This window comes from Triturus cristatus, chromosome 3_1 (genome assembly GCF_964204655.1).
Source record: "Triturus cristatus chromosome 3_1, aTriCri1.1, whole genome shotgun sequence".
NCBI lineage: Eukaryota > Metazoa > Chordata > Amphibia > Caudata > Salamandridae > Triturus > Triturus cristatus.
In genome coordinates, this window is record NC_140583.1 from 716365698 (window position 1) to 716437786 (window position 72089).

Sequence of the window (72089 nt, forward strand, 5' to 3'; positions counted from 1 at the left end):
CATTTATAAATTTCAGCAGGTCATAAACTCTTTTATCTGGGCATACAGAACCACCAGAATAGCCTGGAAAAAGTTAAGGCATAGAAGAGAGAAAGGAGGTCTCACGCTACCTGACCTACAATATTATGCATGAGCGTTTCAATTTTCACATTCCCGGATGCTGCTAAAAATGCCCGTAAGCACAGGGTGTCAGGATTTGAATTGTCCGGTTGAGCGCTGACTGACACACGCGGGGTAACCAGAAACCCATGAAAACTACAGTTCCGGGCATGCCCCGAGAAGAACGTCGTACATGTTCTGGGGGTTACGCAAGGAACAAGGTAAAATGGCAATCGGAACTCACAAGCGCTGCCAATTATTCCGTAGCAGTATTCCATGTCATCTCCTTCGTTTCTTCAGTTCACGCTAAGGCGGCAAGAGCGTGGTTTCCTTGTTCTCTTCGACCAGCTTACCGGATGGGATTAAGCCTTTGTCATAGGATGCCTGATTTATAGCTTCCCCGTTGGCTGAGACCGTCAGTGTTTTGTCTCTTGCAGGGAAGGTTCTAGGATATTTCTACGAACTCCTCCGGTGTTGCGAGTTCGACTCTCCCGTTGGCCGAGGCTGGCAAGTAGCAGTCTCTAGCGGGGGAGGTGTTTTCAGAGCCTCACTTTGTTGGGATTTCACTCTCGTTGGACAAGGCTGTGGTAAAACGGTCTTGAACGGGGGAGTTTGATATGTCTCTCCATAGAAACTCCATAGTGTGATGTACTTGATTTATGGATGTTGGGTCCTACGCACTCAACAAAACGTAAAAGGAATAACAGTGCAATAGAAAACCGAAGCAAGTTTGTTATCAAATAATCGTTGAGCAGATTTGAGTAAACCGCCTGGTTCAATTGACTACAGATATTTATAGGTAGGTGTACGAGAGAGAACAGTGCAACAATATACAGTGTGTTATCCATGTCACGCGTGTTCTCCTTTTGTTTACTAGCCTATGTGGAAACCTTGCATTCACCCTACTCTCTTCTGGCATCCAAAGCTTACCTTTTTTCCTTTACAGGTAGGAAGTATGTAAGTTAGTGTTCATTTAAATGTGGTAGATATTTTATGGAATTACAGGTATACGAACATACACTTACCTTGTGTTTCACTGTTTTCCTTGTCCATATCTCCCTCCCAGCTGTTCCTTCCCTTTCCTTCCCTCACTTGACTATCCCAACAGTCTGTGGGAATTCACATTCCAGACTTGGGGCCGTCGAGAGGTGGACCCCCTTTGAGCTTCAGCACAATCCCGAGGATTCTGGAAGGAGGAGCCTGACACAGGGGCAGGAGGCATGTTCCTGGCCATGTTAAGAAGAGCTAGTCTACCTGAGGAGGGCTTTTTGCTTAAATTTGGGGAGCAAAGTTTTTTAAAAAGATTAAACTCAAGGTCCTCCAGGCAATGGTTAGAGCATGGGCTAGATTAAAGCGCCTGGTGGGACTCAATTATTTTTCAAGTTTAGCGCCACTTAGGGACTCCCCTGGTTCGCCGGAATGTCTTCAGGATAGGTTAGCTTTGCCACTTAGAGAAGCAGGTCTGAAAGTATGGGGAGATCTCGCCCATGAGGGTACACTCCTTTCATGGGAACAATTGAGAGAGAGAGTGGGTGTGGGACGTTCAAAGTTTAAGTACATCCAGTTGCAGAGCTGGGTTCACACCCAGCAAAGCCAGAAAAAATCCATAGGTGGGGGCAATAGTCTTGAACAACAGATAGTTGCCAGGCTAGTGGGAAGGAAGGAGGTTTCCTACTGGTACTGGGCAATAGAAGAGGCCGTGGATGGCTTATTCATACTCGCAAACGAAGTGTGGAGTGAACATCTTCCAAATGTACAGTGCGAGCAACTATAGCAGAATTTATTTAAGACTCTCTTTAGCATTGTTAAACCCGCCTGGTTGAAGAGAAACCACTTATTCACTGCACATAGGGCCTATCTCTCCCCCTAAGGCCGTTCTAAGTTTTCAAATGGGTCTCAAGTCAGCTGTAGGAAGTGCGGTTTATTTGATGCCTCAGACAACCATGTGTTCAAAGATTGTCCTGCTATCGTTCCATATTGGGTAGGAGTAAGGAAGACATTGGAGTGTTCTAAGAGCCCAATTCAAATGGACTTGGCCTTGACAATCTTTGGCCGCACTAAACTGGTTACTGGACCAGCTAGCTCTCTTGTTTTTTACGCCATTTTGCTAGCCAGGAGGCAAATATGCAAGCATTGGATTGATCCTATCCCTCCCACGCATTCTGAATGGCTGGTGTCGATGTACAAGACATCTAAGATAGACTTGTCCAGAGCTTGCAGCAGCAAAAATACAGCATTTTGGGACCTGCTCCTAAAGTGGGTTATGGCATGAATGAAAGGGAGGCTTATTCTCGTTCTATCTATGTTTACCTGAACGTTGGGTCCTATGATTACGCCTCCTTGGTACTCTTCAGACAACGTTGGGAACCCTCGCTCATTTGCCAACGAATATGTCCATCAGGTTCTTGTGGACCTAGTTGGAGAGAAACCTCTCCCCTTTCAAGGGGAAGTAACATCCATGTCTGCCAATGTACCTTACAGGCTGAAGGCACTCTGAGAGCCTATTATAACGCCTACTTGTCCTAGATCGTTGGGTAACGGTACGGACAGACTATATGTTCAATGGGGTTTGAGGCGAATGAGGACAAACAAAAAATATATACACTGTGTCAGCTGGCACTGGGCAATATTCACAGGGGATTATATACAGGACAGGGCCAATCGGGCCACTGTCAGAACCTTTAGAAAGCACTAGTAGCAATTGTAAAACACAACCAGTAACTACTGGTCACAATAATGACCTCAGCACTATATCATATTAGCATTAAGCATTATCATCAGCATAAACACATTATGCCATCTCTGTAGGCATAAAACACGCATACACATCCTAACCATAACATTGGCATAAAACACAGTATGCAACAATCATATTAGGTATCACTATCAAAAATTACCACAGGCCAACTGGCCTTTCACTGGGGTTCAAATCCCAGTTGTCCAAAATGTCAGGGCGGAGGTGTAGGGCCTTCCACTGGCCCTTTTGCTGCCAATGCAGCCAAAACCATGGTGCGCAATGCGCTGGGGGCGTGGGGTGCCACTCACCCCTTCCTTACTGTGAAAATAAAATGCCCCCGTGTTGTAGCTGCCCGCTCTCTCTCGTGGTGCAGCTGGAAATTAGGCTTGGCACCACTGTGCCTGGGGGAGTCCCACTCTGGGACTCTCAACACACAATTGCCCCCAAAGGAAAATAGGCACCGGCACCACGGTGCCTCAGGGAGCACAAACTCTGCTCCGGTCTGTCCCCAACATTGCAGCTGCCCACAACCGCTGTGCAGCTGTGAAGCTAACAGAAATTGGCTCCAGCACTGCTCCACGAGCCCCCCTTGTGGGGGATCCTCTGGTGCAACTGACACCAGCAGTGTGCCACTTCGAGCCCCACTCACCGGGGCTTGCTGCGACTTCTCTGTCCCATCCTCACTCACCGGGACTCAACTCGCTGGGGAAGTCTCTGTACTGGGAGCTCCCGTTGAACTCCTCCTCTAGGCCTCACTCACTGGGAAGGTCTCTGATCGCGGTCTCTGCTGACATCAGGCACCACAATGGCCCCTACTGGCCCCGCTCACGGGAACTCTCCTTTGTGTCCTGTGAACCTGTGGGGCTTCAATCCTCATCTTGTCAATATGCGGGGCTCTCCTCCATTGTATGCGGAGCCCCGCCCAGGGCCAGGGAACAGCCGCCTGGTTTTCGACCACACTGCTTCTTCCTGCATCTTTGACCAGGCCCCGCCCACAATCAGGCAATCTTTGCCTGTCTTCCTGGCCAGCCTTGCATCTCGTTTTCGGCACCAAACATGCGGGGTAGGCTCCTGCTTCTTCAATGCGTACCCATGTGGGGTGTGCTCCCGCTTTCCTTCAAGCAGGCACAAACATGCGGGATGGGCTCCCCTCGACACCACACATGCGGGGTGGGCTCCCGCTAATCTGGCAAAATGCGGGATGGGCTCCCACTTCCCACGCATCAAGGTGGGGGAATCCCCACGTCAGGATTCCATCTAAATAAGTTGCAGCACTGTAGAGCCCACGCGCACCTTTTCTCCTGGCCAATGCTGGAGTCCCGAACTTTAGAGGGGCAAAGCTGGGCCCAGGCAGGCCAGCACACAGGGCTCTCCAGCAGGGAGGCAGTCCCTTGTGTCGGTTCCTCCTGGGGCCCAGCAGCAGCAATTCCCCCTCCCAAATCACAAGGAAGCACTCCCCTTCATGGGGTCACAGCCCCAGTACTTATACACCATTTCTCCTTTGTTCTGCCCTTGGCACAGATCTTGGGGAACCAGCCTGAACTGGTTCTGTGGGGTTTTTGAGCACTTTGCTGACAAGGCTCCTCTTCCCCTTTGTAAGGTGGGGGCTCGGTGATCAGGCACACCACAGGGGGGTGGAGCCACCATTCACCCAGGCAGGCACAGTCCTATTTAGCGTCAGGGGACTACTCATCCCACTACTCCAAATGCAGATCTCCTATTCAGCCTAGCGCTGCCTCACCCTGCCCTCCTGGAGCCACACACACCTCCCCAGCCCCTGTCACTCCAGAGCCAGACATGCAATAAACATCAGGCAGGCAGACACATAGCACACAGAAATGACAACTTCTAAAAGTGGCATTTCTAAAATAGTTATAATAAATCTGCGTACACAATTGCGCATCATTTATTATTACGATTCCAAATATACAAAACTTGACCATGTCGCTCCTCTCATATCAGGAATTACCACAGAAACACTTATCAATGAATCTACAATGCATTCCTATGGGAGGGCAGTCTCACAGTAGTGAGAAACCAAAAATGGCTGTTTGTCACTACCAGGACATGTCACACACTTAAGGTACATGTCCTACCTTTCACCTACAATGCATCCTCTCCATAGGGCTAGCAAGTGCCTAACTTAGGGGTGACTGACATGTAGTAAAAGGGGAATCACAGACATGGCACACACTTTAGGTGCCACGTCACAGCGGCAGTAACACTGCGTGCACAGGCCCTGCAATGGCAGAGGCCTGAGACAGGTTTGAAAGGCTACTTTGGTGGGTGGCGCAATCAGCGTTGCAAGCCCACCAGTTGCATTTAATTTACCAGCCCCGGGTATATGAGATAACACTTTACAAGGAACTGAGAGGTAAATTAAATATGGCCAACAGGTGTAGACCAATCTTACCATGTTTACCACAGAGAGCAAACACACTACACACTGGACCCCAGTGCTAAAGAGCCCAGAGTCCTAAAACCACCAACACCATGTCAGAAAAAGGCTAGGAGGAAAGTAAAAAGTTCAGGGATGACCCTGAAAAAAGGGCCAAGTCCAACAACGATGATGGATTCAACCCAGCACTGTGACTGGGGGTGAGTGTCTGAAAAAATGCAGCACTCTGTGCATCATCTCCTTGTGTTTGCTTTGCTCGCGCTAAGTTGTCAGGGTATGACCATACGTGGGTGCCTTGCCCACTTTGTCAGTGGATTTAAGCTAGCATGGCTGATGAGGGGTGTTACTCCAAAACCTTTCGCAGGATGCTTGTTTCCAGTTCAGTGAAGACCTGGCTTGGCTGTTCGGGCTGGACTGTTCCCATGAGGCACAGGATCAAGACTGATTTGCATGTACCTGGGTCTTGGACTGAGGTGGCGAAGTGAGCTAAAGAAAGATGATGGATTCACCCCAGATCTGTGACTGAGGGTGAGTGTCTGAAAAGTTTCAGCACTCCATCCATCATCTCCTTGTGTATGCTTTGATCACTCAAAGGTGGCAGGGTATGCCCAGACGTGGGTCCCTTGCTTACTTTGCCACTGGATACAAGCTAGTCTGGCTGATGAGGGGTGTTACCCCAAAACCCGTCCCAGGATGCTTGTCTATGGTTCAGGGAAGACCTAGCTTTGCAGTTCGGTCTGGACTGTTCACATGAGGCACAAGCTTAAGACTGATTGCATATACCTGGGTCTTAACTGAGGTGGTGAAGTGAGCTAAAGAACGATGATGGATTTAACCCAGATCTGTGATTGGGGGTGAGTGTCTGAAAAGTTTCAGCACACCGTCCCTCATCTCCTTGTGTTTGCTTTGTTCGCCCTAAGTTGGCAGGGTATGCCCATACGTGGGTCTCTTGCTCACTTTGTCAATGGACTCAAGCTAGTCTGGCTGATGACGGGTGTTACCCCAAAACCTGTCCCAGGATGCTTGTTTCCGGTTCAGGGAAGACCTGGCTTTGCAGTTCGGTCTGGACTGTTCACATGAGGCACAGATCAAGACTGATCTGCATGTACCTGGGTCTTAACTGAGGTGGTGAAGTGACCTAAAGAAAGATGATGGATTCACCTCATATATGTGACTGGGGGTGAGTGTCTGAAAAGTGTCAGCACTCCGTCCATCATCTCCTTGTGTTTGGTTTGTTCGCCCTAAGTTGGCAGGGTATGCCCATACGTGGGTCCCTTGCTCACTTTGTCAAAGGATTCAAGCTAGCCTAGCTTATGAGGGGTGAGCCCCGAAACTGGTCCTAGGATGTTTTCTCACTGAGGAGGCCTGGGAATCAAGGTCAGAAACCTGTTCACGAGAAGGAGCGAAGAAGATGATGGAATTTTACCTAGGAGAGTGTCCATTGGTATGAGGTGATTTGTGGGCATGTTTACGTCTTTGCGAAATTGTATTAGGGAAAGAGCCCAGAGGGAGGAGAGGTGAAGGAGCGTTAGAGATAGAAGGAGAGAGTAGGAGTTTGAAGAAGGTTCTAGAGAGATTTGATCTGTTAAGGATATCTAGAAAGATCTCTGTAGCTTTGACTTCCTTTTTTTTTTTTTAAATATTTTTATTAGTTTTTATGTCTGTTTACTCCCCCCCCCCCCCCCCGGACAGGTAAACATATTGTACATTAATATCATGAACATTACATTATGATTAACATTTTTAAATAAACATTAAGGGAAAATTTTACAAAATATATACCATGCTTCACTAAAAAAAAACCAATTAATACAATAAAGAGAAAGAAAAAAAAGATCCATGACAGCATTGATAATAAATCAGATTTGTAGGTCTCGCCAGAGTGTGAGTGGAGTCCATATTTTCAAGCCCCTTTTGCGTCTTCTTCTACCTTTCCGTTTATATATGGCTGTCTCAGTATTATGTACTGCTAAAAGCCTGGTTAGCCACTGTTGAAATGTGGGTGGTAGCGGATCCAACCAGGCCGAGGCTAGACATAACCGACAAACAGCCATGGCAACAAATATAAAATCATGACCATTCTCAGGATTATCTGAGTCTTCCAGCCCAAGTACCATTGCCTCTGGTGACAAGACAACCTTTCTGTGAAGAACAGAGGTTAAGAACTTCTCTATATCTTGGATCAGAGGCATTAGCACTGGGCAAGAGGCAAATATATGGATGGGGTCTGCTTTAAATAGATTGCATCTCGGGCAGCAAGTCCCATTACCAGTTCCCCATTTTGCAATCTTATCAGGTGTAAAATAGAGAAAGAAGCAGGTTTTATAAAATTGTGCCTGAAGTTTGGTAGAAATAAGAATGGTTTGTGCTAGCTGATAAGAGTATAAGAATCCTTCTTTGGAGATCTCAAGTTTGCTTTGCCACCTTAAAGACGCTTTGTCTAAATCATCAGGGAACTTGTCCAACAATAGCTCATAAACTCCACCTATCGAGTGCTTTTTAAAATGTATAATGGTCTCTACTACAATAGATTTTTCCCAGAGTGTTCTTACTCCAGATTTGTGCGTTAAGAAATCTCTAATCTGGAGATATTTAAAAAAATCCCACCAGTCTAAACCAAATTCTCCCTTCAAAACTTCAAAGGATTTAACCCCCAAATTAGTATAAAAATCACCTAATTGGGTAATTCCTAGATTATACCATTTATTTACCCAGTTATCTTTAAAAATATTTGTTGGGAGATTTGGGTTATTTAAAACTGGAGTGTAATATGAGAATTGTCTTATTCCTAACACTTTTTTAACCGCCTTCCATACCTTGAAGCAGCTATAAAGAGTCTTAGATTTGACCTTTTTGTGGTAGCTGTCCTGTAAGTGCCTCCAAAAGTAGCCATAGCAGGAATTCCCAACAAGTAGATGAAAGATTGAGGCGGTATGTATCTCTGTATTATTCCCCCCTTGTAATAATTCCTTGCTGTAAAGTAGTACACATGACCAGTAATATCTCTTTAAATTGGGAAATGCTAACCCCCCTCTGTCCTTAGGAAGGGTAAGATATTTATATGCACGACGGGGTTGAGCATATGACCATATGAATCTAGAAAAGGTACGTTCTATTGTGGTAAACCACTGGTTAGAAAACTCTAGACAAACTGTCCTAAATAAGTATAGAATCTTGGGAAAGTACACCATTTTAATTGCGTTTGTTCTTCCAATAATGGACAGGTGGAGATTGTCTAGCCGTCGTAGATCCTTTTGTATCGTGTTCAGCATTGGCTTAAGATTTATCTCCACAACTTCCTCTAATTGGAAGAGATTGTAACACCCAGATATGTTGCTCCCTTCACCACTCTAGGATCATCCATCACAATTTTTTGATTTAAAACAATTTGTGTCTTTCCTTGATTTAGCGCATATCCAGATACCCGCCCAAATTCTCTGGCCTCGGCCTCAATGTTCAAAATTGCTATTATGGGGTCGGTAGTAACTATAGCAATATCATCAGCATATGCTAATGTTTTTGTTGTATACCCCTGTAAAATAATAGGAGTTATATGATTGTTTTTCTCCAAGTAACGAATAAAAGGATCTATATATATTGCGAAAAGCAATGGCGAGCAAGGGCATCCCTGACGAGTACCCCTAGAGTCAGCGATTTCCTTAGTCAGGCTTCCATTAACAGATACAACAGCCCTAGGATTATTATACATTTTTTGAATTGCCTGAATAATCTTAATTCGAAATCCCATCATCGCCATTGCCTTCCAAAGAAACTGCCAGGAGACCCTATCAAAGGCCTTCTCTGCATCCAAAAGGATTAAAGCCATAGGATCTCCTGTAGTTTCTGTTCCATCCATAAGTGTAATAACCCTCTGGATATGATTTATCGTTGATCTTCCAGGAACAAAACCGTGCTGACTTTTGACAATAACATTATGTATTACAGGTGCGATTCGATTTGCCAAGATTTTAGAATATATAGAGTCAGCATTTATAAGAGTTATTGGACGATACGATCCTAAGTGTTCTGGAGGTTTCCCCTTTTTGGCGAAAATCACAATTTTGGCCCTAGACCAAGAGCTTGGAGGTTCCCCCTCGGAGAAGATATGAGTGATCAAATCCCCGAATATGTGTTTAATTTCATCTATAAATATGTCATGGAACTCTGAAGGGATACTGTCTAGACCTGTTGCCTTTCCTTTAGGGAGGCTCTTGACTGCGGTCAGTACCTCTTCCATATTCGGGGTTTCTTCTAGAGCCAGCTGTGTGTTTTCTTCAAGCTTTACAACTTCACAATTCTCTAAATACTTTTCTATTTCTATGGTGTCTCCATTATTATTGTCGGTATATAATTCTTTATAGAACCTCCAGAATGCTTGCTTAATCAACTCTGGGTCTTTTAACTGGCCTTCCACTGGGTCTACAATCTCCCTTATTAAATTAGCATTGACCTGTTGTCGCGATCGCATCGCCAATTGATGGCCCACTTGTTCATTAACTTCATATATTAATTTGGTTTGTGCTGTGGCTTTCCGTATTGCCTTATCTGAGAACATATTAGTGATTGCTGCCTTGGCTACTGCTACTTGGGCTAAGGTACTAGAGATATCCCCAATTGTGTCTGTATTACTAGTGTTACTGATGAGTGCTACTTCTGCTAACAGAAGTTCATCCTGCAACCTCCGCAACTCTTCTTTCTCTCGTCTGTTTGCTCTAAGTGAATATGACATAGTCTACCCCCGGACCCCTGCTTTCAGCATGCCCCAAACAACCTCTATTGATGTACTATTAATATTTACTGCTAGAAACTTGGGTATCCAGTCTTTCATATGAAGACAGTACTGAGGGTCATTCAGTAATGCTTTTTCAAATGACCACAGAGTAGGCTCCTTTTTAGTTTGCCTAATAGTCAGTGTGCAAAAAAGAGGATTATGGTCAGATAGTACTCGGGGTAATTTAGCAATTTGGGAATTCCTAATTAATGAATTTGAGAGTAGAATATAATCAATTCTAGCATGCGTACGGTGAGGATTTGAATAAAAGGTATTTTTGGTAGTCAGTCTTGCAAGGTCGTAGATTTTTTCCCGGAGGATAAAATTCCCAAAACAGACCAGCATTGCCCTAGGATATTGATTTTGCTTGTTAAATTTTTTTGAAAGCATTAAGGGAAAACGGTGAGCCCGCTGGATTTCCCTTTCCATATCCCAGGTTGCCAGTTCCGGAAATGATGTTTTGAGTAGGTTGACCATTGCCCCTCTAGCGTCGCTTCCCTCAAAATTCTCCGGGATTCCAAGAAACCTTAAATTATTTCTTCTGGATCTGTTTTCATGATCCTTGACTTTGGCCATGAGATCCCTTATTATGCCATCTTGTTCAGATTCCTTTTTTTGAAGTGTCGCGACATCGGTCTCAAGACTCTCGGTACGAGTTTCTACCCTAACCATTCTTTCAGAGATCTCGGAGCAAGTACTACCCACTTTCTTCACAGCACCTTGTAGTTTTTCAATAGCCATGCAATTCTTTTGGCTCTCTTTTTTTACATCCTCATGGAAGTTTTTTATTGAGCAAAGCACCTGGCTTGATGAGGGGTCAGTAATTTTTTTTTTTTTTTGGTGTCTTTCTTTGTTTCCTGGTACACCCGGATATTGACGTGATATGTCTTCTGATGATTTAATTCTTGGAATTCTCCGGGAGGGATTAGATCTACTGTTGACATAGTCCGTGTTATTACCAGGGTCTGTGGTTTCCTCATTCAACACAATTTGTTCTCTTTTGTATTTTGACCTCTTTTTCCCTCCGCTCCTTTTTTTCCTGACGTTGATTTCACTAGATAGTCTTGAATCATTGGAGCCAGAAATCTCCAGGGATACAGCTCCCCTTCGTGCACTTGGACTTGATTCTCTTGAATTGCTCGATTGACTTGAGTCACTAGAGATAGACAACCCTGTTTCATATAACTCTGATTCAGAATCTACGTCCAAGGGAGAATGATTAGCTAAATATACTTCTTCCCCTCCTGGTAGATCTTGGAGATTCAGAGAGTAGGGACGGAGGATCAGCTCCTTCATTTCGGGGGGCATTTTTTTTTGATCCAATTGTTCCATTTGCTCTCTCTGATTTAATGTTGCTGTGTCTATCTCTATAGATGTCCTAGTCTCTTTCTGGGTCACATTTAATTCAGCATTCCAAATTCCTTCACCGGTGTTTAGAATTAGACATTCCTCCAAATTGGTTGGGGGTATGTTTTCCTGCAGATTCCTAATCTGCATTAACTTCTGTATATTTTCCCCATTGTTTGTTGCATCACTCAGGCGATCCTTATTTAGAGGGCTGAATATATTAGAGATTCTTGGTTGTGGTGATTCAATTATGCCAGTTATGCCAGTATTTTTTGCGGTTGCCTTTACATTTTTTATCGTCTGTAGTCTCTGTGCTTTTTTAGCCATTAGTTCCAATTTAGCATCTTCCTCTGTTATCCTCCCTTTCTCCTTCCTGTTACCAGCTTCTTTTTCCTTTTCTTTCTCACTCTCTTTCTCTTTCTCTCTCTCCCTTCGTTTAATTTTTTCTCTTTCTTTTTCCAGTTTTTTTTCCATATTTTTATCTTTACTTTTCCCTTTTTCTTGAGCTTCATCTCTTGCCAAGTCTTTTGCCGGATCTTTCTCCTTTATTTTAGTTCCTCTGGTTTCAGGGCCTTTATGTCTATTAGTTGTATGTTGGGCAGGTATCCGCTTAATTTCTGTATTCTCAAGGTCTTGTAGATTCAGTACCTCTGCCTGTAATGATTCACCTGTTTCGTCGCTCTTTTCTTTGTTAAAGGCGGCGTTATTTGTCGTCCCCGTTTGTATTTTCTGGCCCTTTTGCTCTTTTTCTTTTTCTTTTTCTGTAGTGGGCCTTTCCCCTCTGTCCTCCTTATCCCTCTGGTTCCCTCCGGTGTTCTTTTCCATGTCTGAGGTTTTAAGGGGCTTAGGGGGCGTCGCAATCCGTTTTAGATAGATTGCTGGCGTCAATGTACCCCGCCTGTTTCCACTCTGGAGCTTTCTCTTGTATCTGTATCCCCTAAGCTCCTTTTGAAATTTCACTTGGAATTTTACCTGGGATTTTACCTGTGTGCTAGATAGAGGTATAGCCACATATGTAAGTATAGAGACAGTATTAATCACTGTCTCAATCCCAATCCCGGTCTCAGATAAAAACGATGAGATAAGTAAGTCAGGTGAGGTGGATAAAACAGATGGAGAGACCCAGGTACCAACTTCAACTCCAAATCCAAATCCAAATCCAACTCCAGTTTTGATGCTGTTTCCACTCCTAAGCACCATCACAATTACAATTGCAGTCACTTTCTCTTTCCTTTCAGCCCCTTTTTTATTCCCCCAGAGTAGCGTGTTTCCCTGGCGTCTCCCTGGCAACAAGTCACGTGGAACGCTCTGAAAACACGCTGTACGCTGTACGTATGAGGTTATAAAAAGCCACTATCCTCCCGTCTGCAGATGACGTCCGAGAGGCGAAGGAGGCTGACGACGGAGAAGCGCTGGCCCGGCCCGGGTATAGGAGGACGGACGTAGGAAGAAATACGAGCAGGTTTGCTGTAGTAATCGGTTTTTAGTTTTGGTCAAGTTCTTTTTTCTCCCCCAAGAAGGAGAGAGAGAGAGAAGGATCAGACTCGTTATCACGCAAGTATGGGGGTTCTGCCGTATATAGAGGGCTTGAGAGGATAACTCCGAAAACATTAGAACAATGAAGCAATTGAGAGCAGGCCCGGCTATGTAATCAATGAATTTCAATAAAAATCAATGTAAAAGTGAGACAGTCAATAGACAATAATCAGTAGTAATAGCCAAAGTAGGGCCAAATACCGAATAGCGAGTACCAATAGCAATAACAATATAAAGCAATATGAAGCAAATATGAGGTAAGTGTAAAGCAACTTACGGCTGCAGTTGATGCAGTTGATGTTACATCAAGTCGGGATTTCAATACGACTTTCGATATTCATGGCGATATTCCACGGAACACCAGATAGCTCAGGTAGCTCAGCACATAGCTCCGCAATGATTCAACACAAGTCACCGGTCAATAGCTTTTTGCTTTCGGCTTTCTTTTTAGCCCCTGCAGCTCCAGACGTTTACGATATATCAAATCACTGTGTCCCAAGGCAAACTCTCTCAAAATAAACTCTCTCAAAATAAGACTGACACAATCCCCAGGCGAGTGAATTCGAATGGCATCGGTTCCTCAATACTTCGATACTTCGGTAGTTTTTTCACAAAGGACACAGGATGCTGGATGCTGACTGCTAGATGTGTGGACGCAGGAAGATATAAAAGATGTAGGAAGATGTAGAAATAGGATGTAGGACGGGGGGTCTTGATGAGGGTCTTGATGAGGGTCTTGATCACTTGGTTAAGCTGTAAATAACATTTTTCCTAGTAGAGCAGCCCAGTATCCCAGAGCACCGCTGCTGCTGCGACCGCTCACGCTGACGCCATCTTGCCTTCCTGACTTACACCGTGAATGGGTTTCTTAGGAAGACTTCACAAGCTGACACCTTTGATTGGGTTTGTCTGGGAAATGTTAAGTAGGGATGTCATCTAGTGATAGTGTAGGGACAGTCCAAACAGTTTTCTGTTTCTCCAAATGAGGTCCGATCTAAATGTTGGAGCAGTTCTTGCTTGTGTCATCTTTTTAGAGATATTCATTCTTTTCATGCTTTTCCGGATGAGAATTACTCGTATGGTTGGTTTTGTATTAGTTCCTATGTATTTCTACAACCTCATTTTGAGGTGCTTGTATATTCAGTTGTTCTTGGCTTTGTAATAAACCCCGAAACTGTAATTGGAGTCTGTCATCCATTGAATCTTAGTTAATACTGAATATCGGAAAAGTCTAGAATGAATTGTTTCTCCCCTTTACACTTTTCAGCAGGTAAAAAAGAGACATCGACCCAGGGTTCTGTGTTGAGGTTTTAGTACGAAACCCGGCTTAATCATCACTGACACAATAGCTTTACTGAACTATTTGGCAGAAAGAGGACACAAGGTGTCCCCGGACAAATTACAATTTTGTAAACAAGAAGTTCAATATCTTGGACATAAGCTAGAGTAAGGAGTCAGAAAAGTGACACCAGAAAGGATAAAAGTGATTCGACAAATGGGTATGCCTAAAACTAAGAAGGAGGTGCAAATGTTTTTGGGAGTGGTTGGATATTGTCATCAATGGATAAGTGGATTTTCACTGTTGGCGAAACCTTTAATAAGGTTGACATGAAAGGAGATGACAGATCCGATTGAGTGGGATGATGAAAGTGAGGAAGCATTCATAAAACTGAAAGGTTGTTTGTATCAGGCCCCAACCTTAGGAATGCCAGACTATACGAAAGAATTTGCATTGTTATGTTGTGAGAGAGAAGGGTGTGCACTTTCTGTGTTAACCCAGAGACATGGATTGTCTTGACGCCCGAAGCATACTTCTCTGCTACTCTTGATCCTGTGGCTGCAGCATTATCTGGTTGTTTAAAAGCAGTAGCTGCTACTTGTGTGAGTTTGGAGCAGAGTGAATCGATTGTGATGGGACATCCCGTCAAAGTATATGTACCACATTCAGTTGAGATACTTTTAACAAGAACTCGAACTCAACATTTGACCCCTTGTCGGCTTCCTAGATATGAGAGATTAATCTTGGGTACCATGGTGAATCCAGCAACCTTGTTGCCTGATTTCTATTGTGAAGAAGTGAAAGAAGTAATGGATCAAGAGTGTCTTGATGTGACGGAGATGTGTACTAAGCCAAGGATTGAACTCCTTGACGTTCCCCTAGAAGAATCAGATTTTGTATTGTTTGTTGATGGGTCATGTTTGAGAAGAGAAAATGGAGACCTGATGTCTGGTTATGCTGTATGTACTGTGTCAGGTATTATAGAAGCTTCCTGTCTAAGAGGAGTCAAGTCCGCTCCAATTGCTGAATTGTTTGTATTAATGAGGACTTGCAAATTTGAGGAAAAATTGAGAGTAACCATATTTACGGACAGTCAATATGGTTTCTGGGCTAAACATGATTTTGGCCAATTGTGGCTACAGAGAGAATTTCTGACTTCTTCAGGATCTCCTATAAGAAATGGAAAAGATGTTAAAGAACTATTGGAAGCACTGCAATTGCCAAAGGAAATTGCAGTGGTCAAATGTGCCGCACATAAGTCAGGAAATGATTATGTGACAGTGGGTAATCGGTACGCAGACCAAGTGGCACAATTTTGTGCAAGAAATACAATGTCTTTGAACAGAGGGATGGAAAGAGAAGTTACCAAGTGCCAACAAATGTTTTTCTCTACTATTGAAACATGGGATGAAGTTAAGCAATTACAGGATGGGACGGACATAAAAAAAAGGAACGTTGGATCAAAACAGGTTGCACAAATACGGCTGATGATGAAGTATGGGTGTGTCCAGATGGTAGACCAATAATGCCAGATAGCTTGTTGTGACAAATGACTAGGGTGTATCATGGAGTTGCACACGTTGGGAGGGACGCCATGATCAGACATTTCAGACAGGTGTGGTTTAATCCCAAATTCAGGATAATTGCAGAGAGCCTCTGCCAAAGATGTTTGACTTGCCAACTGCAAAACCCAGGAAGGAAAACAGTGGTTAGTTGGGGAAAAATTGGAAAAGCAAAGGGATCATTCACAAGATTGCAACTAGACTTCATCGAGTTGCCACCTTGTAATGGTTTGAAGTATGTCCTTGTCATTGTTTGTTTGTTTTCTTGATGGGTAGAAGCCTATCCCATGAGAAGAAACGACAGCCTCACAGTTGCTAAACTATTGTTAAGAGAGCTTATTCCAAGATTCGGATTTCCAGTCACTTGAGAATCAGATAGAGATCCTCATTTTAATAATGAGATAAGTAAACTAATTTGTGAAGCTTTCAAAATTGAGCAGTTACATTGTGCCTACCGACCAGAAGCCTCTGGAGTGGTCGAGCAGCTCAATGGCACAATAAAATCCAGATTAGGAAAAGTGTGTGCATCCACTTCACTGAAATGGCCTGATGCTTTGCCATATTGTATTCATGAGTCTTAGGAGCATTCCTGATCGAAGAACAGGACTAAGTCTGCATGAAATTCTCGTGGGAAGAGCAATGAGACAAGCATTTATACCTGGAAACAAATTGATGAAAATAACTGATAATTTAATATTGGACTATTGCAAAGGGCTGGCAGGTCTGGTACGTTCTGTGTCTCACCAAGTTGGAGAAGATCCTAATGCGGCACAGCCAAATCATGATCATGATTTGTGTCCTGGAGACTGGGTTGTGATAAAGAAGCATACGAGGAAATCATGCTTGGAACCCAGGTGGAAAGGACCTCATCAAGTCATATTGGTCACGACAACAACAGTGAAGTCCACCTGATTCACCAAAGCTGCAACTGGTAGAACAAAGAAGAGAACCAGAAGCTGAGAGTAGTGAAGTCAAAGAAAACAGAGAACCAGATTCTGAAGAACGCATTGACGACGAATAACCAAGTATAAGTCAAGTAGAGTGGGCACCAGTTACTGGGACTGAAAAGATTGCTGTAAAGACCAGAGGAGAGCTTGAACTTGAAAGACCAGAACAAAGTAAGCAAAATCCAGAAGAAACTGTTGTAGAAATCCCAGATTCAGCCCAGTCAGAGATAGAAGAAGAACTAATTGCAGAAAACTCAGATCGAATTCAGATACAAGAGGAAAAAGAAGAGAAGTCTATTTCCGAGAATTCAAATCCAGCCCAGTTAGGAAAAGGGAAAGAATTAGCCAAAGAAAATTTAGATTAGAGTTAGTCAGAAGAAGAAGAAAGGAGAGTAGAAAGTCAAGAGCAAGAACAAACAACAGAAGAAGAAAAAGTAGGTAATCCAGAAAAAAACCAACAAAACAAAAGAGAAAATAAAAGAACACTTGAAATAGGTGAGGAAGGTGAAAGGGTAGTACAGACAAAGAGAGTTAGAAAGGAAGATAGCTGGCCAAATGGAGTGAAAAGACTAAGATGCATTTTAAGAAGAAAACCAGAGAAGAGGCTAGAACAAGTAGATGATGTATCAAGTCAGGCGGAACAAGCAAGAAGAAAATCATTAAAGTCGTCAAAAAGAGTGAAGGTTCCAAATAGAAAGTATAAGGCTCCAAAGTGGACATACATCATTCTTGAAGATTTTAAAAATCTTGATCTAAATGAAGAACCAAAAAGTGGCAATTTTGAAGGGTCTGATGAAAGGGAATTGAGACCACCTTAAAGAAAGACTTTTCCTTTTTGCATAAAAGGTGGATTCTATTGAGAAGACATTGAAACAAGGACCCGGAAGGAAAGGCTAACTAAAGCGGACAGCTTTTGAAGTGTGGGATCACACAGAGATTTTGCGTATTTTATGTTAGAAAGAAACAAAATTTAGAAATTAACTTTAGAAATTAAAAATGGCAGAAGTAAATGTGTTAAATGTTGTCTGTGTAGTATTAATTTTGATGTGGTTACTATTAACACTTGTGATACCTGTCCTAATGGTAACTAATAATCAGAATAACACAAATCTCAGTGAGAAAGCGAGTGTAGTCACTAAGAAAACTGCTACTACAGAATTAACACAAGTGGATAAAAGCATGTATTATCATGATAAATCAAATAGTGATTCGTCATTAAATGTGTTCACTAAACTCCTTTATCGTTATGTGGAAATAATGGATGTGAGTGACTGTTATGCTTGCATGAGATTACCTACTTCTGTCTAGGAAGGCGTAACTTATCACCAGCTTCCATTAACTTCTGGTGTGTCTTGTAGTGTTGTAACTAGTTTGCTTTATGTTACTGGTAAGTTGCAATATTTCTATAGCAACAAAGTCTTTTCAGAATTTCCTATTAGAAGAAATATGAATCCAGTACTTAGTGCTAGAAATGCAGTTTTTATGGGAGAATTCTTTCTAACAACGAACCCTATAGACATAACATATGCACATAGAAATAATCTAACATGCCTTTTGCTTGATGAAAAAAAAGATTTTCTGAATTTAGTAGAAGAAAGAAGGCAGAATTTTCAAAAGAAAGCGGTTGAGCAAAAGTCCCATATATCTCCATGGGCTGCTTTTGAAGGGGAATATAAGAAAGGCAAAGCTCATGCTGCAATGTCCCTGGACTTGTCAAAAATGGGAAAATGCTGTCTTCATAGGTTAAGGACTGAGTATAATAGTATATTCATTGGTACTAGTGAATATGGACATACCTTCCTAATAATGGGGGGATGGGGACTAAAAGGAGGAACTGAATCTGTATTTCCAGGAATTTATTATGTGTGCTGTAAAAATGCCTACTATAGGTTACCTGCATGATGGTATGGCAGTTGTTACATTGCCATTGTATATCCGAAGGTATATCACATTAGTAAGAACAATGAAATGAGTGATATAAGCAAAGTACTAACATGCAATAGGAAAGCAAGTTTCACAGAAATAGTAGGTGATATATTTGATGCATTAATACAGTCAGTTGGAGTCACATTAAATTCTCATAAAATACGTTTGCTGTCCACTGTAGTTGACCGTTTATCAACAGATACTGCTGGAGGATTCTTAATGCTCAATACTGAAATGGTTGTGATCCAATCTATGGTTTTGCAAAATAGGCTTGCCCTTGATATTCTTTTGGCAAACGAGGGTGGAGTCTGTGGCATGTTGAAAGTCCAACACTGCAGTAAATATATCCCGGATAAAAGTAAAAGTATTGAGGGATATATCAAGAATATTTCGAAGATTCATAATGATTTGGCAAAACTGGAGGTTGACGGTGCATGGGAAGAATTTAGTAAAAGTCTTTCTAAATTAGGTAACTGGTTTTCCGCTTTTGGAAGTACTTTATTGGGGAAAATAGTGATACCGATGATTTCAGTAGCATTAGTGATATTAAAGATAGTAATAACCTATAAATGTTGTAAGGGAAAATTGAAAACAAGGTCAATGATTGAAATGAAGAACAACAGAATGGGAAGAAAGAGAAATTAGGAAGAGATTGAGTTACAGGAAATGAAAGACAATCTGTATAGTAAAATGAAAGGGATGAACGTGAAAGAAAGAAATCAAGAATGTGGAAAAACAAATGTAGACACTAAGATTTAATTGGCAATTGGTAATTATGAGTATTTTATGATGACTCTAACATGCCATCAGAGAGGGGATTGATGAAGCAAGAATTCAAAGAAAAGAATTTTGCTTGAATCAACCTCTGGTTAACAACTACTAACAAATAAGAATAGAAGATAATTAATATAGACACAACATTTATACATGGGGAAAAAGGCTTTCCGCTTGCTTAAATAACAAAGAAAAATGTGCTACGTAACTGAGATCCCTCTTGAAACCAAAAATTGTCTTGCGCATGTGCAAACCAGTATCGCTTAAATAATCATGTGATTAACCCATGTGAGAATGAAACCCTCATGCATGCGCAAGGAGTCAGTACATGTAGGCCTCGAAGTACCGCGTGTATGGCATATGCTTGCTTGGATTTTAAAAGAGTTTTCACTACTTGCTTAACAAAATAAGAAAATAACATGGGTTAGAGTAGAAGTGGGTGGTGAACTGTGATAATAACATATTTGAGAAATTAACCTCTGTTTATGATTCCTTTATCAATAGCGTGCGTTTGGGCCTGATGTGTTAAGCCAAAAGAATATGGCGGGTGAAACGTAATGCAAGTTGAGTCTGTGCACTAAAGTCTTGGAATGACCTGCTGATCGGGACATTGACCGGCTGCCAAGAACCAAAGACGGATGCTTGGGAAAGTTATTCCACTGTAGAAATCATATAAAATTTGTATCTATTTGTTTTTGCAGATTCAAGTGAAAGGAAGTGTTCCATAAAATTTAATACATTTAATGGGAAGGGTTTATTAAACAAAGAATTAGTTAAGAAATCCAGAATGAGCACATGAGGTGACGACAACTCACCTGCCTCAGCCCAATCACAGTCTATGATTCACAGATATTCGTAACCTTTGAGGGTGGGACATGTAGAATTAAAGGGTATAACTTGAGTGACTTAAGATTAAGAAAGGGAGAGAGACCTGCTAGGAAGAGATGTTGATGCTGAGTGAGGAGTGGGCAAGAGAGCTGCTGGAGAAGAACAGACTGGGAAGATTCAATACTGAATGACAGCCTGATTAGATGAAGAATTGCGGAAGAATATCGAGGAGAGAGAGAGTGTAAGAGAGGGATGCGCTCCGGTACGTTGGGTTCTAGAGAAGTGTAGTAAGTATAAACCCCTCCTGCACCTGTCCTATAGTCTTTGTCTCCTGACTCTTTATCAGGTGACCTCCACCAATCCTTTAGGCCAGGGGTTGGGTTTTCCCCATTTCACCATTAGGTAATTATATTTCTATCTTGAATTTGCATTTTTTTTGCAAAGTATGAGTTACTGTGTCTTTTGTCTCTTCATCTATCACTCCTAATGCGTTGGAATTGTGGAATGTATTTGTGTATTTGATATGATACATTAATTTTCTCTCCCATGAAAGTTGATGGAGTTTGCACTGTGAATCTGTACAAATGAGCGTTCATTTTTGAATTAATTATTAGATCAAATCTATTGAATCCTACTTGGAGTCTGTGATTATTTTATTTGAAAAGTTAGAAGATAGATTAAGGAATTCGTTAATAGCACCATCAACTACTTTACTAATGGCCCATTGACCAAAGGAAGAGTGTTGATCTGTGAAGATTAGTTGGACATTGACAAATTCAGATCAAAGTGAAATAAAATTGACCCCCCTGCGAAACAGTCAGGAAACCTGAATGTGTACATGGGCCCATTGTAAATAATATGTTAGTTGTGAAATGTTTATCCTGGCCTTTCACCAGATCACTTGTGTCCCCAGCTCTTTTGAGTCTCCTGGTCCAAGTGCCGACTTCAGTCGCAGTTCGCATTCCACTTTCTTAGTATATCGTTTGATTTCCCCCTGGAGACCACTGTGTATTGTGCTCACTTACCTCTTGCAATTGAAGTATTATTGTATATTTGTGTTGATATCTCCGGATAGGAGATATACCAATGTGGTAGTGAGTGTTGTTTAATGAATAGACATATTTTTATAACAACACTGTGTGGTTCTTTTTTGTTTAACCTACACTACATGAGTAGGTCTGCTAAAACAAGCTGTTTAACACTCCTTGACTAAGCCTGAAGGCTGCCCTCCACAGCTATCACTTAGAGAGCTTTCGATGGTTGTTTAAGACCACTAAAATCACCATAAGGGTTGTCTGGATTTGTGCAAGGTACTTCACTTAATTAAGTATGCACCATAAACTAAGTTAGCCTCCTACAATAGGCTGCGCTATGTGAGTATGTACAGTCACACAATAACCTGTCCTCATGTTTTAAGCTGATTTTTTTTCTCAGAGGTACTTGTAACAAGCATCCAAAATCTACAGGTATGGTACACATTTCCTTATCAAGCACAAGTTCTTAACTTGGAGATACTCACATGTGTCAGTTACTTTACATAAAACTCTGTTACATTAAATTCATGTTAGAGTCAGACACAACATCACTGTTCAGCCTGCGTGCCATGTGCGATGAGGTGGCTTTGTATCGCGAGTGGCACAATCCGCCTAATCACGCATGGCACTGAAGTCTGAACAGTGACGTTGTTCCTGACTCTAACATGGAAGTCTCTGAGGACTTGTCACCTCTGCGCAGTTGCAGTTTGTCTGGGGGTCCCATCTCTAATACTAACAGTACAGTAGTCGATGGGATTGTAGAAACTACGGTTCTCCATGATCGGGCTCAGTCCTCCTCGGGCCATCATGGCCATGCCATTCAACGAGCACTACAACTCCTGGCCCTGGGGGTCCTCTTAGGGCATGCAATGGGATCATTAATAGGGTGCTCCCCTATAAACCTGTAATTTCATGGCTAAACAAAACGAATATCACTCACTGTTCATTCGATGCACTGTTGCCCTTGCTTATCAACTATTTCATGTCCAATGGGTCTGTCCCAAGCCTTTTAGAATTGAGATACTGTTTTTGACTCCACCCCTGCCACTAAGAAGCTGCTACATATTGTCAGGGCCAACGGAATTATGAGAATTTGAGGCGGTGGCATTTTCCACATAAATTGCTAGTTGCTACTCATGACTCCGCCCGCTCATGGTACTCCACGGAATCTCGCTGAGTGTTTCAGGAACTCTGCAGAATTCCGTGGAGTGAAACTCTGTGGGCCCGATTCACAGAACTAACTTAAGACAAAATCCTAAACTTACTACCATTTTGGTATTCACAGAAGGCACTTACTCATTTTGGTATTCACAGAAGGCACTTACTCATTTCAGTATTCACAGAAGTTAGGAGTCCTAACTTTAGGACTCCTAAATGCCTTCTGTGAATACCGAAAGTCTTAAAATTAGGATTTTTCTCAGTTTAGTAGTAGTATAGTTAGGACTCCTAACTTTAGGACTCCTAAATGCCTTCTGTGAATACCGAAAGTCTTAAAATTAGGATTTTTCTCAATTTAGTAGTCCTAAGTCTAAATTTAGGACTACTAAATTGAGAAAAATCCTAATTTTAAGACTTTCGGTATTCACAGAAGGCATTTAGGAGTCCTAAAGTTAGGAGTCCTAACTATACTACTACTAACCTGAGAAAAATCCTAATTTTAAGACTTTCGGTATTCACAGAAGGCATTTAGGAGTCCTAAAGTTAGGAGTCCTAAATTTAGGACTACTAAATTGAGAAAAATCCTAATTTTAAGACTTTCGATATTAACAGAAGGCATTTAGGAGTCCTAAAGTTAGGAGTCCTAACTATACTACTACTAAACTGAGAAAAATCCTAATTTTAAGACTTTCGGTATTCACAGAAGGCATTTAGGAGTCCTAAAGTTAGGACTCCTAACTTCTGTGAATACCGAAATGAGTAAGTGCCTTCTGTGAATACCAAAATGAGTAAGTGCCTTCTGTGAATACCAAAATGGTAGTAAGTTTAGGATTTTGTCTTAAGTTAGTTCTGTGAATCGGGCCCTGTGAGCTCTGCCTAAGCCTTATACTGGAGTGGCAGTATAGCTTGATGCCAGGGCAAGCTGCCTCCTCCTTTTGTTTGTATTGGCACGATTCCCTAGTATCTAATAGGCTTTCTGTCCCCCGTAGAGGCGAATCGGAGGAAATCCCCTTTCTGCCCCTGGAGGGGAAGAAAGACTGGTTTGTCCCTTTTGCGCTAGGGATATAACGAATGCCAGAATTTAACACCCATACTCCTTTCTTTTATCCCAAAAGCAAAATCCCTGGTGTCTAGTGGGCTTTCTACCACTGCCCGGGGGCAGATTTGGGACAACATCCCCAATTGGGACAAGCCTACTGGGGTGGGTGTATGGCTTAATGCAAGGGTAGGCCACCCCATCCTTTTGTTTATTTTGGAACCCTTTTCAAATCCCTAGTGTCTAGTGGGCTGTCTGCCAGATTGTGGTTGAAAACCCCTATCCACCCCCCACCCCAAAGGGGCAGAAAGTCTAATCAGCTTCAGAGTACGGGGCACTGGTCCAAGATCAGAGGGCTGCTACCACCTCCCCTGAAATAGTGCACAAATGCAGTTCCTGGTGTCCAGTGGGCTTAGTATTGGTGTGAATTCCCCTATCCACACCTGGGGTAGAAAGCTTATTGGGCTCCTGGGAGGGGCAGGGGTGAGCATAGGCCCTTACCCAGGGGGTCCCTTCCCCCAAAATACTGCATCAATGCAGTCCCTGGAGTCAAGCAGGATTTCTGTCCTTCACCCCTGAGGGCTGTTGATGATTGGGGGTGAATACCCCTATCCTTTCCCTAGAGGAGCAGAAAGTCTATTGGGCACCAGGGTGGAGGGGTGAAGGGAGCATGTGCCCATGCCTGCCCAGAGCGTCTGCTCCCCCCCCCCAAAAAATATTTTATAAATGCATACCCTGGTGTCTCATGGACTTTCTGCTCCCCAGGAGCATAATGGGGGCTAATTACTCCAACCCAACCTCTGGGCACAAAAACATTGTTTTTGCCTTTTTGAGGTGGGATATGACACTGCCCATGCTAGGCTACCCCACCCCTATGTTTTTATTCAAATGTGTATCCCTGTTATCTAGTGGGTTTTCTGCTCCCCCAAAGGGGTCAGATTGGAGTAATTGCTCCCATCCACTCCCTAGGGGGGACAGAAAGACTGTTGAGCACCTTTTTGGGGTGAAAGCATGACCATGCCTATGCCCATGGTGGGCAGCCCCCTTCCCATGTATATATGTTTATTTTCCCTGGCGTGTAGTGAGCTTTTTACCCTTCGGGCCACAGATTGGGGTCAATTTCCCCTGTCCGCTCCTCCGGCCGCAGAAAAACTTACATTTTTGGGGGGATGGTGGGAGCACATGCCCTTGCCTAAGGGGCCACACACCCTAGTCCCTGGTGCCTAGTGGGTGGGGGCCCGACTGGGGATCTCTCTCCTGTGGTAATCCCCATGCAGTCATCCACCGGGCAGAGGTACTATTTCTAACGATACCTCTCCCAAAGCAACCAGTGCGCATAAGGCTGGAATATGCCCCATGAACACTGATGCTGTGAAAATAAAATGAGCCCATTGGCTCGTTTTACTTTTGCTTTGTAGTAATTAAGTCAGCGCACCCTGCGCGCTGGATATCAATATCAAAATAAACAAGCCTTCAGCTTGCTAAGGAAGATCTTCCCGAGCAGCCTGAGCTAAAAACAAATAAAGTAATCCCCCTGGTGTCTAGCACCAGAGTGTCCTTCATACCCCTACCCAGTGTCGGCCAATGGCAGCAGATGCACTGGGGATGGAGTGTGGATGTTGGCCGGTGGCAGACAAATGCACTAAAGGGGTTTAATAATCAAATTGTACAGCCAATCTTAGGTACTTACATCACTGCCCTTAACCTAGCACTCTAATACTTTTATTGAGACATCTGTGAAGTCATAAAAAGCCTATTGTGATTTTTTGTGTTTCTCTTAATTTCCTATGGTACCCCTCAGTAATGAGACCAAACTTATTCACTAGTGTATCCCTCCTGTGGGTGTATGACTCTGCCACCTCCGAGTGTTTTCCTTCCCTTCACAGACACAAACCCCCACAACAATGCTCGTCTGTGATGTTTGTCCACCCTGTGTATTTTCAATGGCCTTTCATAAGAAGCAAACCACTTGTCAATGTCATCCTGTACCACAAATGTAGGTCCTCTAGAAAGTGAAGACTGTCCTGGAGACATTTCACCCTTTCTGCCATCATCTCCTTTGGACTGTAGACTTAGCAAGGCTTTCTTCTCCACCAAGGCCAGTTTCTTCTCCTCCTATACAATCTTCTCCTGCTCGAGGACAATGGAAGTTGGCTTGGCCCGAAAGCCCCTCTCTAACTTCTTGTCATTATACTCCATCTGGTGGACTGCCATGTCAGAGAGGGATCAGTTAGAGCCCTCCTTCCCAGTCTTTTTGGAAAAGCTTGTCATCTGTCTCCTTTTCTAATTGGTCTTCATTATGCTCTGCAATCTTCACGGAGGTGGTCTGTAACTGATGGACCTCTTCCCAGGCACTGAGGGCTTTGTAGAAATCCTCCTTTTTTCATTCCCTGCTCATCTTCAGCCTGCACTACTTGGTCAGGCTCCTCTGCTCTTCAGTGCTGTGGTTCTCCATTGAGGACAGACCCACCTCCAATTCCCTCAAAAAGTTAAGATGCAAAAACTTGAATAAAAAATTTATTTTGAACAAAATGACCAAATCAAAGACCGTATGGCAGTCACAAATCAAAAATCTAATTTTGCTGTCAATCTTGTATAAGAATTATTAATTTTGAGTTTTAAAACTGAGTGGCTGGCGCTGCTAAACACTAGTTTTACATTTCACCACTGAACACCAATGTAAGAAAATCAGTTAATACTGGGGGTGGATGTGAGCCCTCAAGTACAATTAATAAACCTGGCCTCCATCCCTGATAGCTGTGGCACAGAGCAGAAAGGCGTATCTTAGGGAAAAGTGTGTAAAGTTTTTAGCTGTACCAAAACAATTAGAAAGTCAAAACTCACAAAAATAAAAATCTGACAACCAAGACTAAAGGTAGAGAAAAATATAATGAGGAAAAATGACACCAAAACAACTAAAACCTTAAAATTGAATCGGCTGTAATTTGTATGATTTCAAGAACTGTAGAACTTAAAAATGAGAAGCTTTTCTGCATTTGAGTTCTACTTGCTTATGCAAATAGCTTGATTCACCAAAAAGGACATTACATTTGTAGATTAGATTAGATTTGAGGAAAGCCAAAGCAAGGCTTCATTTAAAAAGATTCATGCAGCTTCCCAAAGTTCACAATGTAAATTAACCCACAGAATGCTCTGCCTCCCTGTCTAGCAGCATTTTGGTCGCACTGCTAGACATTAGTTAGCTGAGCGGAGGGATATTGTAGGCACATATCGCTGAACCTTACAGCTGAGATAGGAAGGCCCAATGCCTAACTATGCTTCATGCATGTGGCGCAGAAACTTAAACTTGATTTTATCTTCACTGGGATCCAGTGCCTTTTCATTATATGTCCCAAGACTGTCATACATTTAGGAATTCCTAAGATTAGTCTGGCAGACGCATTTTGGACTACCTTCCTGCCAGTGTAAAAAATAACGAGGCAGTCCAATTTATAGTGCATTCCCATAGCCGAGTCTGGAGCCAATTAGAGCCTGAATACCTTTCTTGCTTGTGGTGACAAGAAGCAGAGGAAAGATTTTATATAGCATTGAGAGGATGGTGAAGCCTACTGAGACAACCTCATTCATCTGTGTTACAAAGAATAGCTTGTTTTCCAAAGGAAGTCACAACTGTCTTGAGCATGCATGTCACAGGAGTCAGTGCATTTCCTAGCTGCTCAGGCCACCGAGAAGTGGAGCATACAAGGGATTGGTTCCCCAACCGGAGTACCTCGGTTTTATTACGTTTTAAGCAGTTCTCCTTAACCCCTTCTGTGCCACGCCCTTTCCCCCTCCTGTGCCGGGCGTTACATTAGTGGGTGGGGTTCATGACGAGATAGTTTTGTCATGGGCACAGCGCAACCGTGCTCCATGACGAGACTATCTCGTCATGGGCACAGAAGAGGTTAATGCAATTTCCATTTCACTTATACACGCTGAAATAATTATTCAGGACGCCTTCACATTTTGTGATATAGATACACAGTTTGAGTGGCATCCACATAGGGCATCAGGCTCAGCACAAACCTTTTAACAATTTCGTCTAAAGGGGTCACATATATTGAATAAGGTAGGGCTAAGTGAAGGACCCTGTGGGATCCCAAACCATATAGTGAATGGCAAAGACTCAAAAGGAGGACAAGATACAGCTTGGGTTCGACTTTCCAAAAATGAGGTATACCACTTCCGTACCTTACCAGTCATTCTAGACATCTGCAGCCTTTCAAAAAGGTTAGAGGTAGAGACCATGTCAAAGGCTACTGAGAGATCCAGAAGGACCAAGGCAGCCTGCCCTCCTTGGCCCGTTATCTCCCTGAGCTCATTGATCACTGCCACTTAGGTGGATTCCATGCTAAAATGAGTTCTAAAGCTGGGCTGTGTGGAATTTATTGAAGAGTCCAGATATTTAGTAACTTAGCTGTTGACATATTTTTCCACGATCTTTACAGGAAAAGGGAGCAAAGAAATTGCTAGACATTTGGACAATACTTATGGATAAATAGTAGGTTTTAACAGCCAATGTTTTAGAATTGCCTTTTTTCCTACTAGCAGGTCAAATATCTTCCATAAGAGATATGTTATAGATCTCCTCAAGAGCTGGTTCAATTTTTCCTGCTGCATGTTTAAGATAGGCAGGAAGGGCATGGATCTAGAGGAGATGCAAACTTTATTACAGTAAGGTTTTTTTCACTTGTCATGTGGTTATTGATGAAAATTCCCTGAATGAGCTCTTTCCCTCTCCCCTTGAAATGTAAGTGCTCTCATTAATCCTAGCAATATGAGGGGACATTGTATTTATATTAGGGGTGTATTGTTTTCAGACTCTAGGCATGTTCATTTGCTTACTACAGAGAATTATATGGGATTTTAGAGTTAGTGTAGAAAATTGGGTTACTGATTCAGGGGGTGAATCCTTACTAAAGCAGCAACCACAATTCATGTGAGGGTGAAGTCACAAACAAACCCCAAATAAACCCGTGCTTACCCCTCTGGTGGCTTAGCACAGAAGCAGTCAGGCTTAACTTAGAGGCAATGTGTAAAGTATTTATGCAGCACTTCAAAAAAACACAATACAAAATATATTCCACACCAATTTAGACAAATAAGCTGACCGTGATCAAGGGCAGGCTGGATACGGGGACCAAGCTAGACCCGCTGAACAAAGTACCTTAAATCTCGATTGTGGAGTGTTGTGAGACCCTGAAAGGAGGCTGCGTCGCGCAGTGGTAGTTCCAATGGGATATTATGTGGGATTCTGCGTCGAGGGTGTGTCCCGCAGCAGTGCTTCCAGAGAGCTGCAGGGTTTCGATGCAAGGTCCTGCGTTGAAGACGCATTACACTGTGCGGTTCCAAGGAGATAAGGGCTGTGATGCAAGGGCGTGCGTCAAGGAGGAGTCAAGCAGCGGTGGTTCCAAAGACCTGTGGAGTCCTGCATCATGGATACATCAGGGATGCATTAGGGATACATCGCACACTGGCGGTTCCAATGTGGAGCTGCTATACATTGCATCAGTTATGCTTGGACTACAGCTGGGCTGGCAGACCACATTCAGGCCCACTTCAAAGGGTCCAGGACTGGGACAGCACCACTTGGGGGGCAAGACTCACAGCAGACAGATTCCAGGTGCTGTGTTCAAGGTGGTTGGAGCCTTTTCTGTCCCAGAGGCGCTGATCAGGATGCCAGTCCACTATCCTTTGCAGTTACTCTGGTGAACCTGGGCTCAAAATGAAGGTCTGGTCTTTTCCCTTCAGGCAGCAGAGCAGCAGAGTAGTAGTCCTTCTGCAGCAGAGTAGCACAGCAGTCTACTTCAGTCCAGAGGTGTACTGAAGATCTGGGTCTGAGGGTCTAATATTCATACTTGGTAGCAGCTTTAAAATAGATGAAGGTTCTGGAGATTTCCTGCCTCCCTGCCTTGATAGCAAAAGACACCGAACTGCCAAGCCAGGTCCTCCCTGGACTGGAAACAAGCATCCTAGGACCGGTTTCTGGGTTTCACCCCTCTTCAGCCAGGATAGCTTGATTCCAGTGGCAGAGTGAGCCCGGGACCCACGTCTGGGCATACCCAGCACACTTAGGGCGAGAAAGCAAAAGACACACAATTGATGGATGGAATGCAAAACAAATCAAAACATTCACCCCCAGTTAAGAGATCTGGGTAAATCCATCATTCTTTTGCTCACTATGCCACCCCAGTTTAGACCTACCCATATGCAAATCAGTCTTGGTCCTGTGCCTCATGGGAACAGTCCAGCCCGAAATGCCAAGCCAGGTCCTCCCTGAACCAGAAACAAGCATCCTAGGACCGGTTTCGGGGTTTCACCCCTCTTCAGCCAGGATAGCTTGATTCCAGTGGCACAGGGATCCCGGGACCCTTGTCTGGGCATATCCGGCACTGAGACCTTTTCATGCTTAAAGACGCACCCGTTTTTTCTGGTTCTCCGTTTGCTGGGGGACTCATGGGAGGATTCCCTCCCACATTCCACCCTTACTCTTGCAACATTACCCGTACTACGACCCGGACCGATTGAACACCGGCTCTTCGGTTACAGAACCGCCCTGCTTTGACATACAGCCCTGAAGAGCCACAATTGTAACACGTTGTGACGAAACACGTGTCGGCTGGTCTGTTTTTCACTCTGTATTGATCTGGATTAATATATATAAAAAGATCCTTGCATATGATACACCTGATGTCGATCTCCATAATTTCAAAAACAAGGAAATTTTGATTTCTGTGCCATTACCTATCGGGTACACCTTTACCATTATTCCAATACGTGTGCACAGGACCTCTCTTCTGTTTGATGGTGCGGGTTTCGACCCACACACTTGCAGGGGCTGTTTCTTTTGGGTTTGTTTCCCCTGACCTGTTAGCACCGTTCTTACCTAATTTTAGCGACACCCAAGACGCACACGCTTAAGCGCCATTTCTTCCTCTACTCTAACGAAACCCTCCATTATTGTTAATCTCGTAGCAGGGTATCTAGTTGTCTAAACCAGGAAAAAGATATGCATACCGGCAAGTTTGTAAAAAAGTATAGAAGTCTCGGTAACATCACCATCTTGGAGATTGCTATCCGGGCCATAATGGGCAGTTTCAATGACCGACAAAGGGGTACACAAGATTTTCAGAGAGTGCAATGCTCCCCCTAAATTACTGTCTCGTAGATCATCTGTCACATGGAATATCTGTATTCCTAAGTACTTAAAGGAAATGGGGGACCAAGTCAGGTCTAATGACAATTCCAGAGGCTTCTCCACCCCCCGGGAAAGGGGAAATAGATGTGTTTTGGATTTATTAACCCGTAGGCCTGATACTAATTCAAAGTTCATGGATTCAGGAATACCCACCGTCCGTCTCTGAAATAAAGGAGTATATTGTAGGCATATAATGAGATAATATGTTCTCGTTCCTCGACCAGCCACATCCCACTTGTCTGAAAAGTTCTGCAACAAGGTGAACAAGAGTGGGGAGAGTGGACACCCCTGTCTTGTGCCCTTATGAACCTGATATTGCGGTGAGAGCGTGGTGCCTGTTCTGATTCTGGCTGTCGGGCTGTGTATAATAACCTGACCCATTTGATCCAGTCATCACCCAAGCCCATTTGTTTCATCACTGCAAACATGAAATCCTATTGTACTGTGTCGAAGGTTTTTTCAAGATTAATCGACATCAGCATTGCTTTTTGGTCCATTTGTATTTCCGGGAGGTACATTACATGGTAAAGCCTCTTAAGAGAGGTGTGGCTCACTGGTTAGAGGCGGCAGACCCGTAAGCAGAGAATCGGCCAGGGACCAGGGTTCAATTCCCGACGCGGCAGGGTCGTGGACCAGGGTCAAAACGGACTCGATAATTCTCGCCTCGGTACCTACTCTAACCAGGAACACACTCGGCAACTCTGGGCATTAAGCTTGCCTCATCTCTACAACAGCCCCCCACAGACGCCGGGGATGCCTGGTTTCACCTTGGAGATACCCAGAAAGGGACCATCTCACAGGGATAGCCAGGACGGGTTCCCCAGTGGTCTACAGCGCTGGGACGCCCCGTTGCTGGGGCAGCTGTGCGCTTTACAAGTCTACAACATTTACATTTTATTTATTTAAGGTTATGGGAGGTGTTGCATGTAGAAATAAACCCATTTTGGTTTGCGTGTACCAGCTACTTCATATGTTGGAGAAGTCTAATGGCTAATACCTTACTAAGGATTTTAAATCTAAGTTTAGCATGTAGAGGGGACTTTGGCACCTTGCTCTTTACTTTTAGGCAAAGGCAATGACTACTAGTAGTTTCTGGGAGGGTGCCTAATTGGCACGATTCTGCAGATAGTTTTTTGAGACGTGGAGCTAGGGTCCCAATATATGCCACATAAAATTCAGTTGGGAGGCCGTCTTGGCCTGTCATTTTACCTGTCGCCATCCTCTTAACAGCTGTGCGGATTTCTTGGGAAGTAACAGGTTCTCCTAACGTCTTACAATGCTCTCTAGCCAACTGTTTCAGGGGGATTGATGTCAAATTCTTCTTGAATGTTTTCTCTGAGAGGTGAGAGGGCGCTGCATACAAGTTCTTGTAATAGTTGCAAAACTCCTGGTTAATCTATGTGGGGGGAGTATAGGGGCTGGCCACCCTGTGCCTGTATCCTAGCGATGGGGTGCCTCTGGACTCTGGTTTGATGAGTCACGCTAAAAGCTTTCCTGCTTTGCCTTCCTCTTCATGGGTTTTTGTCATATATTGTTTGAAGTCACGAGAACGTAGTTTCTCTAAAATATGATTGTATTGTCTCCTAGTGTCACGTGCTTCTGCAAGGGACACTTATTGCATACCAGTTGTGTTACCTAATACATATATTTTCTTCCCCAGAGCCTTTAACTTTTTACGTAGCTCTGTTTGGATTCCTACTATCCGGCCAATACATTGCCCTCTGGTTACCACCTTAAAAACTTCCCACTCTAACAGTCTCTTAGACTAGGGGTGGGCGGAATTTGCGAAAGCGACTTTCGCAAATTATCGCGAAAATGTTAAAAATCTCCGCAAACAAGTGGAAATATCGCGAAGATGCGGAAGTTTTTTTCCCGCCCGTTCGCGATATTTTTTGCATGGTTGCGGGTCGCTAACTTACCCCTGTGGTTGCTCGCGGGCACGGCCATCTTGTTTTCAGTTGTCTCGCGGTGCATGATCGCGAGAAAAAAGACGTGATCGCGCGACGCATGACGTCACTGCGGACGCGAACTGTCGCGAGACAGCGCAAATGGCTAAAACAATACAACATCTCATGGAGAACGCGACCGGATCGGGAAAACTTGTCGGCGAACGCGGGGATTCAGGTAAGGCGATCGCGCGCGCGCGAGAATGTATTATTTTACAGCGCGAGCAAGAACCAAATTATCGCAAAGCTGCGGAATGCGGAAATTTTGACATTTCCGCGCTCTCCGCGGAACGCGGAAATGCCAAATTATCGCAAATTCCGCGAACGGAACGGAAATTTTGCCCAGGCCTATCTTAGACGCCAATTCCTGATTATTAATAAAGTACTCTAAGACCACCCCTGCTATCGATTTGCGCTTGTATGTGTCTTCCACTGAAGCTGGGTTGAGCTGGCACATCGGGCCGGTGGTCGCTCCCCTATGGCAGTAAATCGCAACAGTGTAGGGCTGTGGTCCGAAATGGTTCTCCCTAAATACTCGGAATGTGTTATACTCTGGATCAATTTATGGGAGCATACAAAGCAGTCAATTCTAGCGTGTAGGTTGTGTACATGCGAAAAGTATGAGAAAGTGCTGCCTGTACTGTGCTGTGTTCACCAGACATCTAGAAATCCCGATTGTCCAACCCAGTCTTGCAGCTCCTCTACCAGTTTCCTCACCTCGATCCCTTTTAGAGGAGAAAATGATCGATCCAGACAAATGTCTAAGGCGCTACTGAAATCAACTCCTAACAGGAATGTATCTGGGGTGTGCTCGATAAATGTGTAGAGAGTGAGTGGAGGAAAGGTATCTGGTCTTGATTGGGGGCATAAATGCTCTCTAGCGCAATCTCTTTACCATATAGTCTGCCTTCTATTTAAACATATCTGTTATCTTTATCTATGACGGAGTGGATTGGTTCAAATGGTGTCCCGGCTCTTATTCATCTTAAAGTCCCCCTGGCACATGCCGAGTAGGATGTGGTGTAGAGTTGGCCTCGCCATCTCCGTCTCAACCTATCTCAGACCAAGCCAAGTTTGTTTCCTGGAGCATGGTGACCTGGACCCCTCCCCTCTACCTCCGAGATATCTGTGGATATTGTGTCTTTTGGAAGGGAATCCCATGCCCTACACATTCCAGGACATAAAGGTCACCGCTGTTGTCGGATTGGTCATGTGGGCCATTCCTGTATTCCACCTATTCTCCCCTTCATGGCCCCCCCAACTCCCTCCACCATCCAGTGGATTAAGCTTGTGCTCCCCACATGGATTAAGGTTTGCGATAAGGAGAAGGAAAAGAAAGTAAAGGGAGGAATAACCAATCCCCAACAACAACTCCCAAATCCCAAACTGTGTATTAAAACCATACAATTGGAGGAGCCAAGATGGCGACCGAGACGGCAGCGTAGATTCCCGGCTCCGTGAACCTCCGCATCCCGCACGGATATCCTGTACTAGATCCTCAGCTTGCGCCATGGGATCGTGTTTGTGAAGGAGAGTGGCAACCGATCGTGTGACTCCGGGGTTTCTGGCTACTGTACCGCCTGAGAAATCTGCGGATGAACTTTGCGGCCCGTGCAGCCCCGGAGCCGGGACCTCGAGTGGACGCCTTGGCCGTGTGGCAGTTTAACAACAACGGCCTGTGGTGACTGGGTGGAGTCGGTCCGCCGGAGCGGTGCTGCCCCCGGCCTGCATCTCGCCGCGGCCGCTCCCGTTGCTAAAGCGTAGTGGATCGAGGGCATGCCCGGGGGTGCAGTTCTCAGACTCTTCGGTGTTTGCCCCTGCCTTTGACGGTGAGCTGCCCGGACACCGCCCCTAGCTCGCCCTGATCCTTGCAGACTGCACCCGGATTTTCGCGGCTGCTGGTCCTTGGTGGAGACGACTGTTGCCCGAGTCCACGCAACGGCTGAATTTGTGCCTGCCCCCGGACCCCTGTCTCCGGCGACGTGGACCCCGAGGTGCTTGTCCCTGGGTCCCGGCCCCCATACGAGTCGGGCCTCCCCCGGCGGCCATCTTGTTGCGATGCAGCCTACTATCCTGTCCACCGGGTCGCAGCAGGATTGGGAGTGTGTGACTTTTGGGAGTGTGGCAGAGCGACCGCGGGGAGCAGTGCGGGGGTACGGCGACCTCCTTGAGGCCCTTGGTGCCCTTCATTTCTCCTTGGCTCGTGGCATCGAGGTCTTGGGGAGTAAGATCGACGGTGTGGCATCAGCGTTGGGACAATGGCGGCATGCTGGTCCACAGTTACACAGGGACTTCCTACACTGCACACAGGAGGATAATGTCGCGGCCATCCCTGCGATTAGTGCACAGCCGGACACTCCGGACAGTATGCTACCGTATGATCGGCTGACTGAGGGTTTGATCTGTTCCGGAGGTAGTGGTTCCGAGTGGAAGGTGGTGGCCTCGTCCCGTGCACGACCTCCGGTGACCCGGGGACTTTACCAGCAATGTCTGTCTACTTTGGATGATTCAGCCTTCCCGGACCTTGTGTGCAGTGCAGATCCTGGGGCAGCACTGGGAAAGATGTCCCTCCGAGAGGCGGACTGTGTTGGCGTTCTGAGACCTCCACCCCACCTGTGTGCGTCGCTTCCCGGTTGTTTTGGGACATCCCTTCACCTTGGAACGTCGGACATGGCGCTGGGTCGGGGGGTAGGCATGGGCAGCATCGCCAGGAGTGGTCAGGGATGAGGCTGATCCCTCGGGGTGGTCATCTGGTAGACGGGCGGACTCACGGTTGTGTACTCCCAGGACATAGTTACTAGCATATTCGGTGCGCAATGCTCCCCATTCCCCCTTTTGTTATGGTCGATTTGGTGCTACCTATTGTTTGCTGTTGGGATACCTTACTGTGCGGGAGGGAGAAGCCGGGGGTATGTTCTGAAGGCCCTCCTCCAGTTTATTATATTTTCTCCACCCCCCCGCCTGGTGGGGTTCTTTCTTATTCCTTTTTCCCTGTTTCTTCTATATTTCGGGTCTAGTTCCAGGGCGACAGGCACACTGCTGGGGGGAGGGGCCATACTCATTTGCAGAGGTGCAGGGTGGGGGGTTGGGGGGGGGACTCTTTTCTTTCTCAGTCTTCCTCTCTTTTTCCATGGCCTCCTTTTTCTTCTCCGTTTCTTCTTGTTTCTTCTTTTCTGGGATCAGCGTGGTACGCCTCTTTTGCTGTGAACCGTTGTCTCTCCGTGTGTGCCACAGTTTCCTGGGGTTCTCTGGGCGTTAGGTATGGGGGCCTGCAGGCGCAACTGTTTTTGATATTCTTCCCCATCCTTTCCTGTGTTTGCGCCATGGATTCGATAGATTACTGTTTATTGCTAACGTCTATCATGCGGCCTGCCCTTTATCGCTGTTGGGAAATTGTTCGGCACCTGATCCTACTGTTTTGTTTCATTATAAAATGAAAAACCCCTTTTCTCCTGGTGTCCTACCTGCGCGGCTCCCGGGCCGAACTATCTTAGTATGAAGATTTTGCTACCGAGGTGCCGCATGTGCTTATATGTGACCTTATTGCTCTGATTGCTTAGCGGCCGGCCCTGGGGGGTTGTAGGCCCATACTTGTCAATGATCAAAATGTCAATAAAGGTTTTTCAAAAAAAAAAAAAAAAAAAAACATACAATTAGAGAATATCTCCTCTGGCCAGCCTACAAGGGCTTTATCAGAAGGGGTGTGCCAAGATGGGTACATTAACATACCCAACACTAGGTTAAAATTGTTCCGGCTCACAAGTAGCGCCACATATAGTAGAGCACAAACACAAGTCCCTTTTAGCCAACATCTCTGTTATCCCAAATAATTCCAAGGAAGTCTAACCTCCCTCAGTTTCTTCTGAGCCCCAAGTAATAATCATTAAAAAGGAAATCAATTTATGCCATCTGCAGTCTGGGGTGTCACCAGTGGAAGTCCAGTTTCCTGCCCCTCTGAGAAAACAGAGTCCGATCTCATCGATTTCTACTTGGATGAAGAGCCCCGGCTTTAGATTTCTGTTGGGTCGATCCTATCACAGCTACCGCCTTCAGCACTGCCACCCTTTCCATTTCTGTCTGCGACGGTGACAACCCACTCCTGGTTCCGTTCTGCCTCTTCCTACAATAGCGTCCTCATTTCCCTCTCCTTTGGAGCAGTGTTCTTTGAGGCGTCAGTGTGGTCACCCCAGCTCTGTAGTCCTCCAGCCATGTCTAGGCCAAACCTGGGGTTTCACAGAAGTGCCTAGAGCCATCCACAATTATTCTGAGTCTCAAGGGGAACATTAAGGAGTATTGTATTCCCTGGTCCTGAAGCGCTCTCTTGACCTCCACATAGGAACCTCTCTTGTCTTGCACTGTCGCTTTGTAATCCGGATATATGTATACTTTTTTATTGGCCACAGCGAAGGGACCCTCTGTACAGGCCTTCCATAGTATAGTGTCTCGGTCCATATAATGCAGTAATCTGACCCCTACCGGTCTAGCTGGCCTGCGTGGAGCCAGCGGTCATGACGGAACTCGGTGTGCTCTTTCACAACCAATTCGCTAGGAAATCCACCATGTTCCCTGTTTCAATACCTTCTGGTAGGCCTACAACCCTGATGTTATTGCATCTGTTGTGGCACGCTTTTCTAACAGGTGAACTATGTGTCTCAAGATCGACATTTGTTTGGAGAGTGTTGTGCATTCCAGTTGTAATTCGTCAACCTTATTTTCCACTCCTTTTACGTGGTCAGCTAATTTGTGGTTCTTCGCCCTTAGCAAACCCAGTCCCACAGACACCTCACCTATGTCTTGCTGCAAGGCATTCTTGGCATCTGTTATGGCCTCCAGTATCTTATCCAGTTGAAGTCTTATAGGGTCTATGGTGGGGGGGGGGGCTCAGTTCCGAGTCGGCATGCATGTCTTGGGCCAGGACTTGTGCCTCATCAAGGGCTTCCCCGGGTTTGGTTCTAGGCTTCCCCATTGCTGTGTTACTTAGATAGCTTGTGTTTGTCGTGCAGTATCCTCTCTAAGGGGCTATCTGTGATTGTGGACTAATCAGGCACACCCTGTTACAGCTGAGGCCACCAAGGACGATGCAGTTTGAGCGCCAGCGAAGAACGTCTTGCAGTGAACACTTATTTCAGGACCTGCCCAGACGTGTCTTTGTCTTTGCTATTCTGCGTACTGCTCCTGTTAGGTTATCAGCAGCGCACTTTTCTCCGCGCTCTGTGCTAGTCGTAGGAATGCCGAGCCCCTCCTCTCTACTCTACGATTCAGTCCCTTAGGTTATAGGAAGGGCATATAATTGTATGTTGCTGCAGGTTATTGAGAGTGTGGTGCCTTCTCTTCTACCTTTGTGTTCCCCCTTTCTGAGCACTTCACTTCAGGGCCCTCCATCCCCCAGTTGGGGAGGCACAGTGGTGACAAGGAATAAACTGTATTTTCCACACACGGAGAGAGAGAGAATGAACAACTCAGTTGCGTTCTCCCAATCAAACTTTTTTTCACAATCAGCAACTGTTGTCAGAACAATAGACACACACGGTCTTCGGATGTAATGGAGTATTACTACAATACCTACACAGTCGGGTGGAATATCAAAGATATTGAAGTAAAAGCCTCACTCACATAATAGTGACATGCTTCATCATAGGCAAATACTCCACACCCAGATAAGATGGTACTATCTGGGCGGACTCGACCAAAGATGTAATGGGAGTGCTTAGATAAATGAGTGACTGGTTAAGCAGGGAACCAGATTTTAATTAAAAATACCTACGAGTATACCCCTACTTGGTCCTTTATTCTGGGGTACTCCTGGTACCATTAAATACTTTGTGTTGGGTTTTTTTTAACGTAATTTCATTCAAATGTACCCTCATATAAGTGCCAACATGTTTCGGCCCATGTTGATAGCCCAATCGGGTCTGGGGGCCTTCGTCAGGGCGATGTATTTCTGTTCCTTATCTTTAAGGTCCCTGCCTTATATATGTGCATGTGCTACATGCAACCCAAACGTGAGGCCTGAGTGCATTAAGGAACTGTGTTTGTAGTCTGGAAGCACAGTAAAACGTGTGTATGTATGTGTATATATGTATGTGTGTATATATGTATGTGTGTATGTGTATGTATGTGTGTATATCCTCTTCCATGCGGGGGTCTCTGTTCCGCGCACGTGTGGAATTCGCCCCCACACCGGATGGATGCGGATGTGTGTGTGTTTGTGTGTATGTATGTATAGGTATATATATATGTGTGTGTGTGTGTGTATGTATATGTATGTATATATATATATATATATATATATATATATATATATATTTATAATACACTGGGGAAGGACTTCCATGAGACCTTCTGAACCGCATGTATGTGTGTGTATATATGTGTGTGTAAATGTAGTCAGAAATGAGCATTAATGGCAACACAAAATAAGCCAAAAAAGGGAAGAAAAACTAGCAGGAGAGAAACAAGCAAAAAGACAGCCGACAGTAGTGGACTGTGGGCAAGCTTTTTTGCCTCATTTAATGTTGCCATTAAATGCTCATTTCTGACCTTTATTTTGCTGATTTCTATTTTGCCTTTTTTTGCTCGTTTCTGATCTTTATTCTGCCTCTCTGCTAGTTTCTTCCCTCCTCCTGCCACCCAGCGCCCCCTCCTCCTCCCAGGACCTACTTAATGGAGGCCACAGGGCAACCCCATTGAGGAGTTCCTTGTGCCGGCTCCCCCCGTGACAGCTCTCCTGTCCAGCTTCCCTTCAGTCCACTACCCTCTGCTGCCTTCGGGTTGTGCCTCCTCTGATCGCTTTCTGCCTTTTTCTGCTCACTTATGACCTTTATTTTACCTCTTTCTGCTTGTTTCTGACCTATATTTTGCCTCTTTCCGCCCACCGCAGTCCTTTTTCCACTGTTGCCCTCGACACCCAGGGCCTACTTAATGGAAGCCGCAAGGTGACCCCATTGAGCAGGTCCTCATGCCAGCTCCCCCTGTGACAGATCTCCTGTCCAGCTTGTCCGTAGTCCCTGTGCTGTCTTCAGTTAGTGTCTCCTTTGCTCTTTATCTGTTCCTTTTTTAGGTCGAGCCAAGTGGCAGCGCGTATCCTCTGCGAGGCATACTGTGGAAGCCTTGTCCACTCTCCGCCAATATTTCTAATTGGCTTTGTGTCATTGTCCTTCTTAAATGCTGGCTTCTATTTGGTAAATAGTTTTTTTAGCTCCTCTTGGTACAGCCTTGTCTCCATTTGTTACCGCCCATAAGAACTGGACCTTTTACTAGTCATACTACACGGTCTGCTTGATCCTGGCTAACAGCACAATTTTCTTTTTTTTTTTTTTTATTTGCAGCGCTGTCCGCTTTCACTTTTGTGGCTGCGCTTGTTTATTTAGTCTAATTTGCAGCACGTTCTGGTCTCTTTAGCGGCCGCGCTTGGTTATTTAATTAATTTTCTGTTTTCTTCTGCATGAGTGGCACAGGCAGGGCTAGAGCCAGGCACGTCACGCGAGGCTTGGTTCTGTTGTGGTGAAAGGCAGGCACTTATACCTAAACAAGCATTTGCAATGCAATAGGTCTCGCATTTACCCGAGTTTGCGCCGCTGAGGCTGTGCAGCTTGCTGGACCGCTGAGCACCTTTGCTTGAGCCGGATCAGGCTCCATTTCCACCTGTCTCTGCTGCAAGGGAGTGAGGAGGAATGTTCTGGTGCCCTGCTCTGTGGATTTATCTTTGTGGCATTAGCGCTGGTCATCCGCTCTGGGGGAACTATTCCCGTCTGAGCTGATGGTGGGCCACGAGCAGTGATGAGTGATGTGTGGTCTCCCAGCCGACGCGGAGACCCCTGGTGTACCTATGCCCTGGGTACCTTAGTACCATTTACTAGGGACTTACAAGGGTCGACCAGTAGCCAATTGTGGAGGTACCAAAGCACTTACCAAGTCAAATTTAGGGAGGAAGCACAGTGACTGGGGTCCTGATTAGCAGGATCCCAGCCAGACTAGTCACAAAACATACTGGAACCAGCAAAAAGTGAGTGCAACCATGAAAGCAGATCCTACTTTCCTACACCTATTTATTAATTTGATCAGTTGTTCAGTAAATATACCACTGACTTGTTATCATCTTAATAGGTGCTTTTCCCATTATTTTATCTCTATTGCTTTTTTATCTTTATCGTTCATCATAATTTATCTTTCCTGTGCTTCCTAGTGTTCTGCCTTCTTTGCATGGTTTAAATTTTGATACGTTTGTACACATTTGTTGACGTGTCCTTCTCACTTGGTGGGTTATTATTATTATTCTTTATTGTTTTCACAAACTATATAAAAAATAAATACAAGTTAGAAAAATAGAATGGTTTTTCATTACATTTACTTTTAAATCATACACATGTTTTTGTATATGTAATAAAACAGTTTGTCTTGTAAATTATAAAACAGCACTTTTATATGAATAAAACCAAAATGTGTATTTATTTTATAATTATTTCAATGATGTACAAGTCAGAAATGTTATTTTTATTATTTTTAAAAAATGAACACATTACAGAGTCTCATAAAATGAGTTAGATTGTATGTTTGAGAATTTAAAGATGAGCTATCAATTACTTTGAGTCTTTTTCTGGACAACAGTCCATGAGTGGATTGAAAATGTGTTGACATAAGATATATAAGGTAAATAGTCCAGACGCTCACATTGTGACATCACTTAGTTTTAGTATCTATTGATGGTGGCTTATTGGGTGTTGTCCTCAACTGACCAAATGATCTACCTCTCCTAAGGGCCACTGAAGCCGCCAGGGAGACAACAGATAAAGGAGTTATAAATGGCTCCATGGGCAACAATGTCCCACTTTCTATGAAGATGCCAGCTGCAGTTGTTTGTGGTACCCAGCTGGTGCTTCACAACTGAAAGTACATGCTAAATTAGACACTGATGCAGGAAATGCTCTGAAGCCATCCCACACCACTACAGAATGTAAATTCTGCACACTCAGGTGTCACATCAAGAGATTATTTAGTGCCCCAAGGATCTCTTTCTGGGCCCTTGTGAGATCATTTTGATCCCTTGGAAGATCAATCATTTAAGCCAGCTGTTCTGCCTGCCATGTAGCTGCCCCCATCAGATTTCTGCCCATGTTGGGAACACTTGTGGCCACACACTGAGCCTCGGACACTGCAGCAGTTCAAAAACTGCCCTGTCACCTAGCTTGATTGGCCATAGATGTAGTATGTCCTTGCTGCACAGCAGATGTTAGGGCAGGGGTTAACACAGTGCCAGAACAGCGGTTGCCACAGCTGTTGTGGATGTCAAGCCATAGGAGTCTGGGGGATCAGTGATATAGTTAATGGGGAGAGGGCTCTGGTAGATATAGGTGGTGCTGTGTCCTGAGGGAGAAGGAGAGGTATTGGGCCGTGGCCATGCAAACGTATTGGGCTAGGCTGTTCATTTAAATGTTCATCATTGGCAGGATTTCTCTTCTCACCGAAGGCTTAAGGTCTTCTGTCCTTAGGCAGAATGAGCAACACAGATGGTGACGATGATTCTGATCTTAATGTTTGACATTTGAACAACTGAAATAAAAAAAATGTACTCAAAGTTTCTGAATAATTTCATTTTTTCATATAAGTTGTACAGATATTGTGGGGTCTGGTATACTGTTGTTTTGATAGATTATTTTTTCAAAAGCATATCATCTTTCCATTAACGATCCAATTGAGTGCCCTTACATATTTTATCCTTGATATTACTGTTAAATTGTCTTAGAACCAGATTTTGTTAATTAATGTAAATTCTGGATTCAGATTTTGGACCTACAGTAGTGCGGTGTATTTTGTCTCCAAAATCCAAACTTTTTTCACTCTGCCATCCCAGAGTACACAATATTATATCTTAACATCTGCCTGTCAAGTGCAATCCCAAAAACTGTGGTAAATCAACATTAAAAATAAATGCTTAAACTTGCCATGTTATGGAGTAAATAGATGACTAACTCTTCAATCTGATTCCACACTGAATTTGCTTCATATTGAACATATGAACTTTGACAATGAGTTACTTTAAAGAAAAGGAGAAATAGCATTACTATCCTATTTGGATTTAAATCAACATTTTTTTTTACAACTATGCAAGTGTAAGTGAAAGATATCCAAGTGTGCTGATTCTCTGTTACAATAACAGCAGCATTTAGTTAAATTAGTTTTAGTAGGTGTACACACAGTGAATGTGCTGCAGTAGAGCTATGTCTTTATATATTATATAGTATTGTTTATATCACCAATAAAATGAACCTTAAGTGAGAGAGCTGAAACACTTTTGTCAGCAGAAACGTTACTTTAAGAGATTTCTACAGACAAAATTAAAGAAAAACTTCTATATGAATGATGCCATGCATGCATTTGTTTAATCAAAACGAATCGTCCTTGAATTATAAAATTAACTCTTTATTGTTAAATATACTGATAATGATAATGTCTAAAAAACTACTGCATTATAATTTATACAAAATGGATAAACATCTCTCAGATGTAATTTTTACATTGGTTTCCTTTTCCTTTTTACTCTAAAAATATCATATCGGAACAGCATAGCTTACAACAATAAAAATGAAACAATGCAGTGAAATGGAATGATCAAAACCACTCACTCATACAGCCATTCAGACACCCACTCACTCACCCATAAAGTAACTACACACCCAGTTACCAACCCACAGAGCCACTCACCCTGCCACTCACTCACCCACACAGCCACTGACACACCCACTCACTCACCAATACAGCCATTCACACACCATCTCACTCATCCATACAGCTATTCACACACCCACTTATACACCCATAGAGCTACTCACACACCTGTGCACACAAGGATACATACAGTCACATAGACACTCACATAATATATGTGAGAATTACTATCACTCAGAAGTAGTGCACATAGTATACTAATCTAACTTTTGTAGTAGGTTAGCATATATGTTTAACACCCACAGACTCTTAAAAGTCACTTGATGGTCATCAATGATGTCATTTGAGATGTCATCAGTGATATCAAAGACCACGTCATGAGTGATGTAATATGTGTCAGACCACTAATAAGAGCTATAAGTGCTAGGGAGAGACTAGATAACAAATTTGGGCGAAAGTTAAAAGAGTTTCCTCCCAACCCCATCTCCTACCTCTCTGACCCTCATGCACCACCTACCCCATGACCACACTGCATGCGGCACATGCAAACACAACATTATTAACATCCACAAACAGTGGCAAACATGCTGGATAAGTGATATATTAATACTTGTTGTGATACCCATTAAGTGGCTAAATGATACAAATACCACCTGTAATGTTTCATTTTCTTCTCTTTTTGACAGTCTAATTAGGACGCAATCGAGATAGAAGTCTGTAGTTTGTCGAAATGTACACATGCATGTTGCTTCCTTCCCTTCCACTGTTAAAGCCAACATTAAATAAACAAATTTAAATTTTAAAAAAGAGTGATGTAATATGTGAGGTCATAAGCAGGGCATTGCTAGGTGTAAGTTATCGTTAGCTCAGGTTACTATAAATGCTGAATTTCACTGGTTTTGTGCAAGTGAAATCTGAGCTCAATTTTAACATCCATGTACCGTTGGTTTTTTCAGTGTACATATATATAGAACAGTATTCCCCACATCGTATACGGGAGCCGTGTCCATACCATGTAGGCATGTATTATTAGAATGTGCAGAACAGTTAAGCATGCATAGTACAGAAGATAAAAACTGCAGCAGGAACCTCCAGCCCTAAAAGGGGAGAAACACTCACCAGTTCTTTTCAGCTATCTACGCATTCCACACTTTCCACTTTCACGTAATACAGACAGACCTTTCACACTTTACTGCCACATCTAAGAACAGATACTCATGGAAGAGGAAACAGAGAGGAGGGAGGCTGCCCATAGTCTCTTTGCATGTGCACCTAACAAAGGCCAACAAAAGAAAGAAACACAGGCCAGAGATAGTACTCTACAAGACAAATTGAGGAATCTAGAAAAACGTAAAAAATCAGAGACTTCCAAATGGTGGGAAGCAATATGCTTATAGGATTATATTGATAAGAAGATGGTGACGCGAGGATTACGCATTTACAGAATCCCTTCCAATGAATCACCTAATCCAAAGATGTTGGAGGAATGGGCAGAAAACTCAGCCAAAAGCTCCAAACAGATGACTATCCTGGTGAAATATGCATGGGAGGATAGAGAAGGAATTTTACGTGAACTCAAGTCACTAGAAGAGGAACTGAAAAATCACAAAGAGCAGGAGATCATCAAGAAATATGTGGATGACTTAAAAATAAGATTGAAGCGCTATGAAGAAGACATCAAGGCACGCAAACAGCGGAAACTACATCACAACTGCAGCGACTAGGAGAGTGGTAGAATTCTCACGTATAACCACAAGTATGACCACCTCTATGAAAGAATGTCTCTAGGAGAACCTATTGAAAGTACAACGGGAAGTGTAAGTGGCACGGACTCTATCACAAGCAGTGACACACAAGGAGATCTCTCTCTGGCACAGAACACATATATATATATTGAGCCTTCGAACCTGTTAAAGGTTTAGGCCGAAATGCGTAGGTCTCCTTTTGCACTGTCTTTGGTTTGAAATTAAATAACAGGACTTACTTTAAACCTGCAGTAACCCGGCTGTGTACATATACATATTCACTGAAAAAACCATAGGTTTCACACATGTTATAGTTAGCGGAAATTTTACTGAAATTCCCCCGTTATAGTTAGTGCAGGCAACTATAACTCACGCGACCGCAATCTTCTGCTGATGACATATGTGTCTTTATGAAAAAAAATATTTCTAATATATGTATAGCTAAAAATTTATGGAAGAAGACATGGGCAAATAAGTGTCTAAATACAGTATTAGCATCAGCAGAGGATTGCGGTCGCGTGAATGTGTGTGTTTCTGAAAATTAAATATGTTTTATATATGTATATCTCAAGGTCGATGGAAGAATAAATGGGTATATAAGTGTCTAAATGGATGATTTGTTTTTGAAAAATTGATTGTGTAACTGACTGATTAAGTGTTTCATAGTGACTACATGGCTTAGTGAGTAATGTTTAAATATGTAAATATCTGTATCAGTCTCTCACTTTGTGTATAAGTGGCTGCATGGGTTGGTGAGTAGCTACATGGGTGTTTATATAGGTTATTAGTTGGTTTTATGAGTATCAGTCTGAGTGTCTGCATGGTTCGGTGGGGGTATTACGTAGTGCATAGGTGCATGAATGAATGACTCACTCTTTGTATGTGTTGAAGACAGCATGTGTGCAGGACTCTATGGGTGGATGAGTGAGTGTATGGGTGTGTTACTGAGTGAATGACTGTCTCAATAGTGTCTTTATGAGTAACTACATATGTTTTAAACTAGTATATGTGACTATTGGTGTATATAAGCGAGTATATGTGACAGTGAGAGATTGAAAGAGTTCCTATATGAATAAGTATGTGTGTCTATAAGTGATTGTTTAAAAGACTAAGTATGTGTAAGTTTCCGTAGAAGTAAGTGTGGTGGTGTGTGTATAACTGTATATGCAAGTAAATGTATGTTTGATTCTTTATTAGCATGAGTGACTATGTGTGTGAGTACCTCTATGGATGAGTGGCATTGTGTAACAGGATGTATAGGTGTATGAGTACATATGATGAGTGAGTACATGTATGAGTGACTGTATAGGACTGTTGGTGAATGAGTGGATGTGTATGTGGATCTTAGAATTACTGTATAGGTTGTTGTAACTGGTATTGGTATGTCTATTGTTTTTAAAATTTTAATTTCTATTTTTGAATGTGTGTATCAAAGGTTATATTAGGGGAAGAGGAGGTCTGCCACTCTATCACAAGGATGATGTCATCAGTGATGTCATCAGTGATGTCATTTGAGATGTCATCAGTGATGTCATGAGTGATGTCACTGACCATGTCATGAGTGATGTAATATGTGACGTCATCAGCAGTGCATTGCGGGCGCGCGAGTTATAGTTAGCTGAACTAACTATAACGGGGGAATTTCAATGGTTTTGTACAAGTGAAAAGTCCAGCTAACTATAACACCCCTGAAACCTATGGTTTTTTCAGTGAATTTCTGAGGTTTTTTAAATGCTAATTCCTAACTATAACGTGCCTGAAACCTATGGTTTTTTCTGTGAATTTCAAAGGTTTTTTAAATGCTAATTTCTAACTATGCCTACAGAGATAGGACATGTGAAGAAAGAAGAAAAAATGCACAGAAAGAAACAAAAGAAGTGCAGAAAGAAGCAACAGAAGTCCTCAAATACGAAGATAAGTGCAGGAAGAAGGATAACGTGCAGAAAGAACAAAAAGAAGAGCAGAAAGAAGCCTTGTTGCAAAATCATCCTGTACCCTCAACTTTTTCAGACGGATACTGGTGGTAACTGAGTCTGACTAACCAGTCCTAGAGCCAGTGCTATGTTAAAAGACACTTAGAATACAGTGAAAACACCTACATACACTAGGGAACATTATGCGTTGGGGTCCCCCTGTGATTAGCATGACCTCCTCTGTAAGCCCCTAGTGTATAATAGGGCATGGGGATTAAAACTACCTCTTAAAACAGGCCACAGGGCGTTTTTGCACACGTTAACTCAGGCCTCGTCCCCTCCCTTCACCACTGTGTAAACACGCCCTGTGTCCATTTTTAGTTGGGAGATTAAGTTCATTTGAATCCTGAGGGTCCCTAGGGTCCAACTAGCCCACTAGGTACCTCCAGTAAGTGCCACAGAGCTGCGTTGCAGAGAGGTGTAAAAAGTGGCACGGCCTGGACCACCTCTCTGCAATGCAGCTCAGTGGCGCTTACTGGAAGCACTTGGTGGGCTAGTTAGCCCCCAGGGGCCCTCAGTATTGAAGGGAAATTATATCCCCAATTTAAAACGTGCCATAGTGCGTGTTTGCACACGTCACCTCAGGCCCCGTCCCCTCCCTTCACCACTGTGTAAACGCGCCCTGTGGCTGTTCTAAGTTGAGAGATTAAGTCCCCCTGAAACCTAAGGGTCCCTAGGGTCAAACTAGACCACTAGGTACCTCCAGTAAGCGCCACAGAGCTGCGTTGCAGAGAGGTGTAAAAAGGGGCTTGGCCTCAGAACACCTGGCTGCAGCGCAGCTCCCTGGCGCATACTGGAGATGCCTGTTGGGGGCGCGTTTGCAGAGTGCTGCACGGAGGGGGCATGGCCTCCGGCACAATGCCAGTTTTTTATTTATTTTAGTTTTTTAAGAAGGGGGGCTGTTTGGTTCCCCTTCTTATTCTAATTTATTGGCCCTGATGACCCCATCCCCCAGGGCCAGTCTCCTAATTATATTTTTTTGACCCCAATCCCCAGGGCCGGCCACTGTTTTTTATTATTTTAAAAAAATATATATTTATAGACACACCTAGGACATGCTGGACAAACCGTACGTACCTATCACCATGACGATTTGCGTGATATTCATTAAAAGGCGACTATGCATGCAATGAATCCACGTGGAATGTATTTACACCACTAGTGAAGCTCTGACATGTCTGATGCCCTACCGTGCCTAATCCTGGTAGACACCCTTTTCGTTTATTTATACAAACATGGGTAGCTATTGACGGGCACATTTAATACACATGCACACCAAGCCATTCAAAGGGGATTCGACAAAAATTCGACCAAAACTATGCAAGAAACCCCCCTCACGGTTAATAAAACACACATCCACTGCCGGATGTGTAATACTTTTTATTTTACTCTCTGGAAAGGGGACGAACATCACTTGAGAGTCACAGCATGCTCCTGACAGAGCCCAATGCTGTGTTACACCCACCATTGCCTGCCGAGTGCCACACACCTCTGTGTTGTATTCCACTAGCTAGTGCATATGCTATGACACTCTCTAGCCCATGTGCACTGTAACACCACCCCGTGAATATGTCATGCCACACTTGTCTTCGCACGGGTTATATTGCCCCATCTAACGTGCCTTTCTCGATGCCTATGTTATAACGCACAGTGCTATGCCATACATATTACAATCTGGGATCCATATCTTTGTCACAGTGCATATGCAACGTTACACTCCCCAGCACATATTTTATATTACAACTTTAGAGACTAGTTAGGTTACACAACACTGCCCTGTGCATATTACACTCCAAGGCGCATATCGCATAGCACGCGCTAGTGCCTGTGCTATCTCGCGCTCTCCCATGAATCTGTCATTGCGCACAATGTATTGCATATTATATTTCACGCCCGGTTCATCTTATATCACACTTTTTGGTGCATAGTTTATACCATACACTATATCTAGTTTTCATTTTCAATCGTGCTCTCAGGACTATGTTCTATATAACACTGTGTTCACCTACCCTTTTCACGGGCATTACATTTTGCGATAGGGGGTGGAGGGTCAGGGGGTGTTTCTGCCAAGTGAGCCCGGAGTCACAGTCACAAACGTCCTCTTCTTCCTGAATAAAAGTGAGATTATGCTGCATACTTGTTCATATTTTAAGTAGTTCGCACAGACACAATGTTTTAAAAACAATAAAGTTCCTAATACCCGCCTTCTCTGAACAGTTAGCTTGCTGCCCCATCCCCTTCCTCCCTATCCTCTGTTGTGTGAATCCATGGACTAGCCTCCTCCCTCCTGCCATGCATGGTCTGATGTGCTGCCACTGCCCTCAATTTAGTATGATGTACCAGTCCACTCCTCCTGCCCTCCATTGTCCAATTCTATGCCCCATCATTGACCTCCTGCTTAAACTCCGTGCTTAGCTTGCTGCCCCTATTCTCCTTCCCCCTGCCCTCCGATGTCTTTGTGCATGCCCCTGCTCCATCCTTTTTGCCCACCATGTCCCATGGACCTGCCACTCCTATCTACTCTGAGTGTTCTGTTGAGCTGCCACTCCCCTCCCACCTGCCTAGCATTGTCAGATGACTGTAACCTGTCCCTGCCACCTCCACCCTGCCTGTCCACATGCCATGCCCCTATCCTCTTCCTCCTGTCCTACATGGTCCATTGTACTGCCACACCCTTCTGCCCTCCCTGGTCTGTTGTGCTGCAACTGCTCCTCCTGCCTGCCCCGTGTGGTCTGTTGTGAGGTCCCTTCCCCTGAACTTTCTTGTCTGTGCACAGGTCCTGACCCTTCCTTCTATCCTCCATCGTCCTTTGTGCATGCCCCTCCACCCTCCTTCTTGCCCATCATAGCCATTGTGCTGCCACTAACCCTCCCACTTGCCATGCATGGTCTTCTGTGCTGCCATGGCCCCTCCCACCTTCCCTGTGTGGTCAGTTAGCTGCCCCTGACCCCCTCCCACCTTCCCTCCATGGTCTGTGTGTATGCCATCACAGTCTCACTGTTGCTCTTCATGGTGTGTCTTGCTTCTAGTGCCCATCCTGCCTGACCTCCATGGCTATCTTGCTGCTCCTGCCCTGCCCCCTTGCCCCCAGCCCTACTCCCTCCCTCCTGGCTTGTCTGTTCCATTGTAATGCCCCTGATCCGTCCCTCCTGCCCTTTATGGTCTGTTATACTGCAGCTTTCTCTCCTGTCTGTCCATTATGGTCAGCTAGCTACCATTGCCTCTTGCCCCTCTGTTCTCTGTTGTCCATGTGCATGGTCCTGTCCCCTCCCTCTTGCTTTCTATGGATTGTTGTGCTGCACTCCCGTCCTGCATGCCCTGTGTGGTGTATTGTGCTGCTGCAAACCCTGATGCCTGCCCTTCAGGGTCAGTTTGGTGCACCTCTCCATGTCCCTCCTGTCCTCTGTTATCCAAGTCCATGTCCCTATCCCATTTCCTTCCATGATCCAATGTACCATACTTGCGAACATTTTGAACTTGGTAAGAGGGAGATTTTGAAAAAAAACTGGGGTATTGATTTTCCCCTTTGAGTTACATTGAAAAAGAGGATATTGTAGACAGGAGACAGATCAAATAAAGCCCATTTGAGCTTAAAAACATTGGACGTTTCCTGGCTGAATCGGGTCTGTTGGCATGTATGGTTGTACTACCATTGCCTCTTCCTTCTGCCCACAATGGTCTATTACATTGCCACAGCCTTGAAGGAGGGTAGATTTTGTATCACAGGGGGCCCCTGGCCCGTTCTGTCCACACCTGAAGTATGAGACCCTTGTCCTTGCCCTGCCAGCTGCATTTGTAGGCCGTATTAAATTGACCAGCGGGTCCTGTGTTGCTATATAATTATCCTGAGACATCCTTACCACTCAGCCAGCATAAAACCCCTGTGTAGGCCCTTCTGTTCAATATGTAGGCCTCTTTGTTAAATTGACCATAGCTCTGCAATTTTAGTGTATAGCAGTCTGAAGGCAGGTCTGCGAGGCCTTTTGATCCAAACTAGTAGCCCCCACCCTACCCGAGTGCTCCGTGCTCGGTATCAAAGTTCAACATCCCCCTGAAGCTGTCGACATACAGTAGGCTGCATCCTGGACTGGTACTTGCTTCCTGGGCAGGTTTCCCGCTTTTAAGGAAGTGGCAACCGCAGAGCGTCAAGTTAGGAGAACTGAGGAGATTTTATACATGAATATATTGAATTCCCGTACAATACCCATTATTTTCTGCTTGCTCTATGGAACTTACGATAAGCGATTGGCCTGAGAGACTGACCTTTTCACCCAGTCCATTGTCAGCATTAAGTGGGTAAATGACGAAATGTCTGGTAAAATCTGCAGACGAAGCTTTTGGGTAGCATACGTAGGTAGATGTAGCGTGCAAAGGAGCCCACAAAATGATATAAAAAGGGAGCACCCACAGATATCGACGGACTACCTCGCCGTCTGTATGTAGGTTAACAGGCAGTGCAGGTTTTCCCCAAGAGCTGGGAGCTCTTGTCTTCCTTTGCTTAAAATGTCTTGCTCTGCTTTGCTTGAAGTATCTTATTCTATTTTACCTATATGAAATGTCATGTTATGTTTAACCATTGTTCTCTTTACTTTTGCATTTAAAAGATTTTGTATTGTAATTGCAGGAATGCTTGCTCTAAGAGTAAACGTGAGTGTTCCTAGGTAACATTTTCCTTGGTGTAACTTGTTTCTCATGATGCATTTATAGATGTGTTTTCTCTCTCTCTCTGTCAGTACATTAATTGAGATACAGAGAATATTATGACAGCTGTATGATTATCTGGATTCTGTATTTTGTACTTTATGTCTCTATTCTGCGGTTTCTTTGAAGTTGCATCTTCTCATTAAACTGCCATTGTATTCTGCCTCCAATTCCATGTCTCATATGTCTGTTTTCTTCATTTTTGGAGCAAGCGTTCCTAGGCACCCCGGCTCAAATTAAGGTGCCCCTTTTGTCCCTGACTCACTCTCCTGCTCAGTTCTGTGGTGGCTCCCGGGGATCTGGGGACCGCCCCTAGCTTCCTTGACCCGTAATAGATCTTCCCTCCAACAGCCTCTCTTGCAAGTCCTGTATTGTTGGTTTGTTGCCCCTGCCCCCCTTTCCACTGCCCTCCATAGTCTGTTGTGCTTCCACGGCCCTTCCTGCCTGCTCAGTGTGGTTAAATTGTTGCCTTTGCACCCTCCTACCTGCCTTCAATTTTCAGAGTCCGTGCCCCTGGCCTCTGCCTCTCAACAGTATCCTAATGAACAACTAGATTGCTAACATTCTATATTTATTACAAAAGTGTGGAACGCCTGACATCATCTTGATGTAATCAAAACTGTAATACCTAGAGCATTTCCTTTAGAAATTACATATATGAGAGGGTCTTATTGGCATCAAAATTATGGTTAGTGCTCTAAAAGACTAAAATAAGGACATATTTTCTGAGTTTTCAAATAGCGACAAAGCACTTTTAAATTATTTGTTATCTTTATGTTTTTTTATCCAGTTGACCACTTGATTAAATGTTGCACTTAGGGGAGAGGATGTGGTGTTACTTCCAGAACTGCAGACTTTGCAACTGCGGAACCAGGTTGAAGTTTCTGCTTCAGCTCGACATTCTGTGATTCTGGTCAAATCACTTAGTCTCCCCATGTCTACAACCAAAATGAATTTGTTCTTGTGTGATGTAACCAATGCTCATGTAAAGCACTCCAATACCTGACAAGTCTGCACTATATAACACTGCAAAAACACAAACTAATAAGTGTTTTGCACACTTCTGTCATTGGGCTATATTTGGGCTACATCTGGGTGATTTTGGGCTACATTTGGGCTCTTTTGTCTCCGGTGGCCATCTTGGGAGATTTATTTGTTATGAAGTTTCCTAATTTCCTCATGTACTGCAGTCTCCTCAGTAGGAAATGCTTTCAGTTTTTTACTTTGATTCCATCATGAAGGTATTCAGATATGTCACACATTTGCCATAAATTCTGAATGTTAGCACTCTAGTTGCTCATTAGATCACTGTAGTAAAACTACTGCACCATGGAAGTCTGCTCCTGGTATTAAAAGTGCATGTTTCAGTCTGCATGTCAGAATTTTTTAATGAAATAGAAGAGGATTTGAGAAGTCACTCAAAATGTGCCCTCATTTTCTTTCTTCAGCATTAATCATAATTTCTATGGCAAAATGAACCTCCTCATTGTGTTCCTTTTTAAATTAAATGTTTTAAGTGTTACCAGTTTATTCCAATCAAGATGGCTTCAGGTGTGCCTTACTTTTGTCATAATGAAGACAGTAAGCGCTCTAGTTGTTTTTAAGAACATTCTGGGACATTCTGTCATTGGGCTATACTTGGGCTACATCTGGGTGATATTTGGGCTACATTTGGGCTCTTTTGTCTCTGGTGGCCATCTTGGGAGACTTATTTGTTATGAAGTTTCCTAATTTCCTCATTTACTGCAGTCTCCTCAGTAGGAAATACTTTCAGTTTTTTACTTTGATTCCATCAAGAAGGCATTCAGATGTGTCACACATTTGCCATAAATTCAGAATGTTAGCACTCTTTTTGCTCATTAGATCACTGTAGTAAAGCTACTGCTCACCAGGGAAAACTGCTGCTGGTATTGAAAGTGCATGTTTCAGTCTGCATGTCAGAATTTTTTAATGAAATAGAAGAGGATTTGAGAAGTCACTCAAAATGTGCCCTAATTTTTCTTTCTGCAGCACTAATCATACTTTTTATGGAAAAATGAACCCCCTCATTTTGTTCCTTTTTAAATTAAATGTTTTAAGAGTTACCACTTTAATCCAAGCAAGATGGCTTAAGGTGTGCCATACGTTTATCATAAGTAGGACTGTTAGCGCTCTAGTAGTTCTTTGGAACACTCTGGGAAGCTGCAGTAGAACACAAAGGAATCAACTGACAGTCTCTGCCCTTGTTGGATGTACATGTTTTACTGAGAATGTCAGACTTCATTCTCACATGACTGAGAAAGATAATGTGAATTTACAGAAAATAAGCTCTCAGTTTAGCCTATAGATCACCTTCCAAACCTCTGTGGTAAAAGCATGAGAAAATATTTTTCTCTCAATCATGATATCCCAGCAGAAGACTTTTTCACATGGTGAAATCACCTTAGAACATACCACAATTCCTAAAATGAGTATGGTACCATCAACAAATGATTTATAATGTAACTAAAGTCTTAACACCTTCTATTAACTGCAATGCTTTTTAATGAGGTGCTATCATGTATATTGGTCCCAAGATGGCTGCCAACACTTCTTGGATGAAGTGCTGACAGCCAATCAGATCTCAGGATGAGATGTGTGGTTAGGCTCCGCCCACATATATATATGCTTTTAAATGCTATTTTCTCAGGAAATACTGAACAGATTTACACCAGACCTGCAAAAGGCACTTCCTTGACCTTATGGCTACCTCTCTGCCAAATTTCAAGTAATTCTGTTCAGCCGTTCGGGCTGTAGCTGTGTCTAAAGGTCCTATGGAAAAATGCATGGGGAAAACGCGTTTTGGGACCCCCCTTTTTTCTCGGCCCCTGCTTGACGAATCCCCCCGAGACTTTCAGGGTAGGAGCGGAGCGTAGCGCCCCACCTATTTTGAAAATTTCGCGAGGATTCGTCGACCGGCGCCAAAGTTATTCCAAATAGAATGTTGCGGATTTCCTATGGAAACAGGGTCCTAACTATATCTACCTACTGGCGACCGCCAGTAGGTAATATATATATATATATATAACTTGCTTTCCAAATCCATTAAGTAGTCTTCACCGAACAAACTTGGACACAGACCCAACGTAAGTGCTTTAGAAGATATAATTTACTCCTCTTGTCACCATGACGCGTTTCAGCTCATCGAGCCTTGTTCACATATATATATATATATATATATATATATATATATATTACCTACTGGCGGTCGCCAGTAGGTAGATATAGTTAGGACCCTGTTTCCATAGGAAATCCGCAACATTCTATTTGGAATAACTTTGGCGCCGGTCGACGAATCCTCGCGAAATTTTCAAAATAGGTGGGGCGCTACGCTCCGCTCCTACCCTGAAAGTCTCGGGGGGATTCGTCAAGCAGGGGCCGAGAAAAAAGGGGGGTCCCAAAACACGTTTTCCCCATGCATTTTTCCATAGGACCTTTAGACACAGCTACAGCCCGAACGGCTGAACAGAATTACTTGAAATTTGGCAGAGAGGTAGCCATAAGGTCAAGGAAGTGCCTTTTGCAGGTCTGGTGTAAATCTGTTCAGTATTTCCTGAGAAAAAAGCATTTAAAAGCATATATATATGTGGGCGGAGCCTAACCACACATCTCATCCTGAGATCTGATTGGCTGTCAGCACTTCATCCAAGAAGTGTTGGCAGCCATCTTGGGACCAATATACATGATAGCACCTCATTAAAAAGCATTGCAGTTAATAGAAGGTGTTAAGACTTTAGTTACATTATAAATCATTTGTTGATGGTACCATACTCATTTTAGGAATTGTGGTATGTTCTAAGGTGATTTCACCATGTGAAAAAGCCTTCTGCTGGGATATCATGATTGAGAGAAAAATATTTTCTCATGCTTTTACCACAGAGGTTTGGAAGGTGATCTATAGGCTAAACTGAGAGCTTATTTTCTGTAAATTCACATTATCTTTCTCAGTCATGTGAGAATGAAGTCTGACATTCTCAGTAAAACATGTACATCCAACAAGGGCAGAGACTGTCAGTTGATTCCTTTGTGTTCTACTGCAGCTTCCCAGAGTGTTCCAAAGAACTACTAGAGCGCTAACAGTCAAACTTATGATAAACGTATGGCACACCTTAAGCCATCTTGCTTGGATTAAAGTGGTAACTCTTAAAACATTTAATTTAAAAAGGAACAAAATGAGGGGGTTCATTTTTCCATAAAAAGTATGATTAGTGCTGCAGAAAGAAAAATTAGGGCACATTTTGAGTGACTTCTCAAATCCTCTTCTATTTCATTAAAAAATTCTGACATGCAGACTGAAACATGCACTTTCAATACCAGCAGCAGTTTTCCCTGGTGAGCAGTAGCTTTACTACAGTGATCTAATGAGCAAAAAGAGTGCTAACATTCTGAATTTATGGCAAATGTGTGACACATCTGAATGCCTTCTTGATGGAATCAAAGTAAAAAACTGAAAGTATTTCCTACTGAGGAGACTGCAGTAAATGAGGAAATTAGGAAACTTCATAACAAATAAGTCTCCCAAGATGGCCACCAGAGACAAAAGAGCCCAAATGTAGCCCAAATATCACCCAGATGTAGCCCAAGTATAGCCCAATGACAGAATGTCCCAGAATGTTCTTAAAAACAACTAGAGCGCTTACTGTCTTCATTATGACAAAAGTAAGGCACACCTGAAGCCATCTTGATTGGAATAAACTGGTAACACTTAAAACATTTAATTTAAAAAGGAACACAATGAGGAGGTTCATTTTGCCATAGAAATTATGATTAATGCTGAAGAAAGAAAATGAGGGCACATTTTGAGTGACTTCTCAAATCCTCTTCTATTTCATTAAAAAATTCTGACATGCAGACTGAAACATGCACTTTTAATACCAGGAGCAGACTTCCATGGTGCAGTAGTTTTACTACAGTGATCTAATGAGCAACTAGAGTGCTAACATTCAGAATTTATGGCAAATGTGTGACATATCTGAATACCTTCATGATGGAATCAAAGTAAAAAACTGAAAGCATTTCCTACTGAGGAGACTGCAGTACATGAGGAAATTAGGAAACTTCATAACAAATAAATCTCCCAAGATGGCCACCGGAGACAAAAGAGCCCAAATGTAGCCCAAAATCACCCAGATGTAGCCCAAATATAGCCCAATGACAGAAGTGTGCAAAACACTTATTAGTTTGTGTTTTTGCAGTGTTATATAGTGCAGACTTGTCAGGTATTGGAGTGCTTTACATGAGCATTGGTTACATCACACAAGAACAAATTCATTTTGGTTGTAGACATGGGGAGACTAAGTGATTTGACCAGAATCACAGAATGTCGAGCTGAAGCAGAAACTTCAACCTGGTTCCCCAGTTGCAAAGTCTGCAGTTCTGGAAGTAACACCACATCCTCTCCCCTAAGTGCAACATTTAATCAAGTGGTCAACTGGATAAAAAAACATAAAGATAACAAATAATTTAAAAGTGCTTTGTCGCTATTTGAAAACTCAGAAAATATGTCCTTATTTTAGTCTTTTAGAGCACTAACCATAATTTTGATGCCAATAAGACCCTCTCATATATGTAATTTCTAAAGGAAATGCTCTAGGTATTACAGTTTTGATTACATCAAGATGATGTCAGGCGTTCCACACTTTTGTAATAAATATAGAATGTTAGCAATCTAGTTGTTCATTAGGATACTGTTGAGAGGCAGAGGCCAGGGGCACGGACTCTGAAAATTGAAGGCAGGTAGGAGGGTGCAAAGGCAACAATTTAACCACACTGAGCAGGCAGGAAGGGCCGTGGAAGCACAACAGACTATGGAGGGCAGTGGAAAGGGGGGCAGGGGCAACAAACCAACAATACAGGACTTGCAAGAGAGGCTGTTGGAGGGAAGATCTATTACGGGTCAAGGAAGCTAGGGGCGGTCCCCAGATCCCCGGGAGCCACCACAGAACTGAGCAGGAGAGTGAGTCAGGGACAAAAGGGGCACCTTAATTTGAGCCGGGGTGCCTAGGAACGCTTGCTCCAAAAATGAAGAAAACAGACATATGAGACATGGAATTGGAGGCAGAATACAATGGCAGTTTAATGAGAAGATGCAACTTCAAAGAAACCGCAGAATAGAGACATAAAGTACAAAATACAGAATCCAGATAATCATACAGCTGTCATAATATTCTCTGTATCTCAATTAATGTACTGACAGAGAGAGAGAGAAAACACATCTATAAATGCATCATGAGAAACAAGTTACACCAAGGAAAATGTTACCTAGGAACACTCACGTTTACTCTTAGAGCAAGCATTCCTGCAATTACAATACAAAATCTTTTAAATGCAAAAGTAAAGAGAACAATGGTTAAACATAACATGACATTTCATATAGGTAAAATAGAATAAGATACTTCAAGCAAAGCAGAGCAAGACATTTTAAGCAAAGGAAGACAAGAGCTCCCAGCTCTTGGGGAAAACCTGCACTGCCTGTTAACCTACATACAGACGGCGAGGTAGTCCGTCGATATCTGTGGGTGCTCCCTTTTTATATCATTTTGTGGGCTCCTTTGCACGCTACATCTACCTACGTATGCTACCCAAAAGCTTCGTCTGCAGATTTTACCAGACATTTCGTCATTTACCCACTTAATGCTGACAATGGACTGGGTGAAAAGGTCAGTCTCTCAGGCCAATCGCTTATCGTAAGTTCCATAGAGCAAGCAGAAAATAATGGGTATTGTACGGGAATTCAATATATTCATGTATAAAATCTCCTCAGTTCTCCTAACTTGACGCTCTGCGGTTGCCACTTCCTTAAAAGCGGGAAACCTGCCCAGGAAGCAAGTACCAGTCCAGGATGCAGCCTACTGTATGTCGACAGCTTCAGGGGGATGTTGAACTTTGATACCGAGCACGGAGCACTCGGGTAGGGTGGGGGCTACTAGTTTGGATCAAAAGGCCTCGCAGACCTGCCTTCAGACTGCTATACACTAAAATTGCAGAGCTATGGTCAATTTAACAAAGAGGCCTACATATTGAACAGAAGGGCCTACACAGGGGTTTTATGCTGGCTGAGTGGTAAGGATGTCTCAGGATAATTATATAGCAACACAGGACCCGCTGGTCAATTTAATACGGCCTACAAATGCAGCTGGCAGGGCAAGGACAAGGGTCTCATACTTCAGGTGTGGACAGAACGGGCCAGGGGCCCCCTGTGATACAAAATCTACCCTCCTTCAAGGCTGTGGCAATGTAATAGACCATTGTGGGCAGAAGGAAGAGGCAATGGTAGTACAACCATACATGCCAACAGACCCGATTCAGCCAGGAAACGTCCAATGTTTTTAAGCTCAAATGGGCTTTATTTGATCTGTCTCCTGTCTACAATATCCTCTTTTTCAATGTAACTCAAAGGGGAAAATCAATACCCCAGTTTTTTTTCAAAATCTCCCTCTTACCAAGTTCAAAATGTTCGCAAGTATGGTACATTGGATCATGGAAGGAAATGGGATAGGGACATGGACTTGGATAACAGAGGACAGGAGGGACATGGAGAGGTGCACCAAACTGACCCTGAAGGGCAGGCATCAGGGTTTGCAGCAGCACAATACACCACACAGGGCATGCAGGACGGGAGTGCAGCACAACAATCCATAGAAAGCAAGAGGGAGGGGACAGGACCATGCACATGGACAACAGAGAACAGAGGGGCAAGAGGCAATGGTAGCTAGCTGACCATAATGGACAGACAGGAGAGAAAGCTGCAGTATAACAGACCATAAAGGGCAGGAGGGACGGATCAGGGGCATTACAATGGAACAGACAAGCCAGGAGGGAGGGAGTAGGGCTGGGGGCAAGGGGGCAGGGCAGGAGCAGCAAGATAGCCATGGAGGTCAGGCAGGATGGGCACTAGAAGCAAGACACACCATGAAGAGCAACAGTGAGACTGTGATGGCATACACACAGACCATGGAGGGAAGGTGGGAGGGGGTCAGGGGCAGCTAACTGACCACACAGGGAAGGTGGGAGGGGCCATGGCAGCACAGAAGACCATGCATGGCAAGTGGGAGGGTTAGTGGCAGCACAATGGCTATGATGGGCAAGAAGGAGGGTGGAGGGGCATGCACAAAGGACGATGGAGGATAGAAGGAAGGGTCAGGACCTGTGCACAGACAAGAAAGTTCAGGGGAAGGGACCTCACAACAGACCACACGGGGCAGGCAGGAGGAGCAGTTGCAGCACAACAGACCAGGGAGGGCAGAAGGGTGTGGCAGTACAATGGACCATGTAGGACAGGAGGAAGAGGATAGGGGCATGGCATGTGGACAGGCAGGGTGGAGGTGGCAGGGACAGGTTACAGTCATCTGACAATGCTAGGCAGGTGGGAGGGGAGTGGCAGCTCAACAGAACACTCAGAGTAGATAGGAGTGGCAGGTCCATGGGACATGGTGGGCAAAAAGGATGGAGCAGGGGCATGCACAAAGACATCGGAGGGCAGGGGGAAGGAGAATAGGGGCAGCAAGCTAAGCACAAAGTTTAAGCAGGAGGTCAATGATGGGGCATAGAATTGGACAATGGAGGGCAGGAGGAGTGGACTGGTACATCATACTAAATTGAGGGCAGTGGCAGCACATCAGACCATGCATGGCAGGAGGGAGGAGGCTAGTCCATGGATTCACACAACAGAGGATAGGGAGGAAGGGGATGGGGCAGCAAGCTAACTGTTCAGAGAAGGCGGGTATTAGGAACTTTATTGTTTTTAAAACATTGTGTCTGTGCGAACTACTTAAAATATGAACAAGTATGCAGCATAATCTCACTTTTATTCAGGAAGAAGAGGACGTTTGTGACTGTGACTCCGGGCTCACTTGGCAGAAACACCCCCTGACCCTCCACCCCCTATCGCAAAATGTAATGCCCGTGAAAAGGGTAGGTGAACACAGTGTTATATAGAACATAGTCCTGAGAGCACGATTGAAAATGAAAACTAGATATAGTGTATGGTATAAACTATGCACCAAAAAGTGTGATATAAGATGAACCGGGCGTGAAATATAATATGCAATACATTGTGCGCAATGACAGATTCATGGGAGAGCGCGAGATAGCACAGGCACTAGCGCGTGCTATGCGATATGCGCCTTGGAGTGTAATATGCACAGGGCAGTGTTGTGTAACCTAACTAGTCTCTAAAGTTGTAATATAAAATATGTGCTGGGGAGTGTAACGTTGCATATGCACTGTGACAAAGATATGGATCCCAGATTGTAATATGTATGGCATAGCACTGTGCGTTATAACATAGGCATCGAGAAAGGCACGTTAGATGGGGCAATATAACCCGTGCGAAGACAAGTGTGGCATGACATATTCACGGGGTGGTGTTACAGTGCACATGGGCTAGAGAGTGTCATAGCATATGCACTAGCTAGTGGAATACAACACAGAGGTGTGTGGCACTCGGCAGGCAATGGTGGGTGTAACACAGCATTGGGCTCTGTCAGGAGCATGCTGTGACTCTCAAGTGATGTTCGTCCCCTTTCCAGAGAGTAAAATAAAAAGTATTACACATCCGGCAGTGGATGTGTGTTTTATTAACCGTGAGGGGGGTTTCTTGCATAGTTTTGGTCGAATTTTTGTCGAATCCCCTTTGAATGGCTTGGTGTGCATGTGTATTAAATGTGCCCGTCAATAGCTACCCATGTTTGTATAAATAAACGAAAAGGGTGTCTACCAGGATTAGGCACGGTAGGGCATCAGACATGTCAGAGCTTCACTAGTGGTGTAAATACATTCCACGTGGATTCATTGCATGCATAGTCGCCTTTTAATGAATATCACGCAAATCGTCATGGTGATAGGTACGTACGGTTTGTCCAGCATGTCCTAGGTGTGTCTATAAATATATATTTTTTTAAAATAATAAAAAACAGTGGCCGGCCCTGGGGATTGGGGTCAAAAAAATATAATTAGGAGACTGGCCCTGGGGGATGGGGTCATCAGGGCCAATAAATTAGAATAAGAAGGGGAACCAAACAGCCCCCCTTCTTAAAAAACTAAAATAAATAAAAAACTGGCATTGTGCCGGAGGCCATGCCCCCTCCGTGCAGCACTCTGCAAACGCGCCCCCAACAGGCATCTCCAGTATGCGCCAGGGAGCTGCGCTGCAGCCAGGTGTTCTGAGGCCAAGCCCCTTTTTACACCTCTCTGCAACGCAGCTCTGTGGCGCTTACTGGAGGTACCTAGTGGTCTAGTTTGACCCTAGGGACCCTTAGGTTTCAGGGGGACTTAATCTCTCAACTTAGAACAGCCACAGGGCGCGTTTACACAGTGGTGAAGGGAGGGGACGGGGCCTGAGGTGACGTGTGCAAACACGCACTATGGCACGTTTTAAATTGGGGATATAATTTCCCTTCAATACTGAGGGCCCCTGGGGGCTAACTAGCCCACCAAGTGCTTCCAGTAAGCGCCACTGAGCTGCATTGCAGAGAGGTGGTCCAGGCCGTGCCACTTTTTACACCTCTCTGCAACGCAGCTCTGTGGCACTTACTGGAGGTACCTAGTGGGCTAGTTGGACCCTAGGGACCCTCAGGATTCAAATGAACTTAATCTCCCAACTAAAAATGGACACAGGGCGTGTTTACACAGTGGTGAAGGGAGGGGACGAGGCCTGAGTTAACGTGTGCAAAAACGCCCTGTGGCCTGTTTTAAGAGGTAGTTTTAATCCCCATGCCCTATTATACACTAGGGGCTTACAGAGGAGGTCATGCTAATCACAGGGGGACCCCAACGCATAATGTTCCCTAGTGTATGTAGGTGTTTTCACTGTATTCTAAGTGTCTTTTAACATAGCACTGGCTCTAGGACTGGTTAGTCAGACTCAGTTACCACCAGTATCCGTCTGAAAAAGTTGAGGGTACAGGATGATTTTGCAACAAGGCTTCTTTCTGCTCTTCTTTTTGTTCTTTCTGCACGTTATCCTTCTTCCTGCACTTATCTTCGTATTTGAGGACTTCTGTTGCTTCTTTCTGCACTTCTTTTGTTTCTTTCTGTGCATTTTTTCTTCTTTCTTCACATGTCCTATCTCTGTAGGCATAGTTAGAAATTAGCATTTAAAAAACCTTTGAAATTCACAGAAAAAACCATAGGTTTCAGGCACGTTATAGTTAGGAATTAGCATTTAAAAAACCTCAGAAATTCACTGAAAAAACCATAGGTTTCAGGGGTGTTATAGTTAGCTGGACTTTTCACTTGTACAAAACCATTGAAATTCCCCCGTTATAGTTAGTTCAGCTAACTATAACTCGCGCGCCCGCAATGCACTGCTGATGACGTCACATATTACATCACTCATGACATGGTCAGTGACATCACTCATGACATCACTGATGACATCTCAAATGACATCACTGATGACATCACTGATGACATCATCCTTGTGATAGAGTGGCAGACCTCCTCTTCCCCTAATATAACCTTTGATACACACATTCAAAAATAGAAATTAAAATTTTAAAAACAATAGACATACCAATACCAGTTACAACAACCTATACAGTAATTCTAAGATCCACATACACATCCACTCATTCACCAACAGTCCTATACAGTCACTCATACATGTACTCACTCATCATATGTACTCATACACCTATACATCCTGTTACACAATGCCACTCATCCATAGAGGTACTCACACACATAGTCACTCATGCTAATAAAGAATCAAACATACATTTACTTGCATATACAGTTATACACACACCACCACACTTACTTCTACGGAAACTTACACATACTTAGTCTTTTAAACAATCACTTATAGACACACATACTTATTCATATAGGAACTCTTTCAATCTCTCACTGTCACATATACTCGCTTATATACACCAATAGTCACATATACTAGTTTAAAACATATGTAGTTACTCATAAAGACACTATTGAGACAGTCATTCACTCAGTAACACACCCATACACTCACTCATCCACCCATAGAGTCCTGCACACATGCTGTCTTCAACACATACAAAGAGTGAGTCATTCATTCATGCACCTATGCACTACGTAATACCCCCACCGAACCATGCAGACACTCAGACTGATACTCATAAAACCAACTAATAACCTATATAAACACCCATGTAGCTACTCACCAACCCATGCAGCCACTTATACACAAAGTGAGAGACTGATACAGATATTTACATATTTAAACATTACTCACTAAGCCATGTAGTCACTATGAAACACTTAATCAGTCAGTTACACAATCAATTTTTCAAAAACAAATCATCCATTTAGACACTTATATACCCATTTATTCTTCCATCGACCTTGAGATATACATATATAAAACATATTTAATTTTCAGAAACACACACATTCACGCGACCGCAATCCTCTGCTGATGCTAATACTGTATTTAGACACTTATTTGCCCATGTCTTCTTCCATAAATTTTTAGCTATACATATATTAGAAATATTTTTTTTCATAAAGACACATATGTCATCAGCAGAAGATTGCGGTCGCGTGAGTTATAGTTGCCTGCACTAACTATAACGGGGGAATTTCAGTAAAATTTCCGCTAACTATAACATGTGTGAAACCTATGGTTTTTTCAGTGAATTTGCAAGGTTTTTTAAATGCTAATTCCTAACTATAACGTGTGTGAAACCTATGGTTTTTTCTGTGAATTTGTACGTTTTTTTAAATGCTAAGTTACTTTACGCCATTCGTGGCGTGCACGCCCACTTAACGAAGTTCGTTCCGTGCGCGCACGGTGCGCTTCGCGCACCGTGCGCGCACGGTGAGCACGCGGTGCGCTTCGCGCACCGCGCGCCCACTTTACGCAGTTAGTGCCGTACACGCAAGGTGGGCACGCAGTGCGCTACGCGCACCGCGTGCCCACGTTACGCACCGTGCGCACATGGAGGACATATTATGCGCTTCCTTGTGATAGGTAATCTGTTAAATTTAATTTGTAAGTCATGACAATAATATGCCATGCACACAGAGTTTTTTTTTTTTAATTAAAATTTGTAGCGTAAGCGCACCGTACGCGTACGGTAAGCGTAATCGGCGAAATTTTCAAAAAATAAAAATTTTCCGTTTTTGGCCTTTGAGGACTCAACTAACATGGCTATGTGCATGGGCGCTGTCTAAACAGCCCCTTTATATGTTTTTTGCCTTTATTTACAGCCCCCCCCTCAGAGTGCGAGAGAGAAAATGGCGGCCGCCGCTTCCTGGTTTCGACCGATTCGAATGTTTACTTAGATGTAACAGCCAATCAGAATCGCGCTCGCGCACGCCACCGTACGCGTAAGGTAAGCTTACGGTAAGCGTACCGTAAGCTGGCTCAGATATATATATTGATTTAAAGGCTATTTTCTCAGAATCTACTGAACAGATTTACACCAAACCTACAAAAGGCACTTCCTTGACCTGAGGACTACCTCTCTGCCAAATTTCTAGTAATTCTGTTCAGCTGTTCGGGCTGTAGCCCTGTCTAAAGGTCCTATGGAAAAATGCATGGGAAAAACGCGTTTTGGGACCCCCCTTTTATCTCAGCCCCCGCTTGACGAATCCCCCCGAGACTTTCAGGGTAGGAGCGGAGCGTAGCGCCCCACCTATTTTGAGAAATTCGCGAGGATTCGTCGACCGGCGCCAAAGTTATTCAAAATAGAATGTTGCGGATTTCCTATGGAAAAGGGGTCCTAACTATAACTACCTACTGGCGACCGCCAGTAGGTAATATATATATATATATACGTGGGTGGGCCAGCATTTCAGAGTATTGAGGCATCTGACGAAGGCCGTCAAGGCCGAAATGCATTATGCCGTTTTCATCAATAAACAAGCTTCTATAGGATTCCCCGTGTGGCCTCTGCTTCTTCGCTCTGGAGGAGTTTATATATATATTCACTGAAAAAAACAAAGGTTACAGGGATGTTATAGTTAGGCTGACATTTCACTCATACAAACCCATAGAAATTCAGAAGTTATAGTTACCTGAGCTAACTATAACGTCCCAGCAATGCACTGCTTATCGCCTCACATATTACATCACTCATGACATGGTCAGTGATATCACTGATTACATCTCCTATGACATGTGAGTTTAAGTATTTTCTAAGAGTTTATGATTGTTAAATATATATACTGACCTACTACAAAATTAAATTAGTATACTAGGTTCACTACTACTCAGTGATACTATTTCTAACATATATTATGTGAGTGGCTGTGTGGCTATATGCATTTTTGTATGTATGGTTCTGTGGGTTACTCTATAGGTGTATAATGGGTGTGTGAGTAGCTGTGTGGGTGAGCGAGTGGCTGTTTGAGTGGGTGTCTGGTTAAGTGAGTTAGTGTGTGAGTGGCTGTATTGGTAAGTGACTGTCTGTGCGAATGGCTGTATGGGTGAGTGAGTGGAAGTGTGAGTACTTGTATGGATGTATGAATGGGTATGTAAGTAGTTGTGTGTGTGAGTGTGTGAGTGCATGTATGGCTGAGTGAGTGGCAGTGTTGAATGACTGTATGAGTGAGTAGGTGGGTGTTTGAGTGACTATGTAGGAGAATAAGTGGATGTGTAAGTAGTTGTATGGGTGAGAGTGTGGCTATGTGACTAGCTGCATGGGTGATTGACTGGTTGTGGGAAAGTGCCCTCTTTTTTCATGGTTGCCACAACATTGTGCCTAATGTTTTTGTACTTTTTCTAAGTGTGCCCTGGGTTCCTGCCAACCAGGTACCCAGGGCCTAAAACTGTACTGTTGCAAAACCCAATTGGCAACTCTCTGGCCACATGTAAGTCCCTTGTAAAAGGTACCATAGATACCAAGAGCCCTGTGACCAGGGAAGACCTCTAAGGGCTGCAGCACTTATTGTGCCACCCTTAGAGGCCCTGTACCTTTACACACCCACACTGCCATTTCAAGTTGCATGTCTTGGTGCAGAACAAAGGGAAGAGTCGACATGGTACACATACCTGTGTACCATGCCTACAATCCACTGCCCTGGCATAGGTAAGACAACCCCACGCTGGGTGCACTATACCAGTGGTGAGGATACAGGTGCATGAGCCCTGTACCCCTACAGTGTCTAAATCAATTCTTGGACATTGTAAGTGCAGTATTGCCACAAAAAGGATGCCTTTACGAACTCCACAGCACCATAATGGCCTTACTGAAACCTTGGACGTTTGGTATAAAACTTCTCAGCACATTAAACCCCCACTGATGCCAGTGTGGGATTTAGTGAAAAATGCACTCAGAGGGCATCTTAGAGGTGCCCCTGAAAAACAACCTAATTCTAGTGTCCTGGCTGAGTGGCTGCTCGCCAACTGTCACCACCAGACATGTTTCTGGAGCCCTGTGTCGAGAGCTTGCTGCTCTCAGGATCCTGAAACAAAGCACATCCTGTGACGAAGTGCCAAGCCTCCTCCCCCAGGAAGAGCAGGGTCAATGAAGGGGAAGCTTCAAAGGCTTGCCGTCTTTGTGAACCTACCCCATGCATTTGCTCCACCCAGCAACTGACCCACCGGTTCTGACCCCCACTTTGGGTGGGAGAATCGGACAACCCAAGTTACAAGGAGATGTGTGCACACCTTTGCCGATCCCACCCCTCAGGGGGAGGTGAGGTGAAACACAACTCTCAGTCCCTGCCATCTTGCAGGTGGGGTGATCCAGTTAAGCAGAGTGAGGCTTATGCCCCCCTCCCAGTGCAGGGTGGCATAATAGGGGGTGTAACCACCCCAAGGAAAGGAACTATTGGTCCGGACCTGCACCTATGGGTAAACACCCCTAAATTTAGTATTTAGGGGCAACCTTGAACCTTGCCTCCTCAGACTAGAGCCGAAAAAGAAGAAGCATGAAGAAGAAGAACCAAACAGCTGTGTGGAGAGAAGAAGAGGAGGATACCAACTGACCTAGCCCCAGTACTACTGGCCTGTCCCGACCTCAAACTCCTCCAACAGAACCTCGGTGTGTCCTGCAGTCAGCAGTCCTAAAAAAATGGATAACCTGCCCTGCCTTCATGACTAACAAGGATGTTGTCTCCAGTGAGCACTGGACTTGCTCAAAACCAACCGACTCTCACTCTGGCAGAGTCCGTGAGTTGCCAACACTCTGCTCCCGGCACACTGAGCCTGAGCTCGAGTAACCCACTAACCTAAAGAGGTCCTCCTAGAGATCCTAGCCCGGATCCCAGTGACCCCTGAACCTCAGCAAGCTCCCAAATCAACCCTGCAGCCAACAACTGGAAGGTCCCCTCAACCGTGACCGAAGGCGATCCCCAGACTGACTCCGTAACCAAATCGATTTGAAGAGACCAACTGCGACCATTTGACCGACTCCATCTCCGAACGCTTGCGTTCACAGGACGATAACTCCAAAGCCCCCATTCGCCTCATCAGCTGCTGATCAACTCTTAGGGATCCCCGACAGACTGCAGCTTCAGTCAAGACCGCATCCTACACCCGGCTGCCTTTGCGCCGCTGGTGGTGTAGTTCTTGTTGCCCATCAGACCCTAAAGTGCTGACCTCGACCCCAGGTGCTTTTTGTTTCCTCACCTGATGGCCTGCTTGCTGCAGTCCCCAAGCCCACTACCATGCTTAGCCCATTAGCTAACAATGCTCTGCTCCCGGCCACCTCTGTGCTGCTGGTGGTGCGACTTGAGTGCCCATTCGACCGAATCCTACTCACGGACATGTAACCCTTGTTTTGTTCACCAAAGACTAAATGTGCATTGTGAGTAATCCTGCAAAACTATAATTATATTGCAAAATGTATTATTCCTTTTCCTTCCTCTTAGGACATGTACCACCCTAGTATCTAGAGATGCCGGGCTGCGTAAGAAAAGTAATTGCAAAGTAATTCTGACTATCTGCAAATACAACGTAATGCTACTGTACCTACTTCACTGCATTTCCAACTGTATTTGAACGGCATATGCTTGCAAAGTATTCTGATACTTACCTGTCCCAGGCCTGGCTTGGTTCTAGAAAATAAATATAACTAAATAATAATTTTATACAAACCAATTTGTCAAAGTTCAATCCTTGAGCGTGTGAAATCATTTCTTTCCTGAGTCATGCAATAAATGTTGAGCACTACCCTCTGATAAGGCCTTACTGTTCGCCCACACCACCACAAATAGAGTAAGGTACTATCTACTTTTACCTCTGCCTACCTTTGGGATTCCTCTGGACTTCGTGCACACTATACCTCACTTTGGTATAATATATAAAGAGCCAGCTTCCTACACTTGTTGTATGGGGGAGTGAATGGTTGTGTGAGTGGCTCTACGAGTTATTGTGTGTGTGTGTGAGTGACTATGGAGGAGTGAGTGGGTGTGTGAGTATTGGTATGGTTCTGTGAATGGGTCTGTGAGTTTTTGTGTGGGTGTGTGAGTGGACATATGAGAGGTTGTATGAGGGTATGAGTGGGTGTGTGAGTGGTTCTATGGATAATGTTATTAGTTATATCATTTGAGATGTCATCAGTGATGTAATATTTGAGGTCATCAGCAGTGCATTGCTGGGCGTAATTTATATTCAGCTCAGGTAACTATAACTGCTGAATTTCACTGGTTTTGTACGAGTGATATCTGAACTTAACTATAACGTCCATGTAGCCTGTGATTTTTTCATTGAATATACATATACATACACATAAACACGCATGCATTGGGACTAAACATCTACTGAGACTGGAATACTGTCTGGTTTGCTGGGAAACAGGAGATTGATTCTTACACTGAGATAGGAGGTGCTGGCACTCACAGTGAGGCTGAAACAGAAGACCATCTGCACCATGCACACAGGTATTGTGGAAGGTCTAAAAACACAACTCCCGTAATTACAACTTGTTCAGATGAGGTCATAAGCAAATTGCTGTTTGAAAATGCTTGCTCCACTTTTTCTTGATATTAATAAAAAGAATTAATCAATAAACATCCCACTCCCTCACATTGAACCCCACCAGACGGAATACCCACAAACAGATGTCACCTGACAGCATAGCGAATCACCCAAAAGCACCAAGACGCCATTAAAATGGCAAATGCTATAGCTGCACAAAAAAATCCAATATAATAAAACATAACTAGTGTGTACCTAATGGCTAAGATTACAGTTGCTCATTTTTCAACGTACGGTTGCGTACCATGTCACTTTTTAAATGACTCAATGCAACAGATATTCATTATTGCGTTGCCATTAAATAAGTATCAGCTTTTTGGCTACTGACTGCTAACAAAATGGCTTTACAGCTCCTGTAACTTTTAAATTACAACAGATTTAAAAGTTCCCTTTGTTCTATTACTATTTCTTCTTTGAATTTCATGTCATGTTGTTCCATCCGCAACATTTTTTTTGCTGGTAGAACGCCCTTTTGTAAATGATTGAAATATAACAATGGCTGTTACAGGTGAAAGGACTCAAAATCTTTGGGGAGAGTAAAGACAGCTGGTGTTAGCTCTCAGTCGGTGAGGGCAAAATGACCCTGTCTTGTTGGCAGCCAACCTGCCAACTCTTTCCTCATTCGTAGGGGTATTTCGTATCGGAGAAACTTCACACCATTTGTTGTGGCTATAGGCATAGCATGTAATATCATTAATCGTGCCACAATCCCCGGTCCTGCACCCACCTTGCAATAGGCGGCTATGAGGTGGCCATGAGGGAGCAATGCCTTCGCTGATACCTGTCATGTCTAAACAGAAGCCCCTTTACTGGCCCCTATGCACAGTATTCATGCATGTATCTAAAAAAAATTAATCCAACCAGCTATGCCTGGTATAAAACTTGGCTTCGCTTGGACTCATCTTTCCATTGGTTCCAATTGACAATCTGCAGATGACACTGAAGACAAAGGATGGTAATATTTACCATCCAAAATGCTTTAGAAGGATTCTATCTAACTAAGTGGCAATCAGATGGGGAAATACTCACAGCTGCTTCTGCCAGAAAATCACAATGCGTCTGTAGTACTGATGAATCGGCCAGGCAGCAGGCAAGTGAGGTGCAGAAGTGGTGGTGGAGCCTGCTAACTCTGAGCTTGTGCTAGTCCTCCATCTCTGTCTGTGGCTTAGGGAGTCCCCAGACATTGCTGATGCCTGCTGCTCATGCGCAGCAGACCCCGGGGAAGAATCCCTGTGGTTCTCCTGAGCAGTGGGGAAAGTGTGACAGGTCCATTCATCATTGTACTCTGGTAAACCACAGGATTACTTTCTTGGGGTGCACAAATACACTTCTCCCCTAGCAACGGAGAATTCTAGGGGTTCCTTGCTAGTGTTGCGGGTACATGTTCCTGACAAGCAAATTATTGTTGTGGCCAACGTTAAAGGATTTTCAAAAAATGATTCTCTCCAATTCCAGGCTTTTACAGTCAGTGCCCAATGTGTGAAACAATAAATGCCGGTGCCTAGGGATCTGCTCAGTAGACCACTACCAGACTTAATAAATGTCGAAACACCAAAGACCACGGCTGCTTAGGCTCGAATCCACCTAATGCCTCTTTAATCCACTATCAGACACTCCCTATCTCTTTATCTTACTCATGCTCTCTCCCTTTGTGACGGGTTTTCCATCTACTCTTCCTACTTCTTTCCCCATTGTGTGTTTTTCCCTCTCTTGCTCTCTGTCAACGTCTGGTCAGGAAAAATAAAAGCTGGTCCCCAAAATGAGAACCGCCGGCCCCCACCGGCAACCACCGCCTCAAATTAATGACTGTATGCAGCAGTGTAAGGGGGTGTAATTTGTGCATATACTTACAACTGCTTACAGGTCTGGCTGCCCTGATGTGGTGTCCACTGTCTGTGGGTCCAGAAACCTCTACTTATTGATGTCAGCCACACCCTAAGTTCTTCTGCCGTGGCCTGGCTGTCCTTATATAATTGAGGGGAAAACAGCCACCAGGATGGAGCTTAGTGAGGCCAGGCTCGGGGTGGAGACCATGCGTGATCTCTGGTATTTTTTGGACCTCAATATCAAATATCTGATTGTGTGTTATTTCATAAAAATTGCAGGTTTTGTGTTTGCTCCCACCGAGGTGCCTATGCCCCTCGCATCAATGATATTTTTTAATTGAAGTCACATTATGATTGCTGGATTTAGACATGGCCTTCTGGATGGATTCATGGATGACTGAGTAGTAAGTTCTAGGTTCAATCAAATGTTTCTTTTAGAATACTTATAAGGAACAACGCATATCCAAATTGTAATCCATTCATTTACAGACAGAATGTACATTGAAACAATAAAACAGTGAACAGACTTCAGAACAGTGCTTACTTATTAATGCAATTGTCATGTTGCACTGGGAAATGTGAACTGCAATAAACAAATAAGTAAAAACTCAATGTTGCAAAACGGAACAATTAAAGAATTCTTTTTTTAATACTGTAGTGATATTAGACGTACATAT